We start from the raw sequence: 57929 nt of genomic DNA, 5'->3' as shown, positions 1-57929 counted from the left end.
GCCCAGGCCCCACGAGCCTGCTCAGTGGCCCCAGCCTGCTCAGGTGGTCCCAGCAGCCCGGAATGCCTGCTCGTTCACGTGACATTTCCCGCAAGAAAGTGCCCTGACTCCTGGCGGACAGGGCACCTCTGGGAAAGCCCCATGCACTATCTACATCTGCTGATAACTGACTTGCCACGTCAAGCACTTGGACCTCAATTCCACAGAACAGTTTCAGTCATTAGGACCATTTTAAGGAGGCAGCCCTTGGCAACTTGAGTTAACTTGTGAAGGGACACAAAGCTAGAAAGAATCAGAGTTGAAAGCTGGTCTATGTGAGCTGGGCTCTGGCCTCCAGCCTTGGTGCCCACCCCCATCCCCACCCCACCCCCGAAAGTGCCCACCTGGCTTCCAAAGGCTTTGCCTCCTCTGAGTATAGAGGCCTGGAGCCCTGTCATTTGGCCAAGGGCAGAGTAGTGATGTCATCAGGCCCAGGGGAGATTTCCCGAGATATTTGATTCCCAGGGGTGTGATCCAGTTGTGTTTTGAGCCCATCACCCTAGTTCAGGCACCTGGCCACAGGGCCTGCACTTCACCTACCAGAATCCATTCTAAGCCTGATTTTTTTTTTAAAGATTTATTTATGCATACAAGAACTGGGGTACAGGCCAGAAATATGGGGGGTGAGAGAACTCACCAGAGACAGATTGGGGAACAGAACAGGCAGATGTACTGAAGTACACTGCTGAGGGTAGCAGCGGGTGAGTCAGGAGAGGTCTGCTGCACCATGTGGGTAGCTCCCTGGTCGGGGATCGAACTCGTGCTGTGGTGGCTGTGGCTAGCTTCATAGGTTGCGTCTTAACCCCTCGCTCTACCAGGGAGGCCTCGCCAAGCCTGATTTTTGCTGAGAAAAAGTGGCATCAGGGCCCCTTGGGAGGCACAGAGTTCAGTAGTGGCCTGCACTTTTGTGAAGAGATAGCACTTGCCCTTAGATCTCGGCCCACACTGCCAGGTGGCCCACCTGCCTGCCAGCCGGCAGTGCTACAGAGGCCCTATCCTGTCTCTCCAGCACTAGACCAGAACTGGGCCTGTGTGCTGGCCCCCTCCATAGGGCCTTGTCAGGAGGCCCATCCTATCCCGGAAAGGGGGTGATAAGTGGGCTTTCAGCTAGTTAGGAAATCAGTCCAAGGTGAGGGCTGCTTTGTTCCAGTCTTGGGAAGTCAGAGACTCTCCTGACGGGGCCCAGAGGGCACTGCCTAGGTCTTGGTGCTGTTGCCAGACCCCTGTCCAAACAACGTGCCTCCAACACTCTACTGCCTGGTGGGTTTCCTGGTTGAGGAACTGATTAGCTGGAGCATCAGGGGAAGGCCCAAGGGAGGAGAAAGTATCTGGAGAGAGGCCAAGATCCTTGGGCAGACTGGAAAGCCTGCCTCTCTCCCATTCTGGCCTGATTTGGGAGTCCCTCTTCGGGTCTTTCATGCCCCCTGACTCTTCCCTCATGAACCCCCAATCACCATTCATTCATTCATTCATTCACTTGCATACTTGTTCAAGGACTTGGCAGGACAGAGCGTGAGTGAGTCTGGGTTCAAGCTCTTCACCAACCAGTTGTAGCAACCTGCTTACCATGCTGGACCTGTTTCCCCATCTATAAAGTGGGGGAATAGTACCTACCTGACAACCTCATTGTGAGGATACGATGTGATCATAAACCCTCCTGACTCAGAGTAATTCCTTCCTGGGAGCAAGAAGGCGGGGTGGAGTGGGCCTGGGGCTCTGGTATGGCTCCAATTCCCAGGTGACAGTTAATGAGATGTCAGCTTTACAATAACCATACTTCTATCATTGTTAACTACATTTTCCTGAGGTTTTCTATACATTTCACAATAGTTTTAAAACTTAAGTTTGTATTTCCCCCACCAAAATAAAAATCTTTTATCTATGCATTATCTCCTTCCTTCATCTAGGTCCATTTTTTTTAAATCTCTTAATCACATGCTTGTTTACATCAAAGTAAATCCTATCCAACCCTGCTAAAATGCTGGGAGCCTGCCTACAAACTAAAACCCAGTGCCTCGCCAGCAGCAGAAGTGTGGGGAGCTCGCAGGAGGGACGTGGAAAGGCAGCAGCTGTCCCTAGGGCGCTGGGCTGTGGCTGGTGTCTCAGAACAAGGCAGCCCGGCCAGGCAGTTACTCAAGAGTGGAAAGGCCGCTGGGAGGGAAGTACTGGGGCCAGGGACCTGGTACCCAAAGGAAGGTCTGCTGCAGCCAGCCTCCTGCGGACTTCCTCTGCCCTTCCCCTGTCCACCCAGGTAAATCAGCAGCACTGGACACGGGCATCCATGCAGGGACCTCAAAGCAGCCCCGTGTGGGACACAGGAGACCAGGGACAAGCCGAGTGTCCACCAGGGAGGAGCATTAAGTGAATAATTAAAGGACAGCCACTCAGCCATGAGCCTCATACCACTGCTCCCGCCCCCCCACGCCCCCACCATGTGGCGATGACCCCACCTGGTCTGGTCTTTGTTTTGAACTTTTCACTGGAGCAACGTGTACCCAGAGGAAGGGGCCCAGCACAGATCCTTATACCCCTGGACAAGGCTACATTTCAGAAAATGAGCACGCCAGTGAAACCTTGTCAAGAAAGGGCACGTTTCCTGCCCTCTGTGCTCCCACATCACCACTGTCCCTGTGCCCACCCCAGGGGTCTCGCTGGCTTCCACCACCGAAGGCTGGCTTGGCAGCATTTCAGCTCCGAATTAAAGGTGTCCCCCCTCAGCAGGTGCACTGTCTGAGCCTTCTCTCCACACAGTGCCTGCGAGATTCTCCACGTTGTGCTCTGTAGTTCCTTGCACAGCTGATAGTGTGTCCTTTTATGTGGGAAGATACTAGCTTTGTAAATGGAAATGACCAGAAAGAGAACTTGCAAGACTGGTCACACCCAAGGCTGGTGACCTCTTGATGGGGGCAGGGCAGCAGTGACAGGCGGCACCTACCAAGCAAATCTTTCAGAGTGAAAGTGGACCTGAATTCTTAGAAGGCAAAGCAGGAACAACCTGCTAGCCATTGTTCTAGAACCCCCCACTGCCTCATCCAGATGCCAACCATAGTCCCCACTAGCCCAGGAAACCTCTGGCTCTCAATACTTGTCTGTCTTTGCTACCAGGTCTCAATCTTGGAATCTGCAGCTCAGGACCACAGACTGGCCCCATCCAGACTGCCTGGGTCTGACTTTGGACCAGCTCTCCACGGACCTAGCCTCCCAGGCCCCACCTGCCTGCCTGAGCAGCCAGACTAAGTGAGGGAGACCGCAGACTCTCCCCTGGCACCCTACTGCCCTCCCTCCTGACCTCTTCCACCCAAATCTCCTTTTCCCAGCACCTATGGTCCCGCTTCACTGCGCGCCTCTGAGGCCAACTCTTTAATCAGGACTGGAACTCGAAGTCACTCAAGCTCTGTCCTGGCTGCTGCTGCTGCTCAGCCACGCCCACATGCCGGAGATGTGCACCTGCTAGCCCACACTCACGGAACAGCCCATCCACTCTCTCAGGAGCACCTCAGTCACTCCCCATGTGTGTATGAAAGGCCCACAGTGTGCCAGGCACCAGCTCAAGGGCTGGAGTCCTTCCTTGCCGAAAGAGGCCAAGCCCTCATGAGGCTCATGTCCTGGTAAGGAGAAACATTTTTAAAAGTAAAATAAAACCAGTAAGAGGCCAGTCTTGAAAAATGCCCTGAAGAAAAAAAACAGGGCGGGGTGGGAGCGTGGAAAGTATAAAGTTTTGGTACTTTATGTGACCTTATCAAGGAAGGCTTCACAGAGGAGGCACCATTCGAGCAGAAACCTGTAGAAAATGGAGGCTGGAGAAGAGGTTGCAGGTGGAAGGCGTGCAAGGGCCCCGGGGCGGGAGCTCCTGGCTGTTCCAGGAGCGCAGAGGGAGCCAGGAGGAGAGGGCGGTGATGGGCACGGGTCGCTTGCACCCCTTGGGACCTGGGGGGCCACGGGAGGACAGGGACAAACACAGCCGCCTCTTGGGAGCTCGAGGAACCCAGAAGCGGAAAGCAGAAGCAGAACCTTTTTGTGCGCCCTCCCTGCCGGGTCCTGCCCCCAACCCCAGGCGCCAGGCCAGAAGGCACTTCCTCTTTCCAGCCCATTTAAGCCCGCGCGGGAGCGCCCCGGGGGAGTGGGCCGCGCTCAGCCCCGCGCTCGGCCCCGCGCTCGGCCCAGCCATGGGCGACACCTTCATCCGCAGCATCGCCCTCCTGGGCTTCGAGAAGCGCTTCGTCCCCAGCCAGCACTACGTGAGTAGCCGCGGGCGCCCCGGAGCGCGGGGACCGCCGTCTCGGGGGCGGGAGGCAGGTGAGAGGGCCCGCGCTGACCCGGGGTCTGGGCCCCAGACGCGCGCGCCTTGGGCGGCCGCGGGTTGAGGATCGCGGGGGCCGCTGCGCGCCTCAGCCCTGGATGTGGGCCGCCCAGAAGAGGCGCGCCCCGGAGCCCCGGGAGCCCCATCCCTGCATGGGAGGACAGCCGGCCTCCGGTCCGCCTCACTCCCTGACCCCCGCCCCGCCAGGAGGCCCCTCTCCCTGCCGCGTCCTCTTCCCCGAAACCCAGCGCTTGCCTCCAGGGGTGCGCCTCTGGACAGCCCTCCCTGGGCCCGGCTCTCAGGGAGTGGGCCTCTGGGGGGTCGGGGGAGGCTGGCAGCGCTCTCTGTCCCCCCAGCCGCTTGTGGGGTCGGTTACATTGGAGTTGTGTCACCACAGGGGCCCCAAGTCTCCCCACCTGTCCTGGGACTGAGGAAGTGTCTGCCCCATCAAAGATAGGGTCCCCAAGTCCAGAGGGAGCCCAGGGAAGAACTGGCAAATTGTATGGCACTTTTTAGGGTATATTTAATATTCTGTGCCAAGACCTTTCTTCCTTTTAACTTTTTAATTTTGAAATAATTTAAAATTTAAAGAAAATCTGCCCCCTCCAAAGTACCAATAACTTAAACATTTCTTTTTTTTTTTTTAAGATTTATTTATGCATACAAGAACTGGGGTGCAGGCCAGAGGTGCAGGGGGTGAGAGGATTCACCAGAGACAGAGTGGGGAACAGAACAGGCAGATGACTGAAACACACTGCTGAGGGGAGCAGCGGGTGAGACAGGAGAGGTCTGCAGCGCCATGTGGGTATCTCCCTGGCCGGGGATCGAACCGGTGCTGCAGTGGCTTGTGCCACCAGAGAGGTCCAACTTTAACATTTCTTCACCCACATTCTCTCCCCTCTTTTCTCTCTCTGTATTTTCTGAATCTTGTAAGAGGAAGTTGTTTCTTTACCCCTAAATTCTACCAGGTGTATAATTTCAAATCAAGGACATTCCCTTATACAACCACAACGCAGATATGTCAAAACCAAAAAATTAACATTGACAAAGCTCCATTATCCACCCACAGACTTTATTCAGATTTTATGAACTGTCCTACTTGACCACGTTCAGGATCCGATCCAGGACCATCTTTTGCGTTTCATTTGCCTACTTAACCTTTAATCTGGATGTTTTCATCACTCTTTCCCTGATCTCAACTGTTTTTATGCAGTGGGTTATAATCCATTGCTACTGTTACTTATTTGAATGCTCAGGTTGTCCAGACTGGCCAGTCGGCGGCGCTCCTTCAAGTGGCTTCTATGCCCCTCTGACACATTCTTACTCTGGCCCGAGGTGTCTTGGCTTATCTTGTTCTCTCCCAGACCAACCCTAGAATTCAACCCTTTCCCTGAGGACTCCGGGTTCGTTGTAGCGGGGGAGTGATATTAGAAGCCACGCTCTGGAAGCTAGACCTGCTCATTGCTAGGGAAAATGGCCACTTGACGTCACTCTTGTCTTTCACCACTTCATGCTTGTGGCGCCGTCTCTCACTGTGGGAACTCTGGCTGGCGCCCAGCAAGGTGGATGGACTTGCTTCTTGGCTCAGTTCTACAATACACATCAACGTCCTTCAGAATTATGGCACCCACACAATCAACAATACACCCATTAACCTAGGAAGACAAATTTTTATTTTCTTTGCAGTTCTTTTATCTTTAGACTAAGGGTAGGAAAAGTACTGTAATAAAACTCACTTGCATTTTTTTCTTTCCACTTTTCTTTGATATGGTTGCTACCCATTTGATATATAGTTAAGTTCGTTTCTGTTTATTTCCAATTTTGAGGTTTAAAACAATATTTTCACTTTTATCTTGAAATATGCAGATATTAATACGTGATTAGCCATAAAAATTTTTATAAAAATGTATGCTCAAAGATATACTCATTCTAGTTCTCATCTTTCCTGTATTTCTCTTTGCAAATATAAGTAGGTACACACATGAATATTTTTTTCTTCTTTACTATATACAGATAACAAGCAAGGTGATGTGGGTTTTTTTTAAATATTTATTTATTTATGCATACAAGAGCTGGGGTACAGGCCAGAGATGAGGGGGTGGTGAGAAAACTCACCAGAGACAAAGTGGGGAACAGAACAAGCAGACTGCTGAAATACACTGCTGAGGGGAGCAGTGGGCGAGGCAGGGGAGGTCTGCCATGCCATGTGGGATTCTCTCTGGCCAGTCGCTGTGGATTGCTTCATAGTGCGTTGCTTAACCCCTTGCACCACCAGGGAGGCCGATTTTTTTTTTTTAGATTTATTTATTTATGCATACAAGAACTGGGGTACAAGCCAGAGGTGGGGAAGGGGTGAAAGGATTCGCCAGAGGCAGAGTGGGGGTGGATCTACTGAAACACACTGCTGAGGAGAGCAGCAGGCTAGTCAGGAGAGGTCTGCTGTGCCATGTGGGTAGCTCCCTGGCCGGCTGGTGAGCTCATGCTGCATTTGCTGCAGACTGCTTCATAGTGCTATGTCTTAACCCCTTGCGCCACCAGGGAGGCACCCAAGGTGACGTGTTTTTGTTTTTGTTTCTATTTTCTTATAACATCCTGGAGTTTCCCTCAAATGAGCTCATTTTTTTTTTTTACATCTCTATAATATTCCCTTATGCAACTTCTGCCATTACTTCTTCAAACATCCATTTAAAAAGATGAAGTATGTAGTGACACTGTTCCTATCAGGTATTAAAACAAAACAAAAAAATTTTTTTAAAGAGAGAGGTTTTATGGTGAGAGGATTCACCAGAGACAGAGTGGGGAGCAGAACAGGCAGATCTACTGAATACACTGCTGAGGGGAGCAGCAGGGGAGACAGGAGAGGTCTGCTGAACCATTTGGGTAGCTCCCTGGCCAGGGATCAAATTTGTGCTGCAGTGGTTGGTGATAGCTTCGTAGTGCCGAGACTTAACCCCTCGGGCCACCAGGGAGGCCCCAGAATAAAATATCTTTTATAATTAAAACTGTTTCATACCCAGTAGGAGAGCTATTATTTAAAAATTTTAAAAAGGGGGCCTCCCTGGTGGTGCAGCAGGTTGAGCACAGCACTGTGGGAGCTGTCTGCAGCCTCTCCAGTGTGGGTTCCATTCCCGGCTGGCCAGGGAGATACCCACGTGGTGCGGCAGTCCTCTCCTGTCTCTCCCGCTGCTCCCCTCAACAGTGTCCTTGGTCCATCTGCCTGTTCTGCTCCTGTTCTCACTCTGTCTCTGGTGATTGTATGCATAAATAAATCTTTAAAAAAAATTTAAAAATGGGGCCTCCCCTGGTGGCGCAGCGGTTGAATGCTGGGCTGCGAAGCTGCCCGCAGCCTCTGCAGCGCCAATTCGATCCCTGGCCACTGGCGAGGGTCCCACATGGTGCACAGACCTCTCCTGCTGCGCCCGCTGCTCCCCTCAGCAGTGTATTTCGGTCCATCTGCCTGTTCTGCTCCCTGCTCTGGCTCTGGTGAATTCTCTCACCCTCCCACGCTTCTGACTGTACCCAGTGCTTGTATAAATAAATAAATAAATCTTAAAAAAAAAAAAAAAAAATTTAAAAATGGGGGCCCACTTTTCTTTCTAATATTGACTTGATTGAGATATAATTCCCATACCATACGGTTCGCCCAGGGCACGGGTATGACTCTATAGTGTGCAGTGTAGTCACAGAATTGCACAACCACCCTTACAGTCATTGCTAGAAGATTCTCACTGCTACCCTAAAGAAACTCCACACCTGTTAACAATCACACCACAACCTCAGTCCCCCAGTTCCTGGCAACCTCAAATCTACTTTCTTTTTCATATCAATGGAGCGTGCCATATGTGACCGAGTTCTTATACTGTGTGAGCCCAGCCTGTTTGTATCTCACCTCCTGTGCTTTGCATCCAAGCCCCAAAAGGGAGCCCCAACTTTTATCTCCAATTTACAGATGAGCATTTTTTGCTCATATGTGAGAAGGTCTTGCCCTGGTCCTCGGCTAGGTGGTGGTAGCTGCTGGTCCCTGGAGTTGGTGCCCTTTCGATGGTCCAGAGAGCAGGCTCTCATCTGTCCCATTGGCCCCCAGGTATACATGTTCCTGGTGAAGTGGCAAGATCTGTCTGAGAAGTTGGTCTACCGGCGCTTTACCGAGATCTACGAGTTCCACGTGAGTGTGGGCACGTGCGTGCCAGGGGTGGGAGGGTACCCAGTTCCTGCTCTTTCAGGGAGAACAGGCCAGGTGCCCCCAATGCTGGAAGAACCAGAGTCCCCCCAGTCTCCCACCCACCAGCTCACAGAGAAGGCGGAATTATTTTTTCAACTAAACATATAGAACATAAATTTACCATTTTAACCATTTTTAAGTGTGCAGTTTGGTGGCATTCAGTAGTGCATCCACAGAACTTCTTCCATCTCCAAAGCTTTTTCATCTTTCCAACCAACCTCTGCCCCCAGGCACCACTAACTCAAGGGGGCATTCTTAAGGGACAGACCTCCTCTGTCCACTCGGCGGCAGCCTGGCCAGTGTCCCCAGAGGTGACTATCCCAGGAGCTGGCTCTTTCACCCCTGGTCACTAAGGCCCCTGGTGGACCAGAGGGAGCATGATGATTGTTTCACCCCGAAACTGGGTCACCTTGCTTTGTGGGTGTCTACTCTTGCCAAGGTTTACATGAGAGAACCCAGCAGGGTTCCCCACGCCAGTGACTGGTCAGACTGAAATGAGGGCCTCCAGGGGGCCATGGTGTGCAAAGCGTGGCTGCCAGGTTCTGGACCTGAAAGAGGTGGGTAGCAGGTCCCCAAAAGGCCACTCCGTTTGCGGGGCCCTCCTTCAACCAGGGAAGGGAGTCCTGGAACTGTGCGGGTTCTTGCATTTCTCTCGTGAGAAGAATGGGCAGTGAAGCACAGGTACCTGCAAAGAATACCAAAGCCAGCTTTGTTCACCCAGTGCCCCACACGATGAGGCTTTTTCAAGATACAGGAAGTAAAATATTATAAAAGACATGGAAGGCTCCCGTCATCCCACATCCCCATCCCAGCCCCTGCCCTGGGTGACTGAGTACGCACACACATGTCCAAGAACAGCACATAGCAGTGCTGAATGTGCATTTTCAGTCTTATGAAAAAGTCCTTGCGTGCTGTTAGCTTCCTTCTCTATCTTCTTACCACCACGAGAGACATTTTTTTTGAGCCAGGCTCATGCAGCTATGTATGTAACTCCAACTCACCTCGCTCAGCTATTCTGAGCTGCTCCATTGTAGCATTAGCCCATTTTATTAGTTGGTGAACTCATCATTTATCCAGCAACTATTTATTGAGCAACTGCTAAGTGCCAGGCAGTTCCATGTGGTCAGCAGGGAAATGCCACTCAAGGTGGTATAAATGCCAATCCCAATCCTTGCTTGTAAGGAGGTGTCAGGAGGATAAATAAACAAACAATAAGTAATTAGAATGGTGGAGAAAAATAAAGCAGGGAAGGGAGCCAGGGAGAGCTGGTTAAGGAGGGGAAGTCCTCAATGGGGGGTTGGTAGCTGAGCAAAGACTTGAGAAAGAGAAAACGCTTAGTGTGTGTGTGTGTGTGGGGGGGGTGTGAATACAAATAGCAAGTGCAAAGGTACTGAGGCATTATTGGGTCTGGAGTAGCCACGGGTGGCTGGGGCAGAGTGAATGGCGCAAGGTGGTGGCAGAGTGAATGGCGCAAGGTGGTGGCAGAACAGACAAGCGAGGTAGGCAGTGTAATCCCCAACTCTGTCTACGCAGCGAGGCACGTGGGCCCTTGCAGGCTAGCCTGACGCCTGACTTCCACTCTGAGTTGAGAGCAAGAAGGGTCTGAGCAGAGAAGGGACAGGATCTAACTTAGGTTTTCAGAGGATCCCTCTGGGTGCTGGGTTGAGGCCCCACAAAGGTGGAAGAGGGACCGACATAAGCCCAGGGAGAGGCTGCGACTCCTTAGCCGCAGTGGGAGCAGTTAGAAGGGTAAGGTTCTGGATAGGTCTTGGGACTCAAACCAGAAGTACTTGCTGGTGGCTTGGATGTGCCATGGGAGAGAAAGGAATGGTGAATGGGGAAGTTTCTAGCTGGAATGATGAGAAGTGTATTTAGGTTGTTTCCAATTTTGTGCTTTTACAGTGCTGTAATACAGAATATTCCTTCCAGAATGTTCCTTCACATCTTTTTTTCCTCTTCTGTCTAGAAAATGTTAAAGGAGATGTTTCCTATAGAGGCAGGGGACATCAGCGCTGAAAACAGGATCATCCCCCACCTGCCAGGTGAGGAGTGGGTGTTGGTTACCTGTTCCAGCCCCTCACACCTGCCCTCCAAGCTGCCCTCTCCACTCCCATCCCCACTGGGCCTTGACCTTGCCAATGTGCTCACTGGTTCTCTGCTGCCCTCCCCGGCTGACCAGCCCCAAGGTGGTTTGATGGGCAGCGGGCCACGGAGAACCGCCAGGGCACGCTGACCGAGTACTTCAACGGGCTCATGGGCCTGCCAGTCAAGATCTCCCGATGCCCCCACCTCCTCAACTTCTTCAAAGTTCGCCCAGATGACCTTAAACTTCCCTCGGACAACGAGTGAGTGGCAGGAGAGGGGTGGGGTGGTGAACCTGGCCTCCTGGGGGGGTGGGACTTTCCCCATTTTACAGATGAGGGGCCTGTCAGAGAGGGGAAGCAACCAAAGAGGGGGCAGGACTCCAGCTGGGGTGATCTGAACCACCCAGCACCCCAGCCTAGTCCCCACCTGCACTCCAGGAGGGCACTCTGGACTAGGGATCCAGAGCCCTGAGGTCCTCATCCTGACCCTGGTACTGCCTGGCTGTAGGGCCTGGAGCCTCTGGAAACAGTGTCCCCCGCTGTCCCCTGCTCACAAGCTCTGAGAACTGGGAGAGGAGCGGGGGTTGGTGGCCTTTGTTAATTGCTAAGCACTTGCCTTGTCCCCTCACCCTCCGCCGGTGCTCGCCATCCCCACACCGGGGCCAAGCAAGTCCTCAGGGGTATGTACTTTCTGCTTCAGTCAGCCTGGGGAAGGGCCTGCTCTCTCCTCTGGTCACTGAGTGTGGGGGGAGGCACCCACATAGCATTGCTCTGGCTGGTGCTTAAGGGCCCCTGAGGCTCCCCAGGAATAGGGGAGGAGGGCGGCTCCCCTGCCCTCTCCCAGTTGCTTGGGAGAGCCTCCCCTTGGGCTCCGAGGAAGATGGCCCAGGATCTGCCCTCACCCCGCCCCATCTGGCTGCGAGCTTGGGGTGGAGGGCACTCTGCAGCTGGCACCTTCTCCTGGGTCTGCAGTAGGTGGGGCCCCTCCCTCGACTGGCTTGTCCTGTCCTTGTTAGTCCAGACCACCTTCTCTCTGCCGGGCCCCCACTCCTGGCGTCTGCCTTCTCTTGGGAAGCTCTGTAGGGCTGCAGGCAGCTTCCTTTCCCCAGGGGGAGCTAGTGTCTAACCCACACTGTTACTTCCACAGGGTGAAAAAGCCAGAGACATACCTGGTGCCTAAAGATGGCAAGAGCAGTATAGCTGGTAAGAGGGCAGGAGGGGGGATTTAGGGGGGCAGTGGCCAAGTTGAGCCACCCAGGGGGACTGTTGACGTGATTGAGACTCTGACTGCAGGAAAAGAGCAGCTGCGAGGGTCTTGGTGACCTCACTAAGGAGTTGGGATCTTTGGGGGGGGTCACTGGCTAGCCCAGGGGGCTCCTTGGGAGTGACAGTGCTGCCCTCCCTGGGGCTGCAGAGCCCACACAGACCCGCTCCTGACACCCAGGGGATGCCGTGGCGGAATGAACCAGCAGGTTCCGGAGGGTGATGCAGGGGCGTGACTGTGTCTAATTTTTTTCTTTTTTTTCTATCAATAGTTTTTTTTTTTTCCTACCAATAGTTTATTTGAAGTGCAAGTGCTTCTCTCTGTGACTTTTAGTGATCTAGTCTCTTTTTTCCTGAGATAATGTTAGTGTGCAACACTGCACGGCCTTCAAGGGTACAGTTCCTAGCCCGCACCGCCGGCTGTCCGGCCTCCGCGCTGCCGGGGCCTGTCGGGGCCTGTCGGGCCTGTCGCTGTGGTGCGATGATGGTTAGTGACCCCGCTTCACCGCCGTGGAGCGCGCCCCCAGCGCCGGGTGCTGGCTGCACTGTTGCCATGTTGAACTCACGGAGTCACCGCTATGACATTGACTAGGCCCGCTGTGCTCTGCCCCGTTTCACAGTCGGACACATTGAGGCTTGGCTGAAGTTGAGACTCTTGCCAAGGGTCGCACAGCTGCTGAGTGGTGGGGCAGGATTCCCCCGGGTCAGGGGGACACCCCTGCCTTCTGGGCCGCTCAGCGTGTGGTCCAGGGACCAGCAGCGTCTTGTCAGCCGGGGCAGCTTTCCCAAAGTCCCGGCCGGCAGGGGTGAGCTCGCTCGCAGTTCTGGAGGCCGACGTCTAAGGTGACGGTGTCGGCAGGTGTGGGTTCGGCGGAGGCTTCAGCCCTTGGCTTGCAGGCCGCTGCCCACCCGCTGCGCCCTCTGTGCAGCTCTGGTGCCCCCGCCCCTTCTTAGAAAGACATCATGCTTCCCGGACGGGGCCCCCCACTTGTGACCTCTCTTGGCCATAATCACCTCCTGAAGGGCCCTGTCTCCAAACACAGCCGCAGTCTCAGGGGCCAGGGCCAGGGCGCTGCCCGCACACCTGGGCGGGGAGGACACAACCCCAACCCCGCCTGACAGGCGGCTGCGGCGCTGCCTGGGGCGGGTTGGGATTTTGGACTCTCGCTCCACGGCAGACCTGCGGGGCTGTGTCCAGCCAGCTCCCCGCGCAGTCCGCGTGCGCCTGGGGCTCCGAAGGGCTGCTTGGGCCCCTGGGTACTCAACAGGAGAAAGAAGGGAAGTGGGTCAAACGTGTGGCCCCAGGCACCTGCCGGCGCTGACGGTGCGGGGCCGGCGCTGCTGCTCTCCACCCTGAGGTGCCTGAGCTGGGTGCCGGAGCCCCCGTGGGGGATGCAGGGGTTGCCGGGACGAGTCTGGCCACCCCTCAGTGTCAACTCGCCCTGCCGCCCCTCTGCCCAGACATCACAGGCCCCATCATCCTGCAGACGTACCGCGCCATCGCTGACTACGGGAAGAACTCGGGCTCGGAGATGGCGCTGGCCACGGGGGACGTGGTGGACGTCGTGGAGAAGAGCCAGAGCGGTCAGCCCCCAGCCCTCCGGGCCTTCCTGTCCTGCTGTCTGGCTTATGGCCACCGCCCCGACCAAGGAGGCCTCCGGTCTCTTCCCTGCCCGACCCGGGGTTGAGGGGAGCTCTAGCTCCCACCAGGGGCCCCGACTCTGCTCTCCATGCTTCCGTCACCGCCCCTCTGAGTGTGCACCCGGGGTGACTTGGGTTACCTGCACATACTCCCCGCCGTGACCGTGCGTGATGGGGTTGCATGGGGGGGTGGCGAGCCTCTCTTCATGATGCGTGTGAAGCGGGTTCCGAGCCACGACTGTGTGCACGAGGTGTGTGATTTGGGCGTGGGATGTGGGGAAGGTGATTTTCTTGAATCCGAGTGCTGGGTGTCTGTGTCGAGCGTCTTCACCACCCCTCCCCATGGTGACTTACTGCTCCACGCCCCTGGCACAGGCTGGTGGTTCTGCCAAATGAAGACAAAGCGTGGCTGGGTCCCGGCATCCTACTTGGAACCCCTGGACAGTCCCGATGAGGCTGAGGACCCGGAGCCCAACTATGAAGGTGCCTCTGCCCGCCATGGCGGCAGCTGTATGGGGAGACAGGCAGGAGGGGCGCCCAGGGACACCGAGAGGCCGGAAGTGACTCCTCTGACAGGGGAGTCAGGGCTGAGCCCTGTTGTCTGGAGGGCCTGGCAGGCCAGGGACAGGACACGGCCTTGGTCAGGACAGGGAACCGGGAGGTGGAATAGAGGTGGGCAGTGACTGGGTACCTGGGACATGTGGCAGCAGCTGAACTGCGCCAGGACCTGCAGGAAGCTGAATGATAGCAGACCTGAGGGTCGTGAAGGAGGGCTGGCGGGAGGTGGAGACATCATTACTGCCTTGAAGGGGTAGACTGGCGACCCTGAGGCTGGATGTGGCCCAGGTGGAGTTTGAAAAAAATTAGAATTGGTTGCCCAGATCTCAAAATGGTGAGATTTCACAATTTTGTCTGGCAGTATGGCTCCTTCTGAACATCCGCAGGAAGTGTGTACACTGAGCCCAAGGTGCTGATAGTTGGTACCTGACTTCCCACCTGGTCAGGCCTTGACCCTGGTCTGGATGGTGGTGGCTGGGAGTAGGCAAGCTCCCTGTAGACAGTGGGAAGAGGACGGAAGTTCAGGGTCCCCCCACGAGTGGATGGGAGGAGGCTGCAGAGAGACACCAGAAGGAGCAGGCAGGGAGGAAGGAGAGCTAGCTGAGGGGGTCCCAACAGCAGGAGTGGCAAGCCTGGGGCTAGGCAGCCCCTCACACCACATACCCTCCCACATGGCTCAGGTGAGTGCTACGTCGCCATCAAAGCCTATGACTCTGTGATGGGGGATGAGATATCCCTGCAGGAGGGTGAAACCATCGAGGTCATTCATAAGCTCCTGGACGGCTGGTGGGTCATCAGGTAAGAGTGTGCCCCTCCCTCCCACGGCCCTACCCCGAGAGTCATTGCTCGTGTGGGGCAGGACCTTTCGGGCTCAGTGCTGGTTTGGCTGTGTGACCCTGGGTAAGCCACTACCCCTCTGGGCTCCATTGTGGTAGCCGTTGCCTTTTGTTAGCAGGTGATAACCCCACTCTGCCTGTCTCGAGAGGTTCCATGTCCCTGTGTGAGTGGGCACATATTCCTTTGTTACTTGGGGCCATGCCCATTATTATTCTTTCTCCAGCAACACTTTTAATCTTTGCACTAATTGTTATATTTGAAAACTGGTAGAGCAGACCCTGTCATCCCTTTTCCTTTTAAATCCTTCATTGCAATTTCCAATTCTTCAAATAAATGTAGAAATAGTAATTTTTTTCTGATTCTGGGAAAAGCAGAAACACCCAGGGGTTTGCAAAGCTGTTTCCCTGAAGCCACTGGGACTCCCAGGTCCTTGCATACATTTTCAGGGTCCCAGGGAGTTTGTAGCTGCAACACCCACCCTCAGCATGGCCCTGGGTGGACACTTGGAGGCAGGACTTGGAGGCAGACTTAATGTCTTAGACTCACATTCTGTTAACCCCACCAGGTGCTCTTGAGAATCTGCTTGATTCTCCCACCAGCCAAGAAGAGTTAGACTTTTACTGAGTGAAGTTTGTATTATGCAGTTTTTTTCCACCCCCAAATATAGTAGTAGATTGAAAAGGCAAACCTTTTCAACAAATGACGCTGTAACCAATGTCCATATGGGGAAAAAATTAACGAGATCCCTGCCTTACACCATATTTATTTAGGATACATCACAGGTTTTATTTTACCAAGGCCAAAACCCAAAACTAAAGGTTTGGGAAGAAAACACAGGAGGACCTGGTGAATAGAAGAAAAAGCTGACACATACAGTATGGCAGAGGTATAGAGAGATTTGGGTCTGGGAACTTCCTTCCCCTCCAGTGTCACAGCTGAGAGGTCCTCCCTTGCACAGATGAGGAAACTCAGACGCAGAAGGGCAGGGACTAGTGTTTGCAACCCCAGCTGCCTTGGCCCGAGCTATTTGGTGGAACCCCCTCCCCTAGCACCCTCCTCCTCTGCAACTGCCTTTTGTTGCAGGAAAGACGATGTCACAGGCTACTTCCCGTCCATGTACCTGCAGAAGTCCGGTGAGGACCAGGCCCAAGCCCCTCGCCCGATCAAGAGCCGAGGGGCGCCACCTCGCAGGTGAGCAAATCCCTGGAGCTGGGATGTGAGATCCGCAGCGTGTCTGCACCAGGAGGAGGTGGGGGGGAGGGGGTAGTGGAGCGGGCAGCACCGGGTCTAGAGCGCCGAGGGCTTGCCACAAGAGGGTCGCAGGAAAGCAGGGGTGTGACCCAAAAGTGAAGGCACGCCCGGTGTCACTGGGACGGCGCCTGGGCGCTGTCCTAGACTTGAGGACTTCCTGGGGGTGGAAGCAGCCAAATTCACGCCTCGCCCGGGCTGTGCGGGACCCCAGACCCCCATCCTCTGCCGCTCCCCACTTTCTCGGGCCATTCAACCCGGATCTCGGGGGGTAGGGGTGCGGGCGCCGCAGGGACGCCAGGTCACTGACCAGCACCCCAAACCCGCTGGGCCCAGGTCGTCCATCCGAAACGCGCACAGCATCCACCAGCGCTCGCGGAAGCGCCTCAGCCAGGACACCTACAAACGAAACAGTGTTCGCTACTTGCAGCAGCGGCGCCGCCAGGCGCGACCCGGCGCGCAGAGCTCCCCGCGCCCGCCGCGTGAGTGCAGGGAGGGCGGGGCGGGGCCAGGTGGGGCGGGGCCAGCCGGCCGGGGGCGGGGCCAGGTGGGGCGGGGGCGTGGCCTGGCCAGGGGGCGGGGCCTGGCCAAGGGGGCGGAGAGCGCCGGGAGCCGCGGGAGCGCTCACCTCTGGGCTGGGTCAGGCAGTAGGGGAGACCCGAGCGCCGCGGACAATGAGGCGAGGCCAGGCACAGGGGCGGGCCAGGCCCTCTCACCGGCCACTGTACCCCGCAGAGGAGCAGTCGCAGACCGACCGCGCGAAGCCGCAGCCCGCTGTACCCCCACGGCCCAGCGCAGACCTCATCCTGCACCGCTGCAGCGAGAGCACCCGACGGAAGCTGTCGTCCGCCACTTGACGCCGCCTCCAGGGGGCGCCCTCGCCCGCTGCGCCCATTCCCCGCACCCTTGCGGCGCCTGAGGTCTGGTTCTCCAGGGCAGCCCCGGGCGCCGCCCCACCTCGCTGTCTGTTCCCCTTAATAAATGTTGCTTGGAGTGGACAGAGGCTCTGCAGAGACGCGGGGCAGGCGGGGCTCGGCCTTTGCGGGTTTTCTAGCCTTGTGCTAGGACTGAGGGGTGTGGACGCTGCTGGAGGAAGTTGCAAGAGCGACTTGCACAGTTGTCCATTGCATACTGACCTGGCCTTGGCCAACACCAAGTTTGCACAAGGCCAACTGCAAGTGGAACAAACGGCCCCTGTTGGCTGTTCATTTGGACAGAAACGGTCTGCTCTAACCCTGGCCCCTCCGTAGAAGAGTCCTGAAGAAGGGTAGACACTACCGTCAGGGCGGGATGTGATCTTGTGTGCACACCTTCGTAAGTTGACCATATATATATAATAATATATATATTTATAATATATATTTTATATACAAATATATAATACATAATATATAACGTTTATAATATATTATATAGAAATATATAATATATATCCAATAAATATATATAATATATATTTATATTATATATATATAATTTAGGTATTGGGAGGGGGCACCTCTGATTACTCACTTCGAGCTTGTCCATTTAGAAAGCAAATACACATCACCACCACTTTCTCCAGCACTGCTGCCAACCATGGCCTCAAAGTCTTTGCTGGTGGTTCTTTCCCAAAATGCAGACACCACAGTTTAAACTGGAGCTGGAAATCTTGCAGAAGACTCAGCTTGTCAGGAAGGCCACGAGTGGCAGGAAGAGCTCGGAGGGAAATGGCACTAAGGACAGGCAGTTCTGGTCCCTTAGATACAGGAGAAAGTTTGCCAGGTGAAAGATGCTTCTCAAGAGAATAATTTGCCCCCAAAATGATGGAGACCTTGAGAACTTAATTATTTAGTTTTTTTTTTAATATTTATTTATTTATTTATACAAGCACTGGGTACAGTCAGAAGCTTAGAAGCGTGGGAGGGTGAGAGAATTCACCAGAGCCAGAGCGGGGAGCAGAGCAGGCAGAAGGACCGAAGTACACTGCTGAGGGGAGCAGCGGGCGGCAGGAGAGGTCTGCGCGCCATGTGGGACCCTCCTCCGGTGGCCGGGGAGCAGCCGGGGATCGAACCAGCGCCGCAGAGGCCGCGGGCAGCTTCGCAACCCAGCGCCCAACCGCTGCGCCACCGGGGAGGCCCTATTTAGTTATTTTTGCATTTGTAGACCACAGTTTTGCTGGAAATGTCCAACATCAAGGAGTGTCATAAGTCACTGTGGAGCAATTAACTGTCCAACTCCTTTGCTTGTTTAGCTGCAATTGTAACAGAAAGTCTTAAAAAATATGTAGATATGCTGTGATGTTTTCACAATTTTTAGTTTCAATTTTTTCAAGCTAAAGTGCCAATCAAGTGTTTTCTGCGGGTTTTTTTTTTTTTTTTTTTTTTTTAATTTCCAGTCCCCCGGCAGTGGCTTGTGCTGGCCTCACTGTCTCTGTGCTGATGTGGACCATGGCATGTGAGTGAGCCCAAGGTCCAGAGGGCCTGCTTGCAGTCGTGCGTGCACAGGGAGGTATATGATGGGTGGGGGTGCCGGCGGTGCCTGGGCTAAGGCTGCATTCTCTCTGCAGCCAGTTTTCATGCTGAGCTCCTTAAACAACTCTTGTTCTGAGAACAATCCCATCAGGTATGTTACTGAAAAGGAAACCAGGCCTTGGAAAATGTAGGTGACTTGTTTAAGGTAATACAGCACTTTAGGAGGCAGAACTGGGAGGCAGAGTCAGGCTTTCTTTTCTGATTCCAAAGCCCTGTGGGATCCATTACATTGTTCTGACCCCACGGAGCTCACATCCTAGTGTCTGGTGGATGTGGTGGCTGAGGGCTGCTCAGAGGAGGGAGTGTGACATGCATCCTCTGTAGCCCTCCACCCCTGGATCCTGGCAGGAGGAGTGACCACCCTGGGATGGGAAGACAGGGCCTTGGCACAGATGCAGTGCATCCCCCACCGCTGGGAGCTGACAGGGACCCACCAAATCCAATGCCCAGGTCTTGATTTCATCTCTCCACTGCTCACTCCCAACTGTTCCCATTTGCTGACGCCCCATCACCATAACTATTGAAAATCACCTGGTATCAATTATTTCCTCCAGTCCTGGCTTCGTAATAAGAGTGACAGTCTTGGCCAAGCCACCCTGGTTCCACCACACATTGCCATAAATGGACCAGTCAACAGAAAGCAGTGCAGCTGAACCCTTCTGTCCCCTCCCTGTCACCCACTGGCTAGTCCCAACAAGGAGCCACACATGACAGATGAGGAGCTGGGGCAGCGTGACAGACACTGGCAGCATCTCCATGTCTGCACAGCGGCTGCTCAGACCAGGAAGAACATAGTCCAGGCATCGCGCAGACCTCCATTTGCATCCTGGCAGCTCGGGCAGGGGACTATTTTCCAGATTGGAGGGACTGATCTGACTAGGGTGCAAAAGGAGCGGCAGCTCAACCACTGAATTCCAGTTGCCCGTCTATAAAACGAGGGGCTGATTTTTGTCTTGCCCACCAACAAGGCTTCTTTGAAGTTTATGTGATAGCCCCACATCCAAGAGAGCTGGGAGTCCCAGGCAAGTCTGGCCTGATGCAGGGCCATACCTCTGATGTTTGGGCTCAGTATCTGTGCAGATGCATCAGGAGCTGGCCGTCCCTCCCCTCCCCCAACCCATCCTCCCAGTATAAACCAGAACACCCCGCACTCCTTCCTCAGAAAGTAAGCCTCCAAGCTGGCAGGGCCCAGCTGTGACTGCATTCATTCCCAAAGATAGCCACTGGCAGGACTGGGTCATTCCCCAGTGTCTGATGACATGCGCTCAGGCTTGGGGCCTTGCACAGGTAACCACCCAGAGCTCCGGCTCTCCCCGCTGCAGCCTCCCTTCGCTGTTATCACTGCATCTTTATTGAGTCATGGGTCAGCAGGCTTGGCATTTTGCACCCTAGTCAGACCAATCCCTCCAATATGGAGGGCCACTAATTCCAGTGACTAATTGAGATTAAGAACACAGAGGTCAGAGATACACATGTGCCTCCAAATGCCAACCTTCTGGGGTGGGGAGGGAATGCTATAAAGGAAAAGGACATCATGGGTCCCTTGATAAAACTGGAGTATGAAGAGAAAACTAGATTAAAAAATTATTGCATCAATATTTGATTTACATTTGAGCTTAGCCAAAAGGTCGAGGAGCAGTAACACTCGATTACTCAAATTGGTAACTAAATCATGGTTATGTAAGAGAATATTCTTACTCTTAGAAAATACTGTCCAAAGTACTTAGGGGTAAAAGATGTCACTTCCCTTCACATGGTTCAGGAAAAAATTATGCACATACATTTATACATACAGAGGCTCAGAGGCATGCCATTACTCAGGCAATGTTGAATATGACATACACAGGAGAGGGAGGGAGAGAAAGTAAAAAAATGATAAAACAGGGGTGAAATATTAACATGAAAAAAAATATGGCTAAATGGTATGTAAGTGTTCTCCATACTAATTCCATTTCTGCACCTTTTATATAAATTTGAAATTATTTCAAAGTAAAGAAAAGAATCTCCAAAACCTCAGTTAACTTTGCCTTTTAGAGCCAATGTTATTTGTGATGGGGGTTTCCATTTTAATTCCTACCCTTCTGGATTCACATGGAGGCAGAGAAAAGATGATAGAAGAATACACCCCCAACCGATTCACCTTACCTTGGAAGCAAGTTATACCATAAGGGATACCCGGCAAAAGGCAGAGACAAATATGTGGGCATATTAACCCCTCCATGATTATACCTATCCCCCCTATTTCTCTGTTGATCTATTTGAATTTACAGCCCCAAATGCTTACAGAGGTCAAGCCAGTTATCTGATGAATGAAACAGGCCAGGCTTAAGAAAAGTCAATTACTGGAAATACAATAAAACTTTGATTTTTACTGAACTATATGGTGAGGCATAAAATGTCATACAAACAGGTATGTTACTGCAAGTTATATTTCTGAGTCAGAGTGGGGGAAAAAAATGGAAAACCAGAAATATTTGGTAATTCATTTTCTCATGTCTCCCCCGTGTCTCGTCCCATTCCAACCTCACACGCCTGGGACATGCTGGGAGCACCCCTTTTATCACCCCCCTTATCATGCTGAAATGTGGAGGACAGAGTCCCACTGTGAGTCCTTTAACTGGGAGCAGAATTTGGTTTTACTCAGTTTCATAATGGAAAACAGCTGTTCACAAATGTAGGTACTCCCGAACATGGAGAGAATCTTTGCACAGTGATTTTTATATTTCGGATAGCTACTCCAGAGGTATTTGTAGAACTCCGGTATCCCGACCTTGTCGTATTTCGTTTTCAGGACCGTATTACACTGCAGGTCGATAACTTCCATCTGAAGTGCTTCATGGACACTCTCGATCTTCATGGAGAAGGGAGAGCTAAACAGAGTCAGTTCACTTTCATAGAGTTTGAAATCAGACAACCTCTTCTGGAATTCAGTCTTTAATTCCACAATTTTGGGAATGTAGTTCAGGCCATCATTTTCACTTTTGGAAACTGATTTCAGGGTGGGAAAGTGGGCCAGATTATTCCTTGCCAGATGAGTTTCCCAAAGGCTCAGTTTTGCCAAGAAGGCCCGAATCAAGTCGTACATTTGCGTAACAATTTGTGAATGCCCTTGGAGAGAGATGTTCAAAGTATTCAGATGCATTGTCACATCCACCAAGAAGGCCAAGTCTTTGATCCAGTCTTGAGAACTCAGTTGAGGCAGGGGCTTTCCTCTCGATGACATGAAGGAATCAATTTCTTCCAACGATTCAAAAAATCTCTTTAGCACCAGCCCGCGGCTGAGCCACTTAATCTCTGTGTAGTACAGAAGGCTGCCGTATTGGCTGTCCAGCTCATAGAGCAAAGTCGTGAACTCACTGTGGTTCAGCCCACGGGAGCATATCCAGTTCACAGAGTTCACTACCACACTCATGACGTGGTCCATCTTTAACTTTTGAGCACAAAGCGATTCTGGGTGAATGATGCAACAAATGGACTTTAGATCTGAGCCCTTGCAGACCATCGCCACCTTGGACTTCAGCTTGGTAACAAGTCCGTCATTTGCATCCACCATCACAGGCGTGCCAGTTGAGGCCACACTGACTAATTTTGACCAGTCGATATTAAACTTCTTAAGACTTTTCTCAACCCGCAAAAATATCTCATTTCCAGATTTTGTACCTGTCATAGGTACAGTATCCAGAAGTTCTTCCGACGCATCAAAATTCTCATCGACACCACGGATGAATATGGCCAACTGGGTGGTATTATTTATGTCTGTGATCTCATCAATCGCAATAGAATATGCCATAAATGATTTGATTTTTTCACGTAACTTCTCCCACAAGTGCCCGGCTACATCCTCTACCGGCTGCACGGCTGTATTTTTAGTCGGACTCACGCTGGCAAGTGCATGCTTTTGCTCAGGACACACCGTTTCTGATGACCCTGAGAGATACTTTTGGAGTCCCTTTTTCAGCTCCTGGAGTTTCTCGTCACGCACCTCCTCGGTGTACTGGTCGTAGTGCTTGCTGTGGTTGGTTTGATAGTGGCGTCTCAGGTTGTACTCTTTCGACACAGACATGCTCTGCTTGCATATTAAACACGTAGGGATATTCTGCACCTCCACGAAGAAATACGCCCTCTCCCACTTTTCTTGAAATACACGTCCCTCTTGGTCTATCTTTCGCTTTCCCACTTTTGACAGAAACGTGGAAATAAGAAAGATTTCACTTTTGTCTTATTATTACTGTTGAAAAACAGCAGCAAAGCGTGATGACAAGCCTGACAGAAGAGGCTGGGGGTGCGTTAGCTCCTGCACAACATTGCCTGAGTGAACGTGGGCCAGCTATGGCCAGATCTTCAATTTTCTACAGAAACTGGGAAATCAGTATTTATGAAAGAGACCCTGACTTTTCAATGTTGGCAACTATTTCCCATTTTTAAAAAGAATACCAATCAAATAAAAGACATCTTTGGTGAGTTTCAGCAAGGAGCTGTATCTGCCACATCTGGTATAAACAGGGATGATTTGAAACCATTTTTGCATTTTTTTTTTCATTTGATTCTCAAGAGAACTTTGAAATAACAGAGAAGGAAGTGAGCACAAAAGGCACATGATTTACCTGCTACGAGTCACCAAAGACACTGGGGATAGCCAAGAACTTCTTATTTTAAATTTAAAGGATCTGGCCACGATGCAGGTAAGCTTAACTTCAAGGCAGCACAGATACAAAAACTCAAAGAAAATGTAAGTGGAGACAGAAAGTTCATTTAGTTCATTCAGTCATTTCGGGAAATGACTCAATATGAGTAGAAGGAATCTTTTGGGGGATGATAAAAAACATTCTAATATTAGATTGTGGTGGTAGTTGTGAAACTGAATTTACTAGAAATCACTGACTTGTGTACACTTCACACATGTGAATTTTATGGTATGTAGATTATGCTTCAGCAAAGCTATCTTAAAAATGCAACAGATCATTTAGAAACAGATGAGTTTAGGAATAATAAGTGAGCATTTTAAAAGAACACTTTCATTTTCAAACTTCTACTGAGAAGGTTCCCTTGTGACTCAAACTCATGAGACCATCCTACATCTTCTGCTTTAGCCGCCCCCCACCCCCAATAAGATAATGACTTGTGTGCACTTGTCTCCAGGGGAGACATCAAAAACACTGAACAAGGAACTCCCTGGTGGTGCAAGGGGTTAAGACACAACCTATGAAGCTGTCCGCAGCCTCTGCAGCACGAATTCGATCCCCAGCCAGGGAGATACACACATGGCATAGCAGACCTCTCCTGACTCGCCCGCTGCTCCCCTCAGCAGTGTATTTCAGTCTGCCTGTTCTGCTCCCCACTCTGTCTCCAGTGAATCCTCTCACCTCCCTGCACCTCTAGCCTGTACCCCAGTTCTTGTATGCATAAATAAATAAATCTTTTAAAAAAAAAAAAACACTGAATAAGAAGAGTGGCTGGAGCATTGCTCCATCAGAACAGATGTCACTCTCCTCATTGGAGGGGCTACTGGGAGCTTGTTCTCCGCCACATCTTAGCCTTTTGGGTTCTGAGCTGTGGGGAGGTCAGCAGTGGGAGATGTGGGGCCTGGGGTGGCCAAGCAGACACTATCTACCAACTGAGACAGAGTAGCTCGGTGTCAGCTCTGAGTCCCCGCTATAGAGGTCTCTGGAATAAAGTATGCTATCTCACTCATCAATAGTCTGAAGTAGAGCAAGCTCTACCAAACTGTTGCATGAGAAAAAAAGGCATGGCTAACAGAGCTCAAGCAACAGAATAAAGAACTTTAGAGCAATCAGGGAAAATAAAATGCATATAAAGAGCAGCATGCTTTGCTCTAAGGCTGAGTGTTCTAGAAGCAAGGCTCCCATGGTGAGTGCCGTAGGAGACACTTCACGTGACACAGCGAACCATCTTCCCCACACAAAATACTCACCATTGCTGAGCTCAAAGCCTGGAAGTGGTCTGGAAAGAAAGAGACATTGGTAAATGCATGGAGCTCAATTTCCCTCTCTTGCCATTTAGTTCTATTTGACAAACTTTCATGTCACCTCTATGCTAGGTTTGGTGGGAGGCAGGCTGCCCACGATCACCAAGAAACAGGAACACAGACACACTGCTGGCAGAAGCAGAATAGGATAAAATGAGCACACGAGGCAGTGGGGCACAGTGGGGGGGTTGCAGGGACCCTCTGCTCCCACATGTTCCTCTTAGGCAAGTGACATCTGCAGATCGCATCTCCTGACCAAGCAGGGAGCTCTCACTTACCTAATGACCGTGAATTTGATAAACTCTGCAGCATCCAAGATCCTTCTCATAGAGCTGATCTCCAGATAGCCAGGGGCTTTGAACACCACCCCCGGGGGCATGCCATCAATGACCACGCAGCCAGGGTTGAATGTGATTTTCCTGTAGGGAACTTTCACTGGGAAATCCACTCCAATTGCTTCACCTGTGAGCAAATGGATGAGGCAAACAGCAAAAAATTAGTTCAGTTTGTCCCTTATTTTCCCTAAGCCATGTTTTATCTTTAATGTCAAGGTTTTCAAACTATCCGCATCGAGTGACAACAGCGGCGATCAGCCACTATGACTTTATTTGCAAGTGGTACTGAGACGTGTGAATAATTTCATGATTTTGAAATTGGCAATGGGTAGTGCAGCTGACTCAGGTTCTTGGCCCAGTAAGTAGGGATTATTGTAGCAGCTACCTGAAAGACGTTTTTATGAGAATTAAATGATTAATCACATGTTGAGCATTAACAGCGATGCTCAGCCATGGCGGGACTGCAGTAAGTCAGAACCAGCTGCTATCTTTTACTTTTATATTGAGATACAACTGACCTATAACAATGTATTAATTTTAATTTTACAAAATAATGATTTGCTAAAGAGGATTACTGTTAAAGATGATAATTAGTGTTTCTGTATAAAAGTTCTTCAGAGATTATACATACTAATTTTGATGATAGCTCCTTCACAGAGAGATCAATTTCTTAGATAAAGTATTCAATGAAAAAGAAGTATTTCAAGTACATAATATTGGATATGTAATGATATAAATACTTACCAAATTTTCGGCTAAAGAGGTCATTGACTTGTTCTCTTAGTTGTTTTATCTTTTCAATGCTTGATAATCTTTCCTTCTCATTATCTAAAAATAATTAAACAGACAACTAGGATTATTAATATATTTTCCCCCAGGAAAGCTATTGGAGGATGCCTGTTAACACGTGAGAAAACACTTTACCTGGCTTATTCCTTTAGTTTTAGCAACAATTAAATATTTTGGAATGTTTTATAAGTGGGAGCCATTACAGAGAATAGAAAAATTTCTCAATAATTTCTAAGTACCTCTAAATTTCTGAATAATTGCTCTATGTAAACACATTATATGTTAGGGTACATTTTCAATATCACACAAGACAGGGATGTCCACTTTCCCCAGTACTCTTCAACTTCAAAATGGAGATCCTAGTTGGCGCAATATGATATATACAAGGAGTACAATGAAATGAGATTGGAAGAGAGATTTTTCAATACTTAAAAATTCTGTTCTAATTACATGGTTCCAAATCCATGAGATATAAAACAGTATGTAATGAAACATCTCTCCCATCCCTGACTTAACCTTGCTTCCTTCCTTGGAGAACTGTTACTAGATTCTTTTGTGTCTCTGCAGATATATTTTGCGTATCCAAAAGAGAGGATTGAGGTACAAGTAGTATATTTCACTTCTGTGGCCAGTTCTAATTCATTGGTGGCTGGTGCTGGGAGTTGCCTGCCCTGGTGAGGGTTTTCCAGTTTACGCCAGTGTATCTGGATAACAATGTCTGCTATAAGGAAGATATTGACTATGTGGCAATCTGCAGCGTATTATATATCCCTGGATTGTCATTCCTTAGTTGTCAGGGCGAACTAAGCAAAAAATAACAGTTCCAAAGAAACTCACCTATAAAATGAAATATATAACATAAGGTAAATTGTGGTAAAGCCAGATAAACTTTCATACCTGGAATTGTCACTTGAACAATGTTAAGATCTTCAACACCTGCTGCAGAATTTGTGATATTGGATGAATTGGTGTTTCCTTAAAACAGAAGTGGAAATTTACAACTTGAAGAAGATGAGGCCAATTCTCCTCTAAAAAGGTCAAAGTGCCACTTTGATCAGAAGCACAGACTGAATTTTAAGAAATTTAGAGAACATTTAGCTGCAGTATAACAATAGGAAAATCCATAGCGCCAAAGTAGCCTGGTGGTTGCCAGGGGTTGGGTGTGAAGGGATTAGGAAGTAACTGCTTAGTGGGTAGGGGGTGTTCTTTTGGGGTGATGACAATGCCTAGAAGTAGAGAGATGGTGGTTGTGCAACTTTGTGAATGCACTGAAGCCACTGGAGCTGTTCTATCTGAAATGGTCAATTTTATGAAATGTGAATTTCACCTCAAAAAAAAAATTTTTTAAGTGCTTTAAGGGTATCCTTTCATGGAAATTTTAGGAAAACAAAAATCTCACGGTATGGCTCAGAATGGTGGTATCTGATGCCACAACAAAGCTTTATGGCTTTGAAACTCCTGTGTAAATAATCACACTCCATCCACAAAGCTACTCAGCCCCAAGTACTCATTTGTACTCAAGTACAAATGAATCCTCACTAGTGGAAAATCCACCCAAAATCCATGTCCTCTTGGCTGTGGGTCCCCCTGTAGTTACACTGATGGTATCACCATATCACGTCCAATAAAGCTGTCAGGCCTGACTCCACAGAAACACTGCCCATTCCCAGTGGGCACCTGAACATTTTCTCTTAACGCTTCAATAATACATGCTGACTGTGGAGAGTCAGGGAGAAGTGAATATAAAAGGAGAGAAGTAAAATCATGCATAATTCCAATACTGTTGTTGGAGTTTTGTTTCCTATTTTATTGTACTTCCTTTTCATTCTATAGAATATTTTTTCTAAAAAAAATTGACCTCCTACCATGAATTATGATTTCTTATTGTCCTCCCCTTTGCATTTATAACTTGTCTGGAATTAGTTTTGTCACTGGATGTGCTGTCAGCATCTTTCCAAACAGATCACCACTACCTATTCTCTGACTGCTGGACTCTTAAATTGCACCCACTTTTCTGTTATAAATCATTATAAATATTGATGACAGAGGTATCTCCCTCCTTAAAATAATCAACTTGATGAAACCATTTTTACAATTCCAATGAATGAAATACAATGGAAGAATTATGTCAGTCTGGGAACAGTCATTAAATCTCAAAGTTCCCCAACTCATGGAAAAATAGTTCAGACCCCATGATGTGTTTCCTGTGAAGTAATATCTCTAAATAAAAAGGATTTATTGAGCCAAAAAAAAAGTAAACAACTTCAAGGGGGTGTTTATTTTATAGCTTATACTCTATTATCCAAATACTTTTGTCTTCTTGTTAAATCATGTTTCTAAAAACTGAATTTATTTAATACTATTTTAAAATTCAGACTTTACTAATTCAAAATCATGTCTGTTTAACAGGTGAGTGAGGTTAAATACTAAGAGAATTATATACCCAATAACATTGAAACCTTATATAGTATTATTAAATATATAAAAATCAAAGAACTTCTCTTACTAGGAAGATACTATGGAGAAGTTCATAGTTCAGCATGAAGAGATAAAAATAGTTTTTAGTGTATTACTAAATAGATCACAAAGAAAGAAATTAGGCACATTCATTAACTAAATGGACTGAAACCCCATACATTCTAGGATAAATGGTCTTACTCATGTCCCTGAAAAAGCAAAAAGGTTTCATAAATCTTTTAATTGTAAAGAATGGATATGATTTTTAAACATACAAACAAAAAACAGATTACAGGTCAATTGGGTAAACAGTTCAGAGAAAACACAGTGGATCTTAAAAAATCATAACTAAATCACGCTTGGAACTTGACTTCCTTTAGATAGTTGCACTCCCATGAGCTCGCTGTTCAGCTGTTCTTTTGTCAGCTGTTCTTTTTGGATTCTGTTTATCAAGCTTGGCAGGAGAGGGAGTATGTTTCTGAGTGGACTGGTCTGCCCTTCCCTTACTGCTCCTGTCCACCCCCACCCTGCTTGGTTCCTTCTTCCTCCTAACCCAGTTTGGTCCCCCTGGGGCCAGTGATAACTTGAATGGCTTAGTTCCACTGTCTGAAAAACCCGGAGCACTTGGGACTGGCTGGGAACATGGACTGCTGTGATCACACAGACACAGGTTCCCACTTCAGATTTCTGCCCAAAAATATCCCTTAAGAAAGAATGAAAACTATACTTAAGTGTTGGGCAGATGGCAAGGCTTTGGTAACTAACCTTCAATTTTCACCTCAGATTCAGGGTCCTCACTCCTTTCTGAAGAGACAAGCTGAGTAGAATCTTGAAAAAAAAATTTCTAAAATGACATTCATTATTATATATCCTCATGTTCCAACATTTTGCTGCTTCTATACCAAAAAAGTAGCTTATCCTGACATTTAAAGTAGACTTCATATTAAAGCATAGAGGTAAATTTAATTTTAAAACAGATAGTAATAGGAGACAAATTTTTTTTTTTAGGAGACAAAAATATTAATATTAATTTTATCTTCTAATAGTGAGGTCATCCTGCCTGTAAACTGGCAAAGTTTACAAACTGCCTGGCTGTGTGGAGAGGAAATGTTCCTTAGTCTTGTCTTGGACAGATAAGCCACAGTAGTAATTTTGGTCTTACACGTGACACTCAAAAAATTTACATATTAACAGAGGGAGGTTTTATCAAATTTTATAGCCAATTCAAAAATTTCCAAAAAGTATATTCAAAACAAAACAAAACAAAACCTAATTCTATTCAACTCTGTTCAAAAGAACTTTGATAGGAAGTAAAGGAGCAAACTGCACTGGGTGGGGGTTTATGTCCAGGAGCTTTAAATAGAAACACAGATCAGATCAGAAAAATAAGAGTTGCTAACATTAAAAGGGCAAGCTAGGAAGTCACCTCTTTATTTCCAGGCATGTGTTTGAGTGATTATATTCCCTATAAAATACTGAAAACTAAAATTTAAAAAAAGAGATAAAGTGCTTCATTTTTCTAACCTTCCATTGGTAATTCCATTTCTATTACTTCATGGCTTGAGGAAGGATGATGGCTTCCTGGAAGGGGAACAAGCAATATATCAAAAAGGCAGGGATATAGAAAATATTCCATTGCAGATAACTTTTGGAGAGGAAAATGATTCTAAAATGGTATTACCTTGTGTATTATATGCATAGTAATTAGGATCTTCTGATTCTTCCTTGACTGACACAGCTGTTACTTTCAGTGATACACCTTTGAATGCAAAGAAATGATAAAGTGTTGGGTCAAAAAAAAAAAGTGTTGGGTCAAACCCACCAACAGAGAAATGTGACAACTAATATCACTTCTAGGTTCCATTTTGATTAACATAGCAATATTTTAATCAGCGAAAGAACTTGTAGCTCATGTATTATGAACAAATACCTTATCAGTATAAATTTATGAGCAATATAAATTAAAAGACTATAAAATCAATATAAAAGGCAGAAGGAAGGAGAGGAAGAGGAAAGAATGGAGGGAAGAAAGGATGGAAGAGAAGCAGAAAGTCTAGTTCCCAGTTGGGGGAAATTTTCCTTTTCAAGATGCTGTGCATTTATGAGAAATACCGTAAATATTCTTCTGCAGTGGGACCTGAATCGACCCGTATAATCTTAACTTTGGGTTAGCTCAAGGGATACAAGCCTGGGCATCAGTGCGGGGGTTGGCTTGGAGGTGCCACGTGCACGTGCAGGACCAGCCACCCCCAGACGCAAGGCCCTCCCTGCTGAGGTCTGGGACCCAGGGCCATCTCAGACCATCAGGCCCTAGCAGAACCCGCCCTGCCCGGATGGCCTGCCAACACACAGACTTGTGAGAAAGACTAAAGCACTGCATTCAGCCTCTAGGTTTTAGGGTGAGTGAAAAAATATTATTATGATTCGAAAGTATATATATAGAGAGGGATATATACACACACTCTCTATACGAGTATAGGGTAAGGTAAAAAAGCATCAGGCTTTTCTGCCTGTCGCCCCCCCACCACCCCATTAGGATTGATGATGGAACCCTGTGGTCCTGAATGCATGCCTGATGGCGGGCACCTGGAGCAAGGTGTTGGCATGCGTAAGTGGGTACACCTGGGCTGAGAGACTCGGCTTATAAAGGTGGTGTCACGGGGACACCAGCAGAAGAGAGCAGAACAGAGAGAGTGGAACGGCAGAGCAAAAGAGAGACGGGAAGAGAACAAGAGAGAGAGGAAGCAAGGCCACGAGAGAACACCGGAGAGCCCAGAAAGAGTGAAGACTTGCTGGGGGCTGGGAGGCCTGCCAGCCTCCCAGTCCCCCGGCACCCCTGCCTGCCATGTACCTGGTAAATCTCAATAAAAGCCTGAAAAAGCTACCGAGGGCTCCAGGACTCCTTCACCTGTCTGCTCGGATCATAGATATCCTGCTCCTGTGCCCCTCCTGCTGCTACAATGAGCCATACGTATGATTATATATGTCTATATATATATAGTGTGTATGTGTCTATATAGATATAGTGTGTGTTTGTATTCTATATAATTTAACCCAGATTTTTTTTAAAGTTTTTTTTTTTTTTTAAAGATTTATTTATTTATACATGCACTGGGTACAGTCAGAAGCACAGCAGGGTGAGAGAATTCACCAGAGCCAGAGCAGGGAGCAGAACAGGCAGAGGGCGGCAGGGGAGGCCTGCGCGCCATGTGGGACCCTCACCCAGAGGCCGGGGATCGAACCAGTGCAGCAGAGGCTGTGAGCAGCTTCGCAACCCAGCGCTCAATTGCTGTGCCACTGGGGAGGCCCTAAACCAGATTGTTAATAACATCAAAAGCCGGGCCTCCCCGGTGGCACAAGGGGTTAAGCACCACACTATGAAGCAATCCGCAGCCTCTGCAGCATGAGTTCGAACCCCAGCCCGCTAGGGAGCTACCCACATGGCTCAGCAAACCTCTCCTGGCTTGCCCGCTGCTCCCCTCAGCAGTGTACCTCGGTTAGTCTGCCTGTTCTGTTCCCCACTGTGTCTCTGGTGAATCCTCTCACCCCCCGCATCTCTGGCCTGTACCCCAGCTCTTGTATGCATAAATAAATAAACCTTTAAAAAAAATAACATCAAAGGGACCAGGAAAAAGAATAGCTGTAAGAAAGAAAAAACTCAAAATCAACAAACAACTATGAACCAGAGACACACTATGCGGGCGCAGGGAGGGGGGATGGGGAAAGGAGGATTTGGGGTCAAAATAAGGGGGTTGCAATTGTATGGGGAATATAAAAATAAAAAAAAAATCAAAAGCCTAGGACTCACTGTTGACATTGATTTATAAGTTTTGAGGGGGTCTTCTGAAAATGTTTACCAGCAGTTGGTACAAGGATAATGAGACTAGATAGTAAACAACAGGATTAGCAAAAAGAAAAATTTGTTAGAAAACCAAGGCACAGAATAGTCACAGATGAAGTGGTAGATGAAGTTGAGGAGATTGCTCAGAAATGGGACAAAAAGGTAATCTCATGGGAAGATTAAAGGAAAGTTGGCAAGTAGAAGCCTACTTATGCCTAGAGAAGGAAAAATGCTTCCATTGTGTTTATTTGTAGGTAATCTGAAAGGATTTTCACTAATGGGTTAGGAATTGAGGGTCCCAAAGTGGGGGTGGAATTTGAGATGTGCAGGAGCTTAGGGTAGGGGATGGAGGAGTTTGAAAGGGGAGAGTGAAGGCTGAAGAGGAAATTCATTATCACTTACTACGTGCCTGAATTTGTAAAAATTTTAACTGTCTAACTTTTGTAATATTGTATAATGAAGTTTTAATTAACGCACAAGTTCCAAGTTAACTAGGAACTAAAGACTCTAACGGAAGCATTTGATAAACGTGTGATAGCTGGACTGTCAAGGAAAAATTGTTTTTAATCCAGGCAGCGGGAACCAGATTTGACAATGCAGAAATGTAATACTGTTTTGGACACAGATTTACTTCAGCCTTTCCTCCTAATGAGCGAGGGAAGAAGGGCGAGGCAGAGGTGGGAGGTGGGAGGTGGGAGGGACAGAGAGACATCTGAGAACCATTTCTGTGCCTGCTCTGTGCAGCCACTCTGCGCAGACAGCGTGCGCAGCAGTGACTGAGGGCCGGCTTGCTGAAGTCTGCGGGCAGCTGGCTGTGGTTCATATTGCATCATGAAACCCACAGTACAAAGTCCCACTAATAGGAAGCTTATTTTTGTTCAAATAAACCACATCTCCAAAGTCTTAACAAAAGAGGCCTGTCTTAAGGTGGGAGAAGCTCATGTGGCCCAACAGCTGGGAGAAGGGAGACAGGGGCTGTGGACCCCCAAAGGGCCCTGGGGGAAGCCAAGCACTCCCACCCTATAGGGTAAGGAAAAAGTTATCAGGTTTTTCTGCCCTCCCGCCATTAGATTAAATGCATGCCTGATGGCGGGCACCTGGAGTAGGGTGTGGGCATGCGTAGGTGGGTGCACCTGAGCCAAGAAACTGGGCCTATAAGGCCAGGACACCAAAGGAACAGTAGACCAGAGCAGAATCACAAGAAGGGAACCAGCAGAGAAGCAGAGGCCATAAGAGAAAGCCAGAGAGCCCAGAAAAGTAAAGATTTGCAGGGGCTGGGAGGCCTCCCAGCCCCACTGCCTACTGTGTACCTGGTAAACCCAGTAAAAGCCTGAAAAAGCCACCGAGGGTTCCAGGACTCCTTCATGCATCTGCTCAGGTCACAGAGATCCTGCTCGGTGCTCATCCTGCCGCAACACTCCCCTTCCACAGCGTTAGTCTTCCCAGCATCTAAGAGGAGACTGACTGTGGCTGGGGGCTTTAAATCTCCGGTGACCATCTGAGACACAGAACATTCCTGAGCTTTGAAAAGCATCCAAAGGTAAGAGGAAACATGTAAGGCTTGTCGTGTGTGAGAGGAAGACTCCACAGCTGAAATCTGTTCAGCTGAAATACATGATTCATTTCATTGACTGGTGTTGGATTTACTTAGAGCGGCTAAAGTGGACAAGCACCATTATCTCTCAGACTCTGTGATGTAAGGTGGTGCTTCTATGCACGTGTTCACATGTGGATAGGGGTGACGTGAGCATCCACAGTTGTGGTGGGAGGACCATTGGGTGTGAGAAAGGAGGGGCCCCCAGGAGCTGGGAGGCAGCTGAGTGCAAACCATACCCTGAAAGCCTTAGCCATCTTGGCATCTGCTTTCTAGTTTACTTGGCTAAAGTCTCTATTTTCCTTCATGTTATACCTTTCCTTCATATTGAATATTGCTTTTCTTTTGCATTATCTCAAATTTTAACTTTTGAACTGGCGATTTCGTGTTTCTATTTTTTTTAAAGATTTATTTATGCATACAAGAACTGGGGTACAGGCCAAAGGTGTGGGGGATGAGAATTATTAAATACAACTAAATTTATTAACTAGATTGATTTTATGTGGAAATGCAAATATTGTTTTGAAGTGAAATCAACAAGTGAGACGAAGGGAATGCTAGTTAGAATGGGTAATGAACCCACTTACTGTGTTTTGTTTTTTTTTTAAAGATTTATTTATTAACAACAAAAAAAGATTTATTTATTTATGCATACAAGATCTGGGGCACAGGCCAGATATGCGGGGGGTGAGAGGATCCACCAGAGACAGAGTGGGGAGCAGAACAGACAGACTCACTGAAACACATTAAGGTGAGCAGTGGGCAAGACAGGAGAGGTCGGCTGCGCCATGTGGGAAAGCCCCCTGGCCAGAGATCGAACTAATGCTGCAGTGGGTGACAACAGCTTGATAGCGCTGTGTCTTTAACCCCTGTGCCACCAGGGAGGTCCCTAGAAGGCTCTCTTCTAATATTTGCATAAAACATTCTACAAGTAAGACCCCAGTTGAGGTTAGTGTCCTTGTCCCTAGTTTTTGTTGTTGGTGGTTCTTTTTCTTTTTTTTTTTATACAGAAAATCTTATGTGCTAAGTTTTATTTTGTCATTTTAAACCTGTGTATCTTTTGTTTCCTTGTCTTATTGCATTAGCTAGGACACTCGGCACAGTGTTAAAAGGGAATGTTAGAGGGAGCATCCTTGACTTCCTCCTGATCTAAGAAACCTTCTAGTTTTTCACCATTGAGTACGAAATTAACTGTGGAGTTGTTTTTAGATTTATTTATTTGTGCATACAAGAGCTGGGATGTTAGCCAGAGGTGTGGGGTGGGTGAGAGGATTTACCAGAGACAGAGTTATCCAAATGGAGTCAATCTGTTCAGGCAGATTGACTGAAATACACTGCTAAGGGGAGCAGCAGGTGAAACAGGAGAGGTCTGCTGTGCCTGGTGGGTGAGTTCCCTGGCCGGGGATCAAACTCATGCTGCAGTAGCTGGTGATGGCTTCATAACGCTGAGACTTTAACCCCTGTGCCACCAGGGAGGCCCTAACTGTGGAGTTTGCATAGATTTTTTTTTCAAGTTTCAGAAGTTTCCTTCCCTTCCTAGGTTACTAAGAGTCCCACCTTTTATTTTAGTAAAAAAAAGAAAGGAGTTAAACATGCTAAATAGTTGATTCTAAAAGTATCAGTGTACATACCAGAATCTTCCATGGGTTCAGTTTTCACACTGATGGGGCCACCACTGAAAGGAGAAGGGAACCCTGGTCAAGGCCAGCAAGGCGAAAACCTACCACAGGCATTTGGACAACTGGATTCAAACGCCTTGGGTCCCTGTGCATACCTCTTGCCTTCAATCTGAATGCAAAAGGGACTCAGTTTTAACATTGACTTTTGTAATAATTAAGGGTGTCAGTGGACTATAGTCTTATAATCCCAACCATCCTTTTGCATAAGAATATATAACAAAATAAAGAAGAGTAGTAAATTAATCCTTTACAGTACACATCACACGTGCTACACAGACACCTTTCCAGTCTAAAATCTAACACTTTGGAGTTAGATATGGATTTTCTTGTTTATCCCTTACCTTTCACTGGGTGATGTTACTGAGCCTTCAGCACCTTTTACCATGCCAGGTCCACCTGTGCAGGAGTAAGAAGACACACATTAGTGCCTTTCCATACCTTGAAATATGAAAACAGTGAAGGCAGATAAAGTGAAAGATACAAAGAGAACAGAACTCAGGTCATCACAGGTTAGCATGGGGGACCCCAACCCATATCAGGCCCAGTATTCTGGGCCATCTGTGTGGACAGAATGGGGCCAAGGAGCAGACTGGGGCCTGAGCCACCTCGAACAAGTTAGTAAAACTCCCTGTGTTTCAGTATCCTCATCTGAAAATGGTAATTGGGTGAGGATTCACTAATATATGCAAAGTGCTTAGAACAGTGCCTGCAAGGCATCAGCGATCAGTGTCAACATGATCATTGCTATTCTATAATGAAAATAAAAGCCACCTGGCACAACTATCAGCCAGTCATTCCCCACCACTAATCCTCCAGCTGCTCCTCCCCATCCCACACTTTAATGTGAGACTCCAGGAACTCACAACTGCTCCAGAAATAGACTTTGCTTTGGGGCAGTCCATGTTCAGAACATGTCACCTGGGAGTGAACCCTGTGACCTGTGCAAGCCCCGCCCAGCACACCTGCCTATCCCATCTTGTTTCTCTACCGCTGTAGTCTCAGCATAACACCCTCTTCGGACCTGGTCTTTCATGAATGGCTACGGCTCTGGAACTATGTTCCAGAGCAAGAATCTGAGAAAATAAGAAGTGGGCATAGGTGGTCTCTAATCGCTCTGGTGAAGTTCCTTTTTTTTTGTTTTTCCTTTTTATCCATTATGTTAAGGAGATTATGGGGTGTCCTGGGTTCTCAGATATGGACTCAAACTCCTTTCCAAAAAGCTTCCTGCCAGACCACCTGGTGGGCTTTCTGGAAGAACCCACTAGTGCAGTCCTTACTTATCCTGAGGGCCAGCTTCTCCAGGAAGTGCACTGTCACACACTTCTAATCTCCTCCCAGGGACTCAAGGGGCTTTCCTCCAGCCAGCCTGAGGGCACCATGGGTTACCCCTCACCCTCTGCTGAATGGGCTCATTCCTTTTCCTGAACCATGAGTCTCAGAAGCATGAAATGGCTGCTCAGATCCATTTCCAAACCTAACAAAGCCAGGCGTGGGGTTGGTGGTCCAGGACCATGAAGTGTCCCCCAAAATCCTCAAGCTCTTATACACTAGGATAAGGCAGGTCTACTGCCTTCTGTGAAGGTCTGGACACAGAAGCTCGCTGGCATGTGAGCTGGGAGGAGGGCTGTGTCTCAGCTCCATGTATCCTCCCTGAGTCACATACTTTCTATATCACAACCCCCCACCCTGGAATGTCAGGGGTTGCCACCTCAATGGGGAGAGGGCAAAGAATAAACAAACTTGAGAATGTGCCAAACTGGCATTTAAGAAAAGCAGAACTGGTTTAGCAGCCAAGGCCAGTCACCAAGTATGAGATGCTGTCACTTACCTATAGGACTCGCTGGACCTAGGAAAGGTCTGCAAGAAAACCGATACTATTACCCATTGTGAACACACAAGAATGACAGAGCAAAAATCTGAATAACCACTTTAAAATGTAATGACATAATTAACAAACTGAAAAGAAGCCATAAGTTTATCTCCAAATTAATTTGCTGTTATGATGAGAGAGAGCCTGTCACCTGTTTATGATAAATGAAATCCCTGCTTTGTTCTCCAAAATCCATTTTAGGGTTGCAAGATCATAGTTCTCAGGGTGCTGAAAGGCAACTCCTTCTGGAAGCCCCTGCACCACCACAGCCGCCTGGTCTCTCAGCATCTTCTCATATGGAACAGGCACCACTGCCCCAGTTCCTAAGGCTTTACCTGGCAGAGAGGCAAGATATTTCATTTGCATTAGAGCATGTGTCCAGGCAGCCTGGTGCCCCACAGGCTCTGGAGGGTTTCTCTGATGATGAAGTGTGTTGACAATGACAGAAATCTTTTCGAGAGTAGCTGACGGACAAGCTGATGAGTTAACTAGCTAGCAGACTAACTAGATAACCAGCCAACTGACTAGTTGACTAACCAGTTAACTGATTAGTTGACTAGTTAACCACTTAGCAGGCTGACTGACTCATTATCCATGTGACTAGTTAACTGGCTGGATAACTAGTTAGTAGCAGACAAACTAGTTAGCTAGCTAAATATCTAGCTGGCTAAATAGCAGACTAGCTAACTAGCTGGTTAAAATTTAGGATAAAAAGGGGATGGGATTCTGATCTGGTCAGCGCCAGGTTAACCAGAGGCACTGGTTTAGAGTTCAGGAAAGGAAGGAGTGAAGGGTTAACAGTGCAGCCTGCAGGCAAAGGGGAGCTTCTAACCTGGACCACACATCCACATCAGCAGAGGACCAGCCAAGGGTCCCCCTTGGGTCGTTCAACAAAATCAAGACCCAGATAATACGGCCAATTATGATTGTGAGTAGTCTATTAAGGAGTCTCAACTCTTTGGGGGATGAACGTGAAAAGGTTTCATTTTCCCCAGAACTGTGCCCTGGAGAATCTCCTAATCTGCTGGATTCATGTAATAATAGTGTGATTCTATAAGGTATTTGAGCTATTGAAAGAGCTTCATTTTTTTTTAAAGACTTGGTCTTACTCATTTTTTTTAGTGTGAGCATAAAAAAACCCCTGCCAATCAGTTTCATATCATGTTGTAAACACAGCTGGTGACATCTGGTTTGATGTATTAAAAACACAGAGCATCCTGTCCCTCTATATTGCAAGTGAATAAAATTTCCAACTAAACAAAGGCAAAAGAAAAAAAACTTATAAAATGTTTTCATTTAATCTTCACACAGAAAAAGAAATTGGCCTTTTTTTTCCCCATTTTCTTGAAGATTGCCCAAATGGGTGTACCCAGGTCTGCAGAGAGCATCCTGAGGTTACTCAGGCTGCTGTCAGGAGAAGCTGAGAGCCCCACCCCAAGCTTAACTGTCCTCTTACTACACAGCACAGGTCAGGCTAATATGCCTGTGGAAGTTATGACATCAGCTTGCCCAATAGCGCCCTCTGGGCTGTGTCCTTCTCTCTGCACTGGCTGGCCAGCCCTAAGGGGCTAAAGTCTCATGCTGGATGAGTATGTGGATTTTAAAATATTAGGGACATTCTAAGTCATGTCAATAACGTGATCTGTAACACCGACCTACTTGGTAGTGTACTATCCAGAGAATGAATGCTTCAAGTGAACTTTACCATAACACAAGCAGAAATAGTCCCCCACGGCTTTTCTGAGTATTTCTGTTTCTCCTGCAGGGATCTGCATCCCATTTGCAGGGCACAAGGGTTCCCCCTCAGGCAGCTCTTTGGCAAGACCTGCAAACAAATGATGGCGCAAAGTCAGCATTTGAGCATGGACATACTTTCTCAGTGGCTGAGTTGCTGGCGTTGAAAAGAGAAATAAACACAAGACAAGATCTTTTAATACACAAAGGACAGGGTACTCATGATGGTAAAACGATGATCATCCCTGAAATGTATTTATTGTTAAAGAACTATAAATAATTCTTTTCATAGGAAATATTAGTAATAGGAAGGAAAGTATTTTTGTAACAGATGTTATTTGCTGTGCAGTGTAAAAGTAACAGCCTTTGTCCAGAGACCATCACCACTGATCACATTCAGGTCCAGTGCCCCAACCAGCTGCCAAGGAAAGAACCGCACAGGGAAGGTTTAAGGAAAAGGAAAAGAATCACAACTAATAACATGGAATGTAGTGTAAGGGGTGAAGGGAACTCTAAAGATGATACAAGTGTCCGGAAGCTGAAGCAGTCCCCACTGCAGGGATGAGACAGAGACCAAGGGAAGAGACTAACCTGCAATTCTAGAAATGAAAAATCACTGGAAATGAAAACTTCACAGGATAGAATTAACAGTACACTGGATGCAGCAGAAGAAATAATCAGTGACCCTAAGAAAAGGTCAATAGAAATTATTTCATCTGAAGCTCAAATAGAAAAAAGCATTAAAAAAAAAAAGAACAGAGCTTTAATGTCTGTTGGTACTATCTAAACTTTCTTCTATATGTATAAATGAAGAAGAGGATGGATCAGAATATATTTGAAGAGAGAAGAGATAATGGCCAAAAATGTCCGATATTGATGAAGATATCAACCTGCAGATTCAACTCCATAGACCAAGCAGAGTGAAAACAAAGAAAACCACAAATAGGCAAATTATGACCAAGTATGGAAAACTTAATATTAAACAGAGCTAGGGAAAGAGATACATTACCTTCAAAGGAACAAAAATAAGAATTCTTCTTTCTTCCTTTCTTCTTGCTTTTCTCTTAATTGTATCTACATAAGATGATAGATGTTAGCTGAGCCTATTGTGGTAATCATTTTGCAACATATATAAATCAAACCATTATTCTGTATGCCTTAAATTAAACAATGAGGTATGTCAATTATTTCTCAATAAAACTGGAAAGAAAGAAGAGGTAAAAAAATTCTAACCTGATTTTGTATCTAAAATAGTAGATGCCAGAAGGTAATGGAATGAAAATTTTAAAGTACTACAGGAAAAAAATTGTCAAGCTAGAATTCTGTATCAAGTACAAATATTCTTCAAAAACAAAGCATGAGAGTGATGTAAGCAAGATGGGAGAGGAAGAAGCAATAGGCATTCCTTCCCCCACAGATACTCTGAACTAACACTGCACAGACTAGGATACCTCTGTGAGAGCTCTGCAGACCAGCTGAAAAGCTAAAGCACCCAAGCCCTTGTTAAACCAAGAAGGGGCAGTTTCTTCAAGTAATGATGACAGAAAAACTGGATATCCATGTGGAAAAAGTAAGTTGGATCTTTATCTTACACCACATACAAAAATTAACTCAGAATGGATTCAAGACCTAAACATAAGACCTCAAACTATAAAAATCCTAAGGAGAAAATAAAAAAAACAGGGCAGAAGCTTCATCATCACATCAAACATAGCAGTGATTTCTTGGATATTACACCAAGAAGCAAAAGCAACAAAAGCAAAAATAGACAAATGGAATCAAAACAACTTTAAAAACTTCTGGGTATGGAAAGTCATGATCAACAGTTAAAAGGCAATCTACTGTATTTTGGCAAATCATATGTTTGTGGGTTTTTTATAAAGATTTATTTTTATTTATTTATGCATACAAGAACTGGGGTATAGGCTAGAGGTAGGGGTGGGCATGAAAGGTTTACCAGAGACAGACTGGACAGCAGAACAGGCAGATCTACTGAAATACACTGCTGAGGGGAGCAGCGGGTGAGACAAGAGAGGTCTGCAGTGCCATTGGGGGATGGAACTTGTGCTGTGCCTGTTGCAGTGGCTGGCAATAGCTTGATAGTGATGAGACTTTAACCCCTGCGACACCAGGGAGACCTGGCAAATCATGTTATAACTTTGAATCATGTGTTTGATAAGGGGTTAATATCCAGAATATAGAAAAAACTCCTATAACTTAAGAACAGAAAATTAAAGGATTCAATTTAAAAATGGGCAAAGGACTTGGATAAACATTTCTCCAACGATGATATAAAACTGGCCAACCAGCATATGAAGAGGTTCAACAACACTAATAGTCAGAGAAATGCAAATGTAAACTACAATGAGATATAATCTCATACCCATTAGGATGGCTACAATCAAACAAGTAGAAAATAATAAGCATTAATAGTAAGTGATGTGGAGAAAATGGAACCCTTGGGCATCGTTAGTGGGAATGTAAAATGGTGCAACATACAGATTCCTCAAAAATTTAAAAATAGGGGCCTCCCCGGTGGTGCAGCGATTGAGCGCTGGGCTGCAAAGCTGCCCGCAGCCTCTGCAGCGCCAATTTGATCCCCGGCCGCCAGCGAGGGTCCCACATGGCGTGCAGACCTCTCCTGCCGCCCACTGCTCCCCTCAGCAGTGTATTTTGTCAGTCTGCCTGTTCTGTTCCCAGCTCTGGCTCGGGTGAATTCTCTCACCCTCCCGTGCTTCTGACTGTACCCAGTGCTTGTATAAATAAATAAATCTTTAAAAAAAAATTTAAAAATAGAATTACCTTATCATCCAGCAACCTCACTTCTGGATACATATCCCCCCAAATTGAAAGCACAGTCTCAGAGGTATTTTCATACACATGTTTATAGCAGTACTACTCACAAAAGCCAAAATGTAGACGCAATCCAAATGTCCATCAATAGATGAATAGATAAAATGTGATATATACATATGGAATATCATTCAGCTTTAAAAAAAGGACATTCTGCAGCAGGCTATGACATGGATAACCTTGAGAAAATCATATGCTAAGTGAAAGAAACCAGTCACAAACGTTGTATCTACAACTGTACATACAAATATGTATTTCCACATATATAGGTATCTAAAGTAGTCAAATTCATAGAAGCAGAAAGTAGAATGGTTGTTATTAGGGGCTGGAGATCTGTTTCACAACATGAACCTACAAGGTAAATTTTATGTTACGGGATTTTTTTAGCTACAATTTTTTTCAAAAATGAAGGCAAAGTAAAGACATTTTCTGATAAATAGAAGCTGAGAGAATGTGTTACCATCAGACCCACACCAAAAGAAATATTAATGTTCTTCAGACTGAAAGAAAATAATCCCAGATGGAAATGAAGATTGACTAGAAGGAATAAAGAGCATTAGAAATGGTACATATAGGTAAATATAAAGGACTTAAAATTTTTGGAAAGAAATTGCTTAAAGCAATAATAAGGTACTTTAGTATTATAACATATTACAGCTAGAGGGAAGTATACAGAATTATAATTAATGTTCTTACATTATAGATATAGAATTAAGACATTAATTTTAGATTCACTGTGACAGGAAGGCATATTGTATGTAATCTGAAGAACAACTTATAAAAATCAAAGAGCTGGGGGCCTCCCTGGTGGTGCAAGGGGTTAAGACGCAGCCTGCGAGGCTGTCCGCAGCCTTTGCAGCGCAAGTTCGATCCCTGGCCGGCCAGGGAGCTACCCACATGGCGATGCAGACCTCTTCTGTCTTGCCTGCTGCTCCCTGCAGCAGTGTGTTTCAGTAGATCTACCTGTTCTGCACCCCACTCTGTCTCTGGTGAATCCTCTCACCCCCCCCCACACCTCTGGTCTGTACCCCAGTTCTTGTGTGTATAAATAAATCTTTAAAAAAAAAATAGAAGAGCCAAAAAGTCAGCAGAGGAGATAAAATGTAAGAAATAGCTCAGTATTAAACAACAGAGGAAAGTAGGCACAGAGGAAGAATGAATATGTGAGACAGATATCAGTAGAAAAGAAACTGCAAGCTAGAAGCCTAAGCCAATAAATAATTACATTGAAAGGAAATAGACAAAATGATCTGAGTAAAAGTCAGATACTTTCATATAGACTTTTTTTAAAAAAAGGACCTAACCGTATCATTTACAAGACACTGTTTAAATATAAAAGTACAGAAAGCTGAAAGTAAATGAATGAAAAAAAAATATATCATGCAAATAGTAATCACAAGAAAGAAATGTGGTGTGTCCACTTTAATACAAGACAAAGTAGACTATAAGATTTAGAGTATACATGAAAACAAAGAGGAACATTTTATGAGGAAAAAAGGGTCAGTTCAATAGGGAGACATGATAATATAAATGTGTATGTTTCTAATAACACTCAGATTCCTGACTTCAACATAGGTGCAGCAAAAAGTAGAAACCATAAGGAGGAACAAATACACAATATATTTGTAGATTTAAATGTACTTCTGTCAGTAATTGACACAATAAGTATGCAAAAAATTAGAAATAACATGACTATAGATGAATTAAATACCATTATTTAACAACTTGACCTAATTGGTTTATTAACTGCAGAATCCAAAATTCTTTTCTAGAGCATATAGAATATTGACCAACATAAATTATGTGTGAAGTCATACATTAGGACTTGACAAATGCAAAAGCATTTAAATCATTCTTTTGGACTACAATGGCATTTAATTCAAAAGCAATAACCAAAAATATCGCCAGTATTAGGATATAAAGCAACATGTGTCTAAGTAAGGAGGAGTCCAAAAGAGAAATATTAGGGGTGTTAGAAAGTATTTTGAACTAAATGATAATGAAAACAAAATATCAAAGTCTCTGGGATACAATTAAAGCAGAACCTAAAGGGAAACCTATAACTTTAAATTTATACTAAAAATAATGATGTAAGTTACCAAATCAAGAAGCTAGAAATGCAATTAAATCAAAAAAATTATAAGAAAATAAAAAAGAAACAAATGCAAGAAAATACACAAACAAGAGAGAAAATCAATAAAGCTAAAAGTTGGCACATGGGAAAGATAAGTAAACAAAATTAATCCATTGCAAGTTCTGGGGCACAAAGTAAATTATTGTGCACTCCTTGTTAGAAATAGAAAAAAAGGGTCATAATGGAGTCGTTGGCTGAGGTCATCCCCACCCAGACTTAATACCTACCTCAGTCTCAACGCCTCCAGAAAGTGTAACCTGAAACCAATTACTCTGGAGTTTCCTAATCAGAACTAGCGAGGTGATCCGCTTACAACCCCACTGGCTTCCCCCAAGGAAGGTGGCTTTACCTGAAATAATCTTTTCTTTGCCTAATAGCCTGCCCCATCCTTGTTCTGTCTATAAATCCCCTCCCATTTGTTATTAAGTCTAGAGGGATGCTGCCCAATTCATGAATCATTTAATAAAGACAATTAGATTTCTAAATTTCTAAATTTTGTTTTTAAAACCCTCTTACACACACACCTTATAGGAGATGCCTGTGTATCTCTAGACAACACATAGATATATGGATAGGTAGGCAGATAGGTGGATGGAGTGGTAGATACATTAGTCCTTCTGATAAGCCTTTCTGGCTTTTTTTTTTTTTTTTTTTTTTTTTCCTTTATAGTCACAGGGAATACTACTCGCGGGGAATACTACAAAGTGCTAGCTCAAAACTTGGTAGATAACCTGCAGTAGCAGAGATAATCACTGTACAAGGTGAAGGTTTAAACCTCCTAGAGGAATTTCCCTCATGAATGGCCAAATATGCTCACTGATGCTCTTGGCCACTCGCAACATGTACTGCACATTGTAGATTTTGCAAGTCCAATAGTGAAAAAGGGAAAAGGAGTAAAGTACTACCTGAAAATAGTACCTAATAAGCTCTGGAAGAGTTTTTCCTTTTCCTTTGGGAAGGAGTAAAATAAAAGGGTTTTACATGTGGGATTATTTTAGGAATCAAAGACAATTTATTCTACAGTCTTCAAATGTATTCTATAAACCAGAGAACTGCAGAGGACACGGCACAAAATACAAAGTCCATTTTCCCTTCATTGTGAAGTAGCTATTCATTGGTAAGCCAAGTCAAAGGGCCTATTTTTAAGAGTGTACCTATGCTATATTAGAAGAAAGTAGTACATAAATCTTAAATGCAAGTATCTTAAGAATTAAGAATACAAAGGAAAAAAATTATTAACACCTACAGTATTTTGCAAAATCCTTTTGCAAATCCGTCCTGGAATTGACAAAAGCACATCCTTTCTCAGTGCCAACGACAAACACGTCTGTTTCATACATTGCAATGCAGGCCACTTCTGCCTTGGACTTGGCCAGTTCTTTGCACTGAAATGGAAACAAAAAAGGAAGAATTATATACAAGGACAGATTCAGATTTTATGGAGCCACAAATACTGCCCTAAGAAGACAGATGTTTGTTTAGACTCAGAAAAATCATCAAGAAAAAGAATATGGCAAATACCACAAGCACCTTAAAATGCAAAGAAAAACATCTTTATTAACCCAATGTGATAAAATTGTGATTCATAGTAAGAAATATATATTTGCTTTTCATCTTCACTGACATTCCTGGCACAGAGCTCCAGAAATCCTTGGTCTTTCCTAAGTTAAGAGAGCAGTGATAAGTGCCTTTGGTTGTTAATAAGGTGACAACGGAACCTTAGAGATGGGGGGGAATGGCTGCCAGTGGAACCAATCATGTGATTAGAGTTGGAACTTTCAGTCGCATTCCTGGACTTCAGGAGTGTCTGCCACAGGGTTCTCTGGTAAACAGAATAGATGTGTGTGTGTGCATATAAATTTATCATGATATATATATATATATATATATACACACACACACATAGCTATCTGTAAGTTTATTATGAAGATATGTAGATGTAAATTATGAGGTTTATTATGAGAAATTGGCTTATGTGATAAAGGAGGTTGAGAAATCCCACAATCTGCCATTCAGAAGCTGGGGGCCCAGGAAAGCTGATGATACAGTTCTAAGGTCCAAGTGCTACATGAAGGGTCCAGACTCCAGTCTGATTTGAAAGCCTGAGAAGTGGGAGTGCTGAGGGTGCAGTCAGACCCCGAGCTAATTCACCCTGTCTCCACCTCTCTGTCCCATTCCAGCCCTCAATGGAGTAGATAAGGCCACCCCCCACATTGGTGAGCGTTTCTTTACCTGGTCTACCCATCCAAATGCTAATCTCTTCCCACTCAGAAATATTATTTCACCAGCCATCTGAGCATCCTGTGGCCCAGCGAGGCTGACACATGAATTTACCAACATGTCACTCGTGGTAAGTCATGTTGATCATGCACCCCTGATGTGATGTGATGAGAGGGACATTTTACCCTGGTGGACTTCCCAAGACTCCATAACTCCAGTCTAACCAGGAGGGACACATCAGAGAATCTCAAACTGAAGGAAGTTTTATAAAATACCTGACTGGTCAAGGTCAAGGTCATGAAAAACCAGAGCAGATTGAGGAACTGACAGACCAGAGGCCCTAGCGGAGGTGTGATGACTAATGCGGTGTGGTGTCATAAGGTGGATCCCAGAACAGAAGAAGAAGATTTGCAGAAAAACTGGTGAAATTCAAATATGGCCTGGAATTGGTCAAATGTACCAATATTGATCTATTTCATTTTGACAAATGTTCAAGTTACAGTTATGTAGATTATGGGTGAGGAGCATACGGGAGCTCTCCGTACAATCTTTTCAACTTTCTTGTGAACCTTAGAAGTATTCCTAAACAAAATTTTGTTAAAATAAAATAACCCAACTCTTCATTTTCCAGGGGGATGGGCAGGAGCAAATGGGGAATAATTATTTAATGGGGGCAGATGTTTAGGAAGACAAAAAATTTCTAGAAGTGGATGGTGTAATGGTTGCACAATAACCAAATACTTAAATACCACTAAACTGTATACCTAAAAAATGATTTAGCTGGTAAATTGTATGTTATATACTATATACACTCATAGATGGTCTCTCCAAACCTTCCATCAGACTGAGGACAGAAGTCCAGAGCTCTGTACAATGTGATCTGGTTGCTACGTGTCTCTGGAACTTTGCCTCTGACCCGTTTCTCTCCTCACTCTGCTCTAGTATTACTGAACTTCTTGACTTCTTTGCAAATACCAAACTTGTTCCCACGTCAGGGCCTTTGCACAATCTGTTCTCACTGCCCTAAACACTCTGCTCCCAGACACTGACTGGGCTAGCTCATTTCCTTACTTCCTTGAGATTTTTGTACAAAAGGCAAATACTCAGAGAATTTCCCCTAGACACCCTAAGCTAACCATCTGTTCTCTCCCCTAACTGACCCTGCTTTTCTGATATGTATTATATTTATTGACGCAAACGTATACACATAGAATTTCTTTTATTGTCTGTCTCCCCAAATAAACATGAGGGGACCTTATCTATCTTATTGAATTTTGGGGCCCCAACACCAGAGGAGAGCCTGGACATAGGAGACGCTTTCACAAACATATGTCAAGTGAACGCACGTGTGATCAGTTCTGGGGTAAGTACCCTTTAAACAGATGCTGATGCTGTCTATTAAAATCTGTTCCCAGTTTTTTTTAAACAGTATTATTTATTCTCAGATAGTCCAGGATAACCTCTCCATCTCAAACTCCTTAATTTAGCCACATCCAGAAGGCTCCTTTTGCAAATAAGAGCCTCTGGGAATGAGCACATGGACTGAGGGGCATTACTCAGCTTACTGCGGGTGTACACTTTGCTTTCAGTTTAGATATGATGGGTCTGGGCGTGTGTGTGCACACACACTTGTTTGTATTTTCATATTTTGTCCATTGACCCAATGATGTTCTTTATAGAAAAAAAAGAAATATCTGTATCTATTTTTTCTGGTTCAGGATCCAATCCAATGTCTCCCCTTCTGTGTGCCCTGTCTCTTGAGTCTCTAATCTTTTTCTTTCATGGTATCAACATTTATTTTTTTAAAGATTTATTTATGCATACAAGAACTGGGGTGTAGGCCAGAGGTGGGGGGATAAGAGGATTCACCAGAGACAGAGTGGGGAGCAGAACAAGCGGATCTACTGAAATACACTGCTGAGGGGAGCAACGGGTGAGATAGGAGAGGTCTGCTGCGCCATGTGGGTCAGCTCCTTGGCAGGGACTGAACTCATGCTTCAGTAGCTGGCAACAGCTTGATAGTGCTGAGACTTTAACCCCTGCACCACCAGGGAGGCCCCCTCATGGTATCAACATTTATGTGAACCTAGTCCATTTATTTCATAAAATGTTCTTTCCTGGTGCGAGATGTCAGCCTGGCTTGTGGCTGCTGCTGCAATCCATGATTGGGGGGGCATCTGTCAGGTCTCTCCACTTTTATAAAGTTATTAATTTCCCCTTTTAATCAACAAGTATTTTGTGATCAGGTACTTGGAGGGCATATAAAATTCTCATCAAATGTACACAAAAGGTAAAGTTTACATTATGGATGTAAACTGATCCACAATGGATTATTGATTTACCTTTGAATTGAAATAAAAAATACCTTTAATAATGTAACAGAGATTCCATCATTAAACTTACAGATCTGGAAAGCTTAAATGCATATAATTACATCCATAATATAAGGGGAGAAAATCTTAATTATATGACAAACCCATTATTCTCTATGAAGGATACACTTCAACAAATAGGACATCAAACTGAAATCAAGTATGAACATGTCAGTGAAGTGTTTCTCAGTGCAGCCATTTCAGCAGTCACCCAGCTGCAGGACACCTGACAGAGCGGTAAGGCTGTCTCACCATGGACTCAAGGGCAGACATGAGGAACGTCACCACCATCCTACTCTCTGAAGACTCCTCATTTTTGACAGGCAGGGTAGAAACGGCTACTTGGGCCATGATCCCTGTGTGAGAGAAGCAATGAGAAAATGAGTGGCAGAAATCCACAGTGTCCCTCCAAACACAGGATTAGAGCTATGAGGATCCTCACAGAGGACAAAGTTCAAACCTTCCTTTAGAGTTGCTGAAACTGACAAAGACATGAAATGATTTGCCCAAGATCTTCTTATAGTAATGCAAACTTTCATATGGAGTAAATCCCACTAAGTCTAGACATTTTCTCCTCTAAAATAAATTTCAGGAGTAACACTAGATGAGGGGGCCAGGAAATGTGCCTCACGGATCCAACGGTATTTTCTCAAATTTCAGCACAGCAGCACCACATATCACATTCTGTTTCACATAAGCAGAAAAAGAGAGAAGTGGGTTTGCATGCAAAAGATGAGAAGAGAAAAATCCCCATTTCTTTCCTGCTAGGACTTCTGCATAAAAGCTCACTCTAAATTTCACCGAACTCAGAACTGTAATACAAAAAGATTTATCTATGTTTATGTACATAGAAGGACGATCCACAATTGCCAAGTGACAGAACTAATCTAAGTGCCCTTCAAGAGACGAAAGGATAAAGAAACTGTGGAATATATACTCGATGGATTACCACACAGCTGTGAAGAAAGGTGAAATAGTGGCATTTGGGAGAAAATGGATGGAAAATTGAGGTGATTATGTTGAAATAAGTCAAAAGTGAAAGATTATCAGATGGTTTCATGCATCTGTGGAATATAAGTAACAGTAACAAAACAAACAAACAAACACAGGCAAAATACAGTAGGAACAAATCTTGAACACAGAGAGAGAATATAATGGTTACCAGAGGGATTGGGGCAGGGATGGGGGTGTGCGAGCAGGGGCAGGGACCACAGTGGAGGAGAGGACAGGCAACGGAAGAGCACACAGAGCCTGGATAGAGACCTGACAGGGACAGGGTCCCATGATCCGAGTGACACATCCTTGGACAGGACAGTCCTAGTTCACACCTGCCTGAGGGTGAGATTATTAATAGTGCTCCCTTCCTCGAAGTGGCTATAAAATGGATCATAAAATGCTTGTGTGAGAGTGGTTGTCTGACATGAAAAAAAAAATCATTACGACATGGATTTTTGTGTCCATGATTTCTTTGTTTAACGGATCTTCTAGCTCTTTATCAGCAAATGCCACTATGCCAACACTGCACTTTTTTTTTTAAAGAGGCATGTATTTTTATTTATTTGTTTATTTATTGATTGATACAAGCACTGGGTACAGTCAGAAGCGCGGGAGGGTGAGAGAATTCACCAGAGCGGGGAGCGGAGCAGGCAGAAGGACCGAAGTACACTGCTGAGGGGAGCAGCGGGCGGCAGGAGAGGTCTGCGCGCCATGTGGGACCCTCCTCCGGTGGCGGGGGAGCAGCCGAGGATCGAACCGGCACTGCAGAGGCCGCAGGCAGCTTCGCAACCCAGCGCTCAACCTCTGCGCCACCGGGGAGGCCCACACTGCACATTTTTTCAGATAAAGTAGTTCTGTAATCTGTCAGTCACCCTGGGCTGGCTTTGAGTTGTCTATCAGAAAGTTATCCCTCTTTGGTGTTGTTTGGGGGTGCCTTTCGTCTTAGAATTTTACCACTGAGGATATGTCTTCAGAATTCATGCCTTCCAGCCAGAATGTTAATACTTTCAGTCTCTACAATATCATCACATACTGGGCTAGCCACATAGTAGTGCCCTGACCATCTGATGTCACACTTTGATGGTCTAAGCACGGGAAGCATTGTGACCTCTCACTGAGTCCCCCAGTTTCCCTTGCAATGTTGACACAGATTATTCTTTCTTCCATTACTCATCTGATGAAGTAGTTTAGGTGCCATGAAGCATTAATCACAGTTTTAATCACTAGACTTACACCCACTGTTAGATGTTCGTGCTGAGATGTCCCAGAGGACTGAGACCATTTATGGGCATATGCCAGGCTCCAAGCATGCTTTCTCCTAAGTCAGATGCTCTCACACACTGCAGTTAGAAATTGCCTACGATATGTAAATAGCTCTTTTTTTTTTTTTTCATTTCATTTTTGCAGGGCAACCATGGTTGAACTCTCCTAAGCTGAGTGTATGTTTGGTACTGCTCCACTGTATCTACTCTTTCACACAATTTCTTTCATACGGAAAATTTTAACAAAGACATTCTTTAAAACACAGTCTTAACTGACAACTGCTAGTGCCAGTGGTAAATGCATCATTTCTGTTCATGATATCACAGAAATCCCTAAGAGGATTGTGATGTCAAAACTATGGTTTTTATTTTTTTATATTTTTAAAAGTTTATGCATACAAGAACTGCGTTACAGGCCAGAAGTGCAGGGAGTGGGGTGAGAGGATTCACCAGAGACAGAATGGGAAACAGAACAGGCAGTCTGACTGAAATACATTGCTGAGGGGAGCAGCGGGTGAGTCAGGAGAGGTCTGCTGTGCCATGTGGGTCACCTCCCTGGCTGGGGATCGAACTGGTGCTGCAGTAGTTGCAGATAGCTTCATAGTGCTGACGTTTAACCCCTTGTGCCACCAGGGAGGACCAAAAACCATGGTTTTTAACAGGAAAAAATAGGTACAACTAAAAACAGGTATCAGTTGGTGTAAACTGTGCTAATATTCACGATTTTCCTAAGTTGAAATACAATCTACTTCTCTTAGAAAATCTCTAAAATCTTGAAATAGAGGCCTGGATTATTTTTAAAATTGTGTCAAAGGGTTAATTTTTCAGGTATGAGCTCCTGATTTTAATTAACAAGTTTCTGGGGTATCACCTTCTCCACAGCTCAGCCCAGGCCTACAGTAAATAAAAACTGCAAACCCAAGTGACCTATTCACCATTCAACAAAGATGCATTGAGGCCCCATTATGTGGAAACATCGACAGCGGGGAGGGAGAGCTGGGAGAAATAAAGGTGAATGAATCTAACTCATGTGCTCTCCAATGAGAGACACCGCATAGACATGACAGAATAGCATGTAATACAGGGAAAATAAGTCAGACACCCTTGAAATGTCCCAAAGCATATGGTCCAGTGTGGGCTGGACAGGAGGAACAAGTGGAAGCATGTGAGAATTACTTCCAAGGTCAGCATCCTGAGAATGAGGGTGTGACTGTCAAGGCTGTGACTGGGCAAAAGCCAGAGCCCTGGGCAGCAGGTTCAGGAACTAACAAGCAGGCTCTCTAAATTGCCACTGCAGATTAACACAGGTGACGTCCAAGCGCTGTGTGCACCAAATGCCCTCCTTGCATTTGGGGGAGAAAAAGGTGGAAAAATGCTTCTTCAATTGCAGCAGCGAGCAATATCTAATTTGCCTACTTCCAAGCTTCTATCTAGAAATGTTTACTTAAAATTACCAGAAAAAAATGAAACATGGTCTAACAATTTAATTCCTTGGTATATACCCAAGTGTTGAAGACATGCCCACAAAAGACCCGAGCAGCATTATTTACAATAGTGAAAAAGCGGAAACCATGTAAATATCCATCAATTGATGGATGGAAAAATGAAAATATGCTATATCCATACAATGATTATTCAGCCATAAACAGGAATGGAAGATGCCAGACATAAAAGATTCCTTAGAAAGATCCCACCTATAGGGCTTCCCTGGTGGCGCAAGGGGTTAAGCACCGCAGTAAGAAGCAATTGCAGCCTCTGCAACAGGAGTTTGAGCCTGGGCTGGCCAGGGAGCAACCCACATGGCGAGGCAGACCTCTCCTGTCTGGTCCGCTGCTCCCTTCAGCAGTGTATTTCAGTCCGTCTGACTGCGCTGTTCCCCACTCTGTCTCTGATGAGTCCTCTCACCCCCCCCCATCTCTGGCCTCTACCCCAGCTCTTGTATGCATAAATAAGTCCTAAAAAAAAAAAAAAAAAAGACCCCACCTACAGAAAATGTGCAGAAAAGCACAGAGGGAACCAGAAAGCCGATTGTCAAGGGCTGGGCTGAGAAGAAATATTTATTCTTCCTGCCTATTGGGTATGGGATTTTTTTTGGGTGATGACAATTTTGTGGAACCAGACACTGGCGATAATTCTACAGTTCCAGGAATAAACTAAAAATAACTCAATTATACATGTTCGAAGGCTGAACTTTATGGCGTATCTCAATAAAGCTGTCATTACACAAAGTTTGGGTTGGCAAGGCGGAGACTACAAGGCCCTGAGAATCTTTTTCACAGGAATTGTGACCGATTGTAGGCCTTGGCCCAAAGCTCTTATTCTGGTCTCTGCATTAATTTTCTGCGAAGAAACTAACCTCTGAAGGCGGCCCTTGCCAGCCAACCCAACACAGCCCCCGCGCGGGGCACCCTCCCGCAACACGCGACCTGAGAGGCGGAGTCCGGGCGTCCGGGCAGGGAGGCGGGTGCAGTTACCTGGCAACAGCCGCAGCCCCGCCCCCTCACTAGCCAATCCTGTGCCTCCGCTCGCCGAGAGTGCGTCTCACGTAAGCCAGGAGGCGCGCGACCTCACGCCTCCGGACCCAAGAGAGAGCCCAGTCTACAGCCCCGCCCCCGCCAGCCCCGCCCAGCCAATCAGGAGGGAGAGGGATGCGCGTTCCCTGCGTGAGCCGTAGCCCCCAGCGGCAGGGCTTTCCCGCCCCACCCCCACTCCTGGGGCCCGGCCCCGGGGCAATGCGGGTCGGGGCCCGCGGGGCGGCGAGGGGCGTCGCCTGCCGCGCACTGGACGGGCGGCCTCCCCAGGACTCCCTTCGCCAGGCCCGCGGGAGGAGCGAGTTCCAGGAAAAGCCCCCGCTCTTAATGGCGGCTGCGGCGGGGCGGGGTACGCACCTGAGGTCCCCGCCGCGGGCAGCGCCCGGCGGGCCGCGGGGCTGAGGCCTGGGCCCCCGGGAAGCCGCCGGGGCCCGAGGGCGGCGGCCGGCGCGGCGAGGAGGCGGGGCGCGGCGTGGTGCGGTGGCCGAGGCCCTGCGCTCCTCTATCCCTCCTTTTTCTTTCTTTCTTTTCCCTTTTTTAATTTTTTTTGGCTTCCTGGAGGGCTGCCTCGGCTCGTGTGTCCGCAGCGCCCCAAGTGGGAGTCGCCGTTTCCGGTGCTGTGGAATCCAGTTCGGGCGCGCGCTGGGTGTGCTCGGAGGCTGCGGGCTGTCCAGCGGGAGGCCGGACCAGCAGATCCATCTCCAGCCTTTGATGAGTGGCTGGCACGTGCCTTGTCTCAGCCCCAGACACCGCCCCCGGACGTGGACGCCCGTCCTTGCTGATATTTGATGTGATTGTTTGGCGTGAGTGCAATTGTAGCGTTAGAGCAGCGAGGCCAGCACTGGCGACCGTGGGTGACTCGCCCTTAAAGCCGTCTGATTACTTGCTGGAACAGCCGGGCCTGACCTTTTGATGGGGTCAGTGACATCCCCAGAGAGTCATGAGCTGTCTTCGGTTGGTGGCATGCAGCAAATAGACGAATATTACAGTATCATTTAAGTGACACTTAAATTTTTTTTTAAGATTTGTACATACAAGAACTGGGGTGTAGGCCAGAGGTGGGGGTGCGTGTGAGAGAGGATTCACCAGAGAGAGAGAGGGGAACAGAACAGGCAGAGTTACTGAAATTGTTAGGGGGAAAAGGATGTCCTAAAGCTAATTCCATACAGGCTTTGTGGACTCCACCCCCGCCCCAGGCCAAAGCCAAAGACTCTGGGAACTCCAAATCCCATCACCACCAAAGGGAAGGTGGCTGGGACCTGAGGGTGGGGTTAAGCAGCCAGGTTGGTATAAAGCCAGACACGTGGGCTTTGGAGGGGGTCCCCCATTTTGACTCTCCGCCAGCTAGCAGCGTCTGGCCAGCTCGGAGAGTGCTTTTTGGGTTTCCAGGTCAGTGGATCGGGTAGGACGCATTAAAGACTTTATTTCCTTATTTTCTCCCTGAGTTGTACATTTTCCTTATTTCCTTTTCCCTTGTAAATAAACCTTTTATTAACCTTTTGTGTATGCCTGTAGTGGAGTATTAATAAGTCCCTTGTAAGCGCGCGGGTGAGGACCTACAGCCAGGCAACCCGTTCAATATCGGGGCTGCCCTATAACAAAATGGACTGCTGAGGGGAGCAGCAGGTGAGACAGGAGAGGTCTGCTGTGCCATGTGTGTTAGCTCCCTGGCTGGGGCACTGAACTCATGCCGCAGTGGCTACTGATAGCTTGATAGTACTGAGACTTTAACCACTGTGCCACCAGAGAGGCCCAGTGACATTTTAAATATGCCCAAAGGTAACAAATAGAAACCATCTATTTGTTGCTCAGATTTAAAATAGCATACTTGGTCTCCTGCACATTTTAAGGAAATGTTATAGACAAGGAAGGCACCCTTGTCATTCCTCTCTCCTAATAAATACCACAACATGAACCTTGAAGACATTATGTTAAGTAAAATAAGCTAGCCACAAAGGAACAAATACCGTATGATTGCATTTATACAACATACTTAGAATAGGTAAACTCACAGAGACAAAGTTGATTGAGAGACTACCTGCAGCGGGATGGAAGGAGCGAATGGGTGGCTATTGCTTAATGACTACAGCATTTTTGCTAGGGCTCTTAATTTGTGGGTTTTTTTTTTTTGTCCTATACATTTTATTTTACAAAAAGAAGTTTTGTAAATAGACATGATGGTTGTAAAACATTGTGACTGCAATTTGTTCCACCCCATTGTATGTTTACAAATTATTGAAATAATAATTTTTATTATGTATATTTTACTGCAAAAAAACTTTAAGATGAATATCCTCATACTTCGTGATGCAGCCATTTCACCCACAGTTATTTTCCCAAGATAAAAGGAACAAATGTAAATACAAGGATGTTCATACATGAATATACATGAACATACCTGAATGTTCATAGTAGATTAAATCATAATTGGATATGGGAAACAAATGTCAGTAAACAAGTAAGTTGTTAAACTAGTGGTGATACTGCCATATAAAGCAATGCTGCTTAGCAGCAGGAAGAGTGAATTGTTAGTACCTGCAAAAGCACAGGTTAATTTCCAAAATTATGCTGTGTCAAAGAAGTCAGATATTCTTAATGAGTCCATATTTTATGACTGTATATAGAAAGTGCAAATGGTTGCATAGTGGAGGAAAACATCTATTTCCTAGCCCCAGGGGTGGGGAGGGTGTCGGGGAATGGAGTTATGATATATCTTAATTGTGTTGATACTCACATATGTGAATAGATGTTTCAAAATTCATCAAACTGGTTTAAATGAATGCAGTTTATTATGCATAGATTATACCTCCATATTGATTAAAAAGTCAGCCTTTCACACTTTCTGTGTTATCAAATGTTAAAACTATTTTAAATTAAGCACATGTAGTCACTTTGTTCTTGCTAAAATCATCTTAAGACTGCTGTTTTCCTACATTTTTAAAACACAAAAGAAGGGCCTCCCTGGTGGCACAAGGGGTTAAGATGCAACCTATGAAGCTGTCCTCAGCCACTGCAGCACAAGTTCAATTCCCAGCTAGAGAGATACTCACATGGCACAGCAGACCTCTTCTGGCTCACCTGCTGCTCCCCTCAGTGTATTTCAGTTGATCTGCCTGTTCTGTTCCCCGCTCTGTCTCTGGTGAATTCTCTCACCCTCCATACTTCTGGCCTGTACCCTGGTTTTTGTATGCATAAATAAATAAATCTTTAAAAAAATCAAAAAAAACACAAAAGAATACATTTGTTTAAAATTGTTTAATCATTACTTTAAAAAAACCTTCATGTATTTTATTAAGTACACATTAGTATAATATGTGTGTAATGACTTTACATATATATTTCATATAATTTGCTACTGCTTAAAAAAGTGGAAGATCCTGTTCTCAGAAAACTGAATTTATCTACAGAGGGATGAATTTATTCAAGTACATGACTGACACCAACAGCAGTTAGAGTATACCACATTCATGTGACATGGGAAGAGTCAAGATTGTAAAATGTCATTTCTCCTAGTTAATTTCTCTCAATTAACCCGTGAATTTAATGCAATTGCAATAAAAGCCCCAGTGGGACTTCTTTTTAATGCAACTTGACAAGATTATTTTAAGTTTTATAGGGAAGTAAATGTTATGAATAGCAAAGGCAATTTTGTAAAAGAACAAAGACCTGGTTGAATAAAAATCAGAGCACAGGGCCTCCCCGGTGGCGCAGCGGTTGAGCACTGGGTTGCGAAGCTGCCGGCGACCTCTGCAGCGCAGCGGTTCGATCCCCGGCTGCTCCCCGGCCACCGGAGGAGGGTCCCACATGGCGCGCAGACCTCTCCTGCCGCCCGCTGCTCCCCTCAGCAGTGTACTTCAGTCCTTCTGCCTGTTGTGCTCCCCGCTCTGGCTCTGGTGAATTCTCTCGCCCTCCCGCGCTTCTGACTGTACCCAGTGCACGTATAAACAAAACAAACAAACAAATAAATAAATAAATAAAAACATGCCTCTATAAATAAAAAAAAAAAGTGTTAAAAATCAGAGCACATTATAAAGCTGTAGCAGTTGAAACTTTGTCATATTAATTCAAGAACAGATCAATAGCAAGTTTCCAAAAATTGACCTATGTATATGGAAATTTATTATATGTTATAATTGGCATTTCAATTTTTCAGATAATGTCAAATTATTTTGGGGCAGTCAGATACCTGTTTGAAAAAATATGAAATCTGTAATCTGGTTTCATAAAAGTCAACTCCAAGTCTAAATATAAAATATTAAGTATTAGAATAAATGGTTTTACGAATAATATAGAACACCTTTATATTTTGGATAATAGTCTTCCTAAACAAGACACAGAAAGCATAAGCTCTAAAGGATAAGATTAATAAAAGTGGCCATGTCAAAAATATATACGGGCCTCCCCGGTGGCACAGCGGTTGAGCGCTGGGTTGCGAAGCTGCTCGCAGCTTCTGCAGCGCCAGTTCGATCCCCGGCTGCTCCCCGGCTGCTCCCCGGCTGCTCCCCGGCCACTGGAGGAGGGTCCCGCATGGCGCGCAGACCTCTCCTGCCGCCCGCTGCTCCCTTCAGCAG

At 46.3% G+C, this 57929-nt stretch overlaps 2 protein-coding genes across 4 annotated transcripts; one reads left to right on the top strand and one right to left on the bottom strand.

The window, feature by feature from the left end:
- Positions 1–4187: 4187 nt before the first annotated feature.
- Positions 4188–17049, top strand: NCF1 (neutrophil cytosolic factor 1). The gene is made up of 11 exons (XM_037508048.2): positions 4188–4277; positions 8424–8504; positions 10528–10603; positions 10741–10906; positions 11793–11848; positions 13370–13492; positions 13925–14032; positions 14788–14905; positions 16028–16135; positions 16529–16674; positions 16928–17049. The coding sequence occupies exons 1-11, from the start codon at positions 4206–4208 to the stop codon at positions 17047–17049; spliced, it is 1176 nt and encodes a 391-aa protein (XP_037363945.1). The 5' UTR covers positions 4188–4205.
- Positions 17050–18278: 1229 nt separating this feature from the next.
- LOC119241499 (general transcription factor II-I repeat domain-containing protein 2B) lies at positions 18279–53749 on the bottom strand. 3 transcript variants are annotated; one of them, XM_037506801.2, is made up of 16 exons: positions 53716–53749; positions 48822–48925; positions 45224–45362; positions 38962–39081; positions 37408–37591; positions 37215–37243; positions 35728–35782; positions 35339–35382; positions 29954–30031; positions 29797–29853; positions 29038–29100; positions 26713–26790; positions 25771–25854; positions 24970–25153; positions 24638–24666; positions 18279–22881 (listed from the first exon to the last, which is right to left on the bottom strand). In XM_037506801.2, the coding sequence occupies exons 2-16, from the start codon at positions 48918–48920 to the stop codon at positions 21278–21280; spliced, it is 2847 nt and encodes a 948-aa protein (XP_037362698.1). In that variant the 5' UTR covers positions 48921–48925; positions 53716–53749; the 3' UTR covers positions 18279–21277. The 3 variants fall into 3 exon arrangements, with proteins under 3 accessions (XP_037362698.1, XP_054549572.1, XP_054549573.1); XM_054693597.1 differs by lacking the exon at positions 53716–53749 and adding an exon at positions 53184–53251; XM_054693598.1 differs by lacking the exon at positions 29038–29100.
- Positions 53750–57929: the final 4180 nt, after the last annotated feature.

The sequence above is a fragment of the Talpa occidentalis genome, unplaced genomic scaffold, assembly GCF_014898055.3.
Source record: "Talpa occidentalis isolate TD23 unplaced genomic scaffold, MPIMG_talOcc4v2.1 talOcc4.12, whole genome shotgun sequence".
In the NCBI taxonomy this organism is placed as follows: domain Eukaryota; kingdom Metazoa; phylum Chordata; class Mammalia; order Eulipotyphla; family Talpidae; genus Talpa; species Talpa occidentalis.
Note: the sequence above shows the minus strand (reverse complement) of the source record. Positions and strands in the feature narration are given on the sequence as shown.

Excerpts from the sequence above, each read along its gene's own strand:
- LOC119241499 (XM_037506801.2), bottom strand. The coding sequence starts at position 48,920 with ATGGCCCAAGTAGCCGTTTCTACCCTGCCTGTCAAAAATGAGGAGTCT. Across the intron at positions 30,032-35,338 it reads TGAACCCATGGAAGATTCTG|GTGTATCACTGAAAGTAACA; the intron begins GTATGTACACTG and ends TTGCATTCAAAG. Across the intron at positions 29,854-29,953 it reads CTATGCATATAATACACAAG|GAAGCCATCATCCTTCCTCA; the intron begins GTAATACCATTT and ends TTCCCCTTCCAG.
- NCF1 (XM_037508048.2), top strand. The coding sequence starts at position 4,206 with ATGGGCGACACCTTCATCCGCAGCATCGCCCTCCTGGGCTTCGAGAAG. Across the intron at positions 10,907-11,792 it reads AAACTTCCCTCGGACAACGA|GGTGAAAAAGCCAGAGACAT; the intron begins GTGAGTGGCAGG and ends TTACTTCCACAG. Across the intron at positions 14,906-16,027 it reads GACGGCTGGTGGGTCATCAG|GAAAGACGATGTCACAGGCT; the intron begins GTAAGAGTGTGC and ends CTTTTGTTGCAG.